Below are 72,089 nucleotides of genomic sequence, written 5' to 3'. Positions count from 1 at the left end.
CGGGGCGGGGAGGAAAACCAAACGAGGCGGTTCGGTTCGGGGCGGGGAGGAAAACCAAACGAGGCGGTTCGGTTCGGGGCGGGGAGGAAAACCAAACGAGGCGGTTCGGTTCGGGGCGGGGAGGAAAACCAAACGAGGCGGTTCGGTTCGCGGCGGGGAGGAAAACCAAACGAGGCGGTTCGGTTCGGGGCGGGGAGGAAAACCAAACGAGGCGGTTCGGTTCGGGGCGGGGAGGAAAACCAAACGAGGCGGTTCGGTTCGGGGCGGGGAGGAAAACCAAACAAGGCGGTTCGGTTCGGGGCGGGGAGGAAAACCAAACGAGGCGGTTCGGTTCGGGGCGGGGAGGAAAACCAAACGAGGCGGTTCGGTTCGGGGCGGGGAGGAAAACCAAACGAGGCGGTTCGGTTCGGGGCGGGGAGGAAAACCAAACGAGGCGGTTCGGTTCGGGGCGGGGAGGAAAACCAAACGAGGCGGTTCGGTTCGGGGCGGGGAGGAAAACGAAACGAGGCGGTTCGGTTCGGGGCGGGGAGGAAAACGAAACGAGGCGGTTCGGTTCGGGGCGGGGAGGAAAACGAAACGAGGCGGTTCGGTTCGGGGCGGGGAGGAAAACGAAACGAGGCGGTTCGGTTCGGGGCGGGGAGGAAAACGAAACTAGGCGGTTGAGTTCGGGGTGGGGAGGAAAACGAAATGAGGTGGATCGGGGAGGAACGAAACGAGGCGGTCCGTTGGGGTGGGGAGGAACGAAACGATGTTGGATTTGTCGGTTAGTAGGGTTTTTGGTTTGTGGAGATTGAAGGGACCAGACTACAGAGGCCATTGGTCCTTATTCCACGACCATGAGACATCCACAAGGAAGGAAAACAAGGAATGGAGGCAAGGGACGGCACAGAGCAAGCAAGACAGAGACCAGAAAACAAGAATTAAAAGCACACACAGCGTTACAGTGGTTGACTGACAATGGAAACAAGAAAGGAAAAGCCAAGCACCAAGAGGCGCACTATAAACCGAATCTAAAACCGTACGCCAAGGCCAGACTCCACACAAATCTGACAAACCCTCATACCGATCGATAAAAGTCAAAACTAAGCCTGCCATTGCAGCGTCATTTGTTAAAAGTGCAGGAAGCCTATCAGGCAGTGCAAACGTCTGCCTGATCGCAGTTGAAAGCATACAGGCCAACAAGGTGTGAACCACTGTCAACACTGATCCACAGCGACACAGAGGTGTGTTCTTGCAGCGCAGTAAGTGGCCATGCATCAGCCAGGTATGGCCAATGTACAGCCAGCAGAGAACACTGAGGCCTTGCGAGAGGCCCGCAAGAAAGAGCACCATACCTTTATGACCCGAAATTATTTGAGGTAAGGCAGGGAGCACCATTTATCACCCCATATCAAGCTAAGTACGAAGGACACACTGCCGGAATACAGACTGGCAACCACATTCCGACAGGCCAATCTCGAGGGTTGGAGCATTGATAGCCTGCTTGGCTCGCATGCCAACACATTCATTACCCGGGATGCTGACATGACCCAGGTTCCACACAAAAACCACGGAGCGGACGCAATAAGCAAGAGTACCGATGGATTCCTGGATAGCCAGGACCAGACGACAACGAGGAAAACACTGGTCGATTACTCGTAAACCGCACTGGGAGTCACTAGAATAATGAAGGAGTAGACATACTCTAGGGCGCGAAAGGTGGCTACCAGCTCTGCAGTGAAAACGCTGTAGCCAATCAGCGATGAGCGCTGTTCAGATTGTTCCCAAGAGTAAAAGCATAACCAACTTCAACCAGCAACCATAGGTATAGATTACGACAGAGCTGGGAAATGCGGCAAGGATGTAAAGAAAGCGTCGGCGGGGCCCTCAAGAGGGTCTGAGTGTCTTGCCAAATCCAGATGAAGGCATGGGCGTAGCATACAGTATGGTGGTACGCATATATGTGCGCCAATACGGTCCCGAGTTCGAGCCTCGGTCCGGCACACAGTGTTAGTCTGGCAAAAGGAGTCCTGTGAGACGTTAGTCAATAATATGCTGACCAGAACGACACGACGGCAGGAACGACCACTATACGAAGAGAATACAAGCGCCGCTCAGCCTTGACGCGGCCGCTATGGAAGGCGAGTCGTAACGTGTAAGAAGTACGACGGTTGCCCTGGTGCAACAAAGATTACCCCGTGTGAGCAGGGCTCGCATTCTAAGGGTTACATACAAAATTTTTTATGTGAATTACTCTGATCATTATTTTTTCGAATTTTGTGTGTATTCACGGACACGCCCAGTTTTTTCCTTTTCATTTAAAGAAGAATGATACGATATATTTTATTGAAACTAATGTAACCTCCCCACAAAAATTTAAAATGACAGAAATAAAAAATGAATAGGAGCCAAACGTAACCTCCCTAGCAATTAAATTTAATGACAATAGAAAATGAGAATCGCAATCTGACTCAAATATAAGTTCTTCACAAAAAAATTAAAGTCCATTCAGTGATAAGAAAATCTCAGTGATAATGACAACTCAATTAAACCGAAATATCGGTCTTTGGCCCTTGTGCAAAAATCAGAATTAATTTCTTACCTCATTGAAACTGCTTGTCAAATTTCTGCTCTTATTGTTAGCCACGGCTTGGAGGAACTACATTGCAAATTTTTTTTTTTTTGAAATTCAACTGAAACTTTTCTTTAAGGGAAGTGGAACGAAATCGTTAGTTCAATTAAATAAATTTTTTTTTGTAAAAATTGGTTTGAAATAAAAATTATTATTCGGGCACTTGTTGGAAATTAATTACAATAAATAAACTTTACATTATCTGATGATTACCTACATTAACAATATACCTCATTCAGCATCTTGACCAGAATGCCATGTCGACGCTCCCCGACTGCGTCCCGCTCACGACCGTGACAGGAATAGACCACTACTGCCGACAGACTACATCACACAACAGCACTGGGCTGCTACTACTGACCGACTGCTCTGCATGATGACTACTAGTGTACTGCTGGACACAACTGAAGTGAGCTACTGTTATCGACAGACTCTACTGCACGACGACTACTAGCGTACTGCACGACTACTACTGAACTGAGCTACTGCTACCGGCAGAGTGCACTGGCCTACTGCTACTAGCGTACTGCTCGCAACACTCGCGCGGTCAAGCGCAGACTAACTACGATAAATGGCTCTCTGGTCAAAGATTTTAACGTGCCTCACCATCGCTGCTACGTTACATACGTGTTTCACTAAAGACAAGGAAACCATGCCCCAATGACGAGATGCTGCGCTGTGCCATTGTGTGTTAACGGTTATGCGTGTGCTTGACTGCTATCATTAGGGTGGTTCTTATGAAGGTGTGAAATGAGAATATGATTATATCATCCTAAGTCCCTCTCTCCCCAACACTAATCCCACACACTTTTTTTTGCTTTTGGCATGTTAATACTAACCCACAGACTGCAACGCTCTTACGTATTTCAGTAAATCATGAACGGAAATAAGACTATTTTCTATTGGAACAAACAAACTATGAACATATGTTCTGCAAATATGCTTAAAATATATTTCACTGAGACTGATCCAAGTAGTATTATGTAGCAGAACGTACAAAATGTGTGAATACACCAGTTTTAACAGGATTTTTCTTTCAGCTTTTTCTTTTTTTAAAAAAGTGTGTGGCGTGTCTCCAGTGACCCTGCACACATCTCAAAACTAATGCTGTTTGTTCTTATTCAGCTGTTAATAGTCCACTGAAATCTTAACATTAACGTCGCTCCTCGTTCCATCGTGTCATACATCGCCTTACGACTTTTCTTAGCCGGTTGAGAAATAAGATAGAAAGTGTTTGAAACCGGAGGAAAAAGCAACCTTTTCTAGGGTTAATTTCATTAACATGTCCAAACGTCTGACAAATGAACTCAACTCTGCTTTCATTCTCCAGAAGCAGACACACAACCAGCAGTAAACAACATGTAGGGAGACGACTCAAATTCCCGCCACTGTGGCATGGGTTCGTCGTCTTCAGGTTTAACAAAATGTGTCTTACTATTCTTCTTTAATCCATAGTAAGCAAGTAGGGTCTGTACATCGAAGACATGGAATTCGATAAGATGAAAACCACCCTAATACAGGCATTCCAAATGTAGGTTATGACGGGAGAGTCCGCGAGCATCTAGGTGTGACACGTATGAGCTAAGACTAGCCCTAGTTGTGTGGAGCTATTTCGATTATGCTAGGCGTTTTGTATCGACCTCCTTCAGCCATCCTCTCATAACAATCTTCACTTCGCGAACAACGTTGAATAGCAATATAGTGTTAAGATTAAATGCGATCTCGATAGGCCACAATCCTCCCGAATCGGATGCCGACACTGCTGGCAGGCCATTGTCTTCCTCCCACAAGACGTAACACTATATTCTCGTAAGCGGCCACTATTATGTGATTTCCGAAAGAGAAATCCTTACACAGTCTTTCCTGATACATGGAACGTCGGTGGCGCTATTCCAAACTTACTGCGGTTGCACTAGAATTCTCATTATCTGCATATCCAAGCAGATGCCACGTTTCATGCCAATCTTACTTTTGTTGCAAACTGAAATAACAGAGTTGTAAGTTTAACCGATAGTAGTGTATTTATAGTAGCTGTACACGATCAGGTGACTGGACTGGCTGGAACACGCACAGAAGTGGACCATGTGAAGTGGGCGCCAGGCGGTAATTGGCCCATAGGGGCAGTGATACTGGCGCTGCGACACGAGCCTCCAGCCGAGCGCGCCAGCAGGCCTCAGTGCATTGAATCAGTCGCGTCCCATCGCCCGACTCAGGGCTGCTCCCCATGCACGGCACTGTTGTATCTGCACTGGCATCCAGCTTCACTCCTGCGACTACACTCGCACTTTTCTTCCACCCAGTACGTACTCTCAGTCTTGCCCACCGACCCAAGTGTGGATAAGCCACCGCCGTTGAACACGGTCCAACTTGTGTTCGAAACATTCTCGGTATTCTTGCCGCGTCAGTTCTGGATAAAATCTCGAGCTTCCGGCGATTACCTCTATCGTCATTGTTAGGAGCTGACTATCTTCACTGCTGCTGTGGTAGCCTTATTTATAGCCCGTGGACGGCTTCTGATTGGTCGGCGATTACGTCCTTCAGTCGCAGACGATGTCACACTGTGCACCGGTGGCGCCACCATTTCCGTTTGAACGTAAACCTTGGAAGGAACGTCTCTGCTGCTTCTCTGCATGAAGCGCTCGTTTCCATGCACAAATCAGATGGTATCAGCTATCGCGGTTAAAGTTATTTTGGCTCTTTCTTATTTCAACAGCCTCCTTAATAACAGAATCCCAGTACGTTGAAGCACGGGACAATTTTTGTTTCATCGAACAAAATTTTATGTTTGTTGGTCAGGCTGTGCTCTACAATTGCTGATTTCTCCAGTTCTCTATTTTTAATACGGTGTTGATGTTCTGCACAGCGGTCGGAAACGGTACGAATCGTCTGACCTGTATAATTACTTCCACACTCACAGGGTATATTATCAACTCCAGAGACCCTGAGGCCGAGATTGTCCTTAACAGGGCGCATCATTTCCTTAATTTTCTTAAGAAGACGAAAAGGAAGAACCGCAACCGGTGTTTCACCCTGTGAGTGGTCCAAAAACAGGAAACGTGAAAATGCTGCACAACCATAAGCCGATCAATCAGAATCCGTCCACGGGCTGTAAATAATCTACCAGCCCCACCGGATTACTACCCGACCGCCACCCAGGCTACACGAGAGGCAGGTTATGTTGCTTTCACCATCACTTCGATTTTCAAGTTCCTTTGTCTAACCACATCTCCTGCAAAGCCATTTGAGCTACCTACACCACCATCGCTGACCTAGCATCACAGATTCTAGGGAGCCCAATATTACAACTCTGCCTCTACGGCACGATCTTTGACTACCGACATTTCCTTTACCTGGCAAAGCTGTCTCACCTTCCCCTGCTGGTCCATCTGTTGAACTTCCCATGCCTGCACCGCCACCACCTCCGAAACTATTTGAACTGCATGTTCCACCAGCCACAAGTAAGGTATTCTGGTCACTTACTGCTGCTCCAGCTGGCAGACAGCAAATTGCCCAATGATATCGGCATCAAAACCATTCTTTTCCATGCAGCAAGTCCAGGCTCTTCTACAATCGATACACCTGGTATCAATGCTGATGTACCTCCAACAGGTAAGGACGTTATTGTTAGTAAGTCAAAAAAGTACCCCTGTCTCTATTAGTAGATGCAGTGGAGATAGTTATACAACAGCTAGAAAGACTGACAGGTACCAAGGTATTTAACTTGCGGAGGTTATTTTGAACACTACTCCTATAAGGATCAATTTCAATGCCACGAATTCAATTTATTTTGCACTGAATTTCGTCTGTACTTCGTAAATATATACAGCGTTCTCGAGTGTAATGTCTACCATTTAGTCTACTGAATTATTCGCAATGTAAAATAATGGTTTTCTGTTCATTTCCCCTTGCTACTTTACGACTGCAAATGTTTGGTAGTATCATGCTTCTACCTGTGGATCCACTTTTGAGCTAATCCCTGGCACTACCCTTCTGTTGTCTCTTACAAGTTTCGAAATTTTATGCATATTACATATTCTACTGCAGGTACAGAAATCTTAAAATAATGCAAAAACTACATTAAAACGTCACTATTATTTCAGTATCTCATATCGTGCTCGATATAAATTGTTATTGAAATTATGGTTGCGATTAACAGAAATTTATTTATCCATGTTGCTACCTAAATGTACATAAATGGGAAATAAGTAATTCCGACTTCTAAAAAGAAACGTTGCTCGTTGGATCTGTAACTGCCATCCTGTTTAATGTGTACAGAGCAGCAAGCTCCAAGAAGGCCATTTAGTGAAAATTGACTATTCCCCGTCAGTATCACAAAACTTCATAGAAAATCGCCCGGAGTGAAATTAAATACTAGTGAAACCATGAAAAATGAGCAGGAGATAATTAGGAGAGGAGGAAAGATTGAAGACAGGGTGGACTTATCCAGATGTTTATCATTCGAGAATGATCGAAGACAGTTCTAAAAACCGTCCGTGCTCCATTGTGAAGGGAACCATCAACCGGAATGCTACGTGTAACAGCATATTATACAACGTTTTGCTACAATTGAGGTGTTTCAAATTGGAAGGAAACCTAAGCGTTAACTTTAGCATCGTGTTTTCGACCAGCCAGTTGTAAGCACGTGATCTGTTGTTTATTGTTCAATCTCCCATCGCAGTTAATTCGCTGACGTTTACACTGATTAACCAAAACATTATGACCACCTGCTTAATAGCTTGTTTCTCCGTTTTTGAAACTAAATACATCACTGATTCTGCGGACCAGGGGGTCCGACTGTTTGTTGATATGTTTGTGTAGGTATGTGGCATTGGGTATCTACATACTTAGGCGAATAACGTGAGCTGTAACAGGCCGCCGATTTGCGCTCCCGACGATGGAGCCAGATAGTGACATACGATTTCTATCAGTAGAATTTGGCCATCGAGACATGAACACGAGTTCACTGTAGTGCTCCTAAAACCACTGTAAAAAGAAACTGACGAGACAAAATCAGTTACAATGCTGAAAGAGGACATCGACATCGGGGAAGACGTCAATGATGAAGGGATACAGTGTTTACAGCTGCCATCGTGTCTTGCGTTACTAGCACAAATTCCTTGCAGGCGCATGAGGATGTCTCCCATAGCATCATACTGCTACCACCAATCTGAGCAGTGGGACGCTGGACATTTCGAGCAGTCGTTCACTTCAATAACGCCATTTTTGGAGACGACCATCGACCTTGTTTAGCAAAAATGCGTTTCACCCGAAGAGCAGACACGTTTCCGTACATGAACGGTCGAATACCGATGGTCCCGTGCTGACTGCAATCGTAATTGACGATGCCAATTGGTGAACATGTGAACACGTAGGTGTGGTCTGCGGCGGAGCTCTATATCCAACAACGTGTGCTTAACAGTGGGCTCCAGAACATTTGCGCCATCGCCAGGGTTGAACTCACATAGTCACCGTTCGCCATAAATCCTGTTTTCCAGAGTGGACAAACCTCAGACCTCCAAATTCTGGGAGGCGGCATGGATGTCCAGTACCTTGTCGCCAGGTCATGGTATTGTTGTCCTCGACCTCCTTTCCACTGATTCCGAAATTAGTAGCAGACCAACAGCTGAGCAGCTTCGCAAACGTCAGGCCGTAACAATCTGCCCTTTATCGAAGTCGCTTACGCTAACTGTTTTCCCCACCCATTTGCGCCTCGTATCGTCCCTAGCTCATAACCCATTCCTCTCTGCTTCGCTTATAAACTTTCCCCACAGCATCCCATACCAGCAACACAACCACGTGGCATTCAATATCGCGGTGGACTGCGGTTGCCACGTTCTGGCTTACCACTACAGGAAGTTGTTGCAGTAAATGATTTATGAGCTAGGAGCGATAAACGGATACATGTTAATCACGCATCTTTAAAATGGATCCAGTGTGGACCAGTTATGTAACGAATTGCTGAACACACCGGGGAAAACAATGAAGGCTGGGTTGAAGCTTAACGGGACGTCCGTTTATCGTTCTGCAATATTGCCATTGCTGTTTGTTGGATTTCCACGACTGTCATGTGGATACGGGATCAGTGAATTCAGGAGGGCCACTAGCACCTGGGAGGACAAACGTTCTTCACTCGGTCCCGTTCGATCTTACAGCCACGTCATGTATCTATAAGAGTCAGGGAATGGGCTTGTTTACCGTCAGGTAAATATGCACCTAGTGGTACGTCTTCTGGAGGAGCACGGACTGTCAGCAAGGAGACCGCCGTTGTATTGCCTTGCACCCAGTCTTAACACTCCACACACGACTGGCACGTCTTCTTCTGTTCCGGCAACTCTCCGTTCTGTGTACAACATTGTGATGTAAGTATTCGTTATGTAGGTTCCTAGAAAAACGAACACCGCCTGCGAGGTTGTGTACGGTAGTCACATGGGCGCAGCAAATGGCGTGATGGTTGGTGGTGCAACTCACACCCCCATGATCATCTTTGCTTCGCACTCTCTCGATCTTGCACTTACAAAGTTTGGATCGTTCACTGTTTTTTTTTTTTTCGCAGATCAGTACACTTTCTTCCCGTTTCCGTGCTTGAGCTGTGTTCACAGGATATCCACTAGGACATCTTACCACTAAATATGACGGGTTTGCGATGGGTTGTTTCCTGTGGTAGAGCCACCACTAGTTGAATTTTATTAATTTACTGCTCCATGTGTTCTTCGTAGGTTATTTTATACATTATGGATTAGAAACACGTGACACTGCAGTGATATTCCACAGTATTAATATTAGGCAAGTGTTGTGTATCAATAATGCGGAATATTCAAAGTTGAAGTACGGTATCCTCGATTTATAAGGGAGACAGAAGTAACCTAACAGAAAAATTTATATTTAGTGCAAATGTAGGGAAACTGGTCCAAGTGTTTTTAGTATATTGGGTAACTGCTGCTTTTGATGCATGCATTACTAGTGGGACAGGAGCTATTAGATCCATCTATAGAACAAACATACCACTTATAAAGGAAGACACTATAAATAATGAATGCAGTTTCACTTTACCGTTACTTTTGAACGTAATCGAACATAACCTCTGAACGAAGGACTAAAATGGAGTAACGATTAATTCAGGTGACATATTCGGTCTTCCGAGTGGTTTGATGTGACTTACCATGACCTACTCCCCTTCGCCGGCCTCTTCGTCTCCGAGTAGCACTTTAACCCAACGCTCCCACTTACCTATTTGATATTTTCCTGTTTTCTCTTAAAGTTTTTACTGTGTACAGCCTCATGAAGCATCACACACGTCTTATCATCCAGCCCCGTTCTCTGGTCAATGTTTTCCATACGGCCATCTCACGATTTCTATACAGAAACTTCTGTTTTGTTATCAGCTTACCTAATTTTCAACATCCTTGAATAGCACCTCATCTGACACTTCGGTTCTTTTCTTTTCTACATACAATTCTTCAAATATTAACAAAGTAATTGCACATGCTGTATCAGCATTTGCCCTTGTTTCAAAAAAACACACACACACACACACACTTCACAGCGTATGAGCTAAGCTAAAGCTCACAGTGGTTGCATGAAGTCACATGATGTATAACAAACCAAATAAGAAACAACCGAAATATAGACCGCTTGATTATCAGCAGAAGCAATGATCAATACAGAAACTATTTCTACCCCAACCGACCAAACGAAGTCTTGTTATTGAGTAAGGATGAATATACAGAGGAAACTCCCAACAACAACCTAGGCTGAGAAAATGCGTGACTATAAAAGTTCGTTTACAATACGCTTCTTTCTTTACACTCAACTGGAGAAACAGTCCTGTATAGTTATGAACCATTTGGTTACAAGTGTGGAGCACAACCTGACGTACATAAAAAGCAAATTGGTTAGGGTAATAGTTATATTGATATTAAATATGAAAACACTTCCTAATGTTCTGCAAAATTCTGTGTATCATAAGGATAGGTTTTCCTATTAAATGGTAACTCACGTTCTGCGGAAGGACCGGCGGAAGATCTTGTTAGCACTTTGAACTGTCATCTTAGCCAAAAGTTAGTTCACTTTTTAATAATGTCATTGTAAACATACATTTAAATATTCAATCGTCTATTCATGTTAACTTGTGAACCTAATTAATGAACATACAAATCGCACATGCTGCTTCCTTTCTTGCATTATGTAGCAAATACATATACAAATGCGGTAGTAGACGAACTAGTTGAAATCTAGTAATGTTTCCCTCTCTCATTTCACAAGACAATCTGGTATCAAAGTAAGAAATTAGCAATGGAATGTTGCTCTGCAGGTGCAATGGATAACCATAATTAATCACATCTAATTCTATTTTACTGAACGATTTTCATTTATCTATGTGTCATTTGTAACAACTACTTTTGTGCTATTTATTGTCATCAATGGAAAATTCTGATGAAATAAATGAACGTAACTTGAAAGGTTTACATAGTAACTGGACATACTAAAATTTAATTCACATATTCATGCTTAATTATACTTTAGAATTGCCCGTTTAAATGCAAGGAATTCTTTTAATATTTTCTGCATGTCAACAGCTATAGTTGGCATTGTGCACCCACATCATGTCCCACAATCGAACATTACACGAATTAGGTGATTTGGTGAGAACCCTAAAATTATGAGTGCTTTATACACAAAAAAAGAACTGAATAAAACTGAACAGGATAGAAAGCAACATGCAAGGAAATGAAGCCTGGTGCATCGCATTCCCTTAAACTGGTACAATATTTTACAAATCAGGTGGACTTTGAACTGTCAGTGTAAAACGGCATTTCAAATAAAGAACACTATCCTCACTATGGATCCACAATCTAATAACCGCTGTGAGAGTAAATGTGTCAACAACTAACAGGCTATTTAACATAACATAACGTTCCTGTGTTACAAGTTTGGAGCACAACCTGACGTACATAAAAAGCAAACTGGTTAGGGTAATAGGTGTGTGTGTGTGTGTGTGTGTGTGTGTGTGTGTGTGTGTGTGTGTGTGTGTGTGTGTGTGTATCCTATGCAGTGGATATTGTTCGATGAGCCTACCGTCTTAGAACTAACGAGTAGTTTCACCATTGCTTTTCGCCAGCAAAATACTGCACAGGAAGTGCATGTCGTGTCATGGAATATTAATTTGTAGTGTTAGTGACAACTTTGTTTGCATCTTTACAGACGTATTTACGTTTATAAACCGCGGAACTAGAGGTACAGCGCTAGTTTACGATCTTTGACAAACTTCCTTTTTTTTGGTGGGGTTTAAGGGCGCTCAACTGCTGAGGTCATTAGCGCCCAGTCACTGTTGTTAGAGCACATGGAATCTAGTAAAACTCAAGGGGATGGGGGGGGGGGGACACCAGAAGGACCTGACAAAGATGCAGATAAAATAAGTAAGAAGGTTAGATGTCTTTGGACAAGCCAGTTAAAGTTATAAAACACACAATACGAGCAGCTGCTCGAGCGTCATCAGCTAAAACATCTGGTAAAGTAGATGGCAGGGACAGAACAACACGAAATTGACTAAAACGGGGACACGACAATAAACCATGGCACACTGTTAATGCCTAACCACAAGGGCACTGCGGGGCTGGGTCACCGGAGAGCAGGTAGCGGTGGCTAAACCGGCAATGCCCAATCCGCAACCTGGTCAGGAGGACCTCCTCTCGCCGAGATGGTCGGGAGGAGGTTGTCCAAGCAGTTGGGAGCGGTTTTACTGCCCGGAGCTTGTTTCCTTGGAGGGATGACCAAGCATCCCACCACAACGACACAAGCCTCTTACATACATCCCCACAAACGTCAGATGACGGGACGCAATGGGAGGCTGGCCGAGGCAGGAGGACTGCAGCCCTGGCTGCAGCATCCGCAGCCTCATTCCCAGGCACTCCTACATGTCCGGGAACCCACAGAAAGCTGACAGGAGAACCATTATCAGCGAAAGAATGGAGGGACTGCTGTATCCGTTGAATCAAGGGATGGACCGGATAGGGAGCTCCAAGGCTCTGAAGAGCATTGAGTGAGTCAGAGCAAAGTACATACGATGAATGGCGGTGGCGGCGGGCATACTGAACGGCCTGATGGAGAGCAAAAAGCTCGGCCTTAAAGCTCGAACATTGGTCGAGGAGCCGGTATTTAAAGATGGCAGCCCCGACGACAAAGGCACAGCCGACACCATCGTCAGTTTTGGACCCATCGGTGTAAATAAAGGTGTGACCGGCAAGTCGAGCACGAAGTTCGACAAACCATGAGCAATACACTGCAGCCGGAGTACCCTCCTTCGGGAGTAAGCTGAGGTCGAGATAAGTATGAAGTGGAGCCTGGAGCCAAGGTGCTGTCTGGCTCTCACCCTCTCTGAAGGTGGTAGGGAGGGCAAAATCCAATTGTCGAAGCAGGCGACGGAAGCGGACTCCGGGGGGCAGCAGGGCAGACACATACAACCCGTACTGACTGTCGAGAGAATCGGCGAAGAAGGACTCGTAAGAGGGGTGGTCGGGCATAGACAACAGCCGGCAGGCATACCGACACAGCAGTACGTCGCGCCGGTAGGTCAATGGTAATTCGGCAGCTTCAGCATAAAGACTCTCGACAGGACTAGTGTAGAAGGCTCCAGTCGCAAGACGTATCCCCCGATGGTGGATGGAGTTGAGCCGGCATAAGAGGGATGGCCGAGCGGACGAGTAGACAAAGCTCCCATAATCCACCTTCGATCAGACAATGGACCAATACAAGCAGAGCAGGACACTGCCATCCGCTCCCCAAGATGAACCACTAAGAACTCTGAGGACATTAAGGGAACGTGTACAACCGGCCGCCAAATAAGAGACATACGGAGACCAACAGTTTCCTGTCCAACGTGAGCCCTAGAAACTTAGTTGTTTCCACGAATGGGAGAACAACGGGACCGAGATGTAAGGATGGCGGAAGGAACGCTTTATATCGCCAAAAGTTGATACAAACCGTCTTCTCTTCAGAGAACCGGAAGCCATTTGCCACGCTCCATGAGTAGAGGCTGTCTAGACAACGCTGAAGGCAGCGCTCCAGGAGACATGTTCTCTGGGCACTGCAGTAGATCGCGAAGTCATCGACAAAGAGAGAGCCTGAGACATTAGGTGGAATGCAATCCGTAATTGGATTGATCGTGATGGCAAAAAGGGCTACGCTCAAGATGGAGCCATGAGGCACTCCGTTCTCCTGGAGGAAGACATCTGACAATACGGAACCCACACATACCCTAAACTTACGATCCGTTAAAAAGGAATCAATAAAAAGAAGCTGGCGACCGCGTAGGCCCCACTGGTGCATAGTGCGTACGATACCTCCTCTCCAACAGGTATCATAAGCCTTCTCCAATTCGAAGAACACGGCTACCGTTTGGCGCCTTCGCAAAAAGTTGTTCATGATGAATCTCGACAAGGTCACAAGGTGGTCAACAGCGGAGCGGCGGCGACGAAAGCCACATTGGACATTGGTAAGTAGCCGGCGAGATTCAAGCATCCAAACTAACCGAGCATGAACCATGTGCTCCATCACCTTACAGACACAGCTTGTAAGAGAAATGGGGCGGTAACTAGAAGGAAGGTGTCTATCCTTCCCGGGTTTGGGTATAGGAACAACGACGGCGTCACGTCAACGCATGGGGACCTGACCTTCTGTCCAGACGCGACTGTAGGTACGAAGAAGGAAGCTTTTGCCCGCCGGAGAAAGGTGTGCTAGCATCTGAACGTGAATGGCATCTGGCCGTGGAGCAGAGGACCGGGACAGTGCAAGCGCACGTTCGAGTTGCCGCATAGTAAAGGGGGCATTATAAGTTTCCAGATTCAGCGAGTGGAAGGAAGGTCGCCGAGCCTCTTCTGCCTCTTTCCTGGGACGGAAGGCAGGGTGGTAATGGGCGGAGCTTGAAACCTCCGCGAAAAAGCGGCCAAAGGCGTTGGAGACAGCCACAGGATCAACGAGGACCACATTACCTGAGGTCAGGCCAGGTACCGAAGAGTGGGCCTCAATTTTTTTTTTTTTTTTTTTGTTTGTGGTTTTTTGGCGCAAAACTTCTATGGTCATTAGCGCCCAGCCCGTGACGTAGAAAACAGGAAAAAAACGAAATTTAAAATCAGCAGCAATGGAAACATAGTCAGAAAATTGGAGAAACTAAAGGCAGAAGGAATGCTTAAAAGTCCACTATAGAAAGGGGTTGGTTGTCCACAAAAAAAAAAGCTTCAAATGACTGACGTCATTTCACTGTCACTAATAAACTGTAGAACGCGGTCAGCTGAGCGCGTGTCATCTGCTAAAATCGACGATAGATCAGGCGATAGCTGTAGACGGGAGCGTAACGGATTAAAATAGGGGCATTCAATTAAAAGGTGTCTGACCGTCCACAGCTGAGAGCAGTGGGGACAGAGTGGGGGAGGATCACCGCTTAAAAGATGTCGATGACTAAAAAGACAGTGCCCTATCCGGAGTCTAGCTAAAATTACCTCCTCCCGACGACGCGTTCGGGAGGAAGAGGTCCAAGCGCAAGGAACGGCTTTCACTTCCCGCAATTTATTGTGGGGAAGTGTTGACCAATGCGCATGCCATAAATGAGTAACTTGGCGACATAAACCGCTCCGTAGATCGGTAAACGGAAGAGACTGAAGAGCTGGCCGAGGAGGAGGACTGCAGCCTTGGCCGCTATATCGGCCGCCTCATTTCCACAGATACCAGCGTGTCCCGGGAGCCAGAGGAACGCCACTGAGACGCCCCCCAGGTGGAGCAAGCGCAGACAGTCCTGAATCCGGTGGACCAGAGGGTGCACAGGGTAAAGAGCTTGGAGACTTAGGAGAGAGCTGAGAGAATCTGAGCAGATTACGTACTGTATCCGCTGATGGCGGCGGATGTAGTGGACAGCCTGGAGAACAGCGTAAAGCTCTGCAGTATAAACCGAACACTGGTCGGGAAGCCGAAAGTGATTTGGGGTGTCGCCAACAATATAGGCACTCCCTACACCTAACGATGTTTTCGAGCCATCGGTGTAAATAAATGTGGCTTCCGTCATTTGTGCACATAGAGCAGCAAATGCCCGACGGTAAACAAGTGTAGGGGTACCATCTTTGGGAAATTGACATAGGTCTCTGAGCAAGTCGATCCGGGGACGGTGCCAAGGCGGTGCTGTACCCCAAGTTGTCAAGAAGGTTTTAGGAAAGCGGAAGGAAAGAGAATGGAGCAGTTGACGGAAGCGGACTCCCGGGGGTAGTAGGGAGGAGGAGCGGCCTGCATACCCGACATCAAAGGAGGCGTCGAAAAAAAGGTTATGGGCTGGATTAGCAGGCATGGAAGACAGATGGCTAGCATAACGACTCAGAAGGACTGCCCGCCGATTGGACAGCGGAGGTTCAGCAGTCTCAGCATAAAGGCTTTCCACAGGGCTGGTGTAAAAAGCTCCAGACACTAAACGTAATCCACGGTGGTGGATAGAGTCGAGACGCCGAAGAATAGACGGCCGAGCAGAGGAGTAGACTATGCTTCCATAATCCAATTTCGAGCGCACTAAGGCGCGATAGAGGCGGAGAAGGACCACCCGGTCCGCTCCCCAAGAGGTACCATTCAGGACACGGAGGGTGTTAAGGGAACGCAGACAGCGAGCCGAAAGATAGGAAACGTGGGAGGACCAGCACAGTTTTCTGTCAAACATAAGACCCAAGAATTTAGCGACGTCGGAAAACGGAAGGTTGACAGGACCTAGATGTAAGGAGGGCGGAAGAAACTCCTTACGTCGCCAAAAATTAACACAAACGGTCTTACTGGGTGAGAAACGGAAGCCGGTTTCGATGCTCCACGAGTAGAGGCGATCGAGACATCCTTGAAGACGTCTTTCAAGAAGGCTGGTCCTTTGAGAACTGTAGTAGATCGCAAAATCGTCCACAAAGAGGGAGCCCGAGACATCAGGAAGGAGACAATCCATAATTGGATTAATGGCGATGGCAAACAGTACAACACTCAGCACGGAGCCCTGGGGTACCCCGTTTTCTTGGGAGAAAGTACGGGAGAGAGTAGTGTTCACCCGCACCCTAAATGTGCGCTCTGCCATAAATTCGCGAAGAAAAAGGGGCAGCCGGCCTCGAAAGCCCCAAGAGAACAGTGTGCGGAGGATGCCTGTCCTCCAACAGGTATCGTACGCTCTCTCCAGATCAAAAAATATTGCTACCGTTTGGCGTTTCCGGAGAAAATTGTTCATGATATAAGTGGAGAGAGCAACAAGATGGTCAACAGCAGAACGATGCTTTCGGAATCCGCAATGGGCTGGTGTTAAAAGACTGCGGGACTCCAGCCACCAAGCTAAACGGTAATTCACCATACGCTCCAAAACCTTACAGACACTACTCGTGAGAGAAATGGGGCGATAGCTAGAGGGGAGATGTTTGTCCTTTCCAGGTTTCGGAACGGGAACGACAATAGCTTCCCGCCATCGCCTGGGAAAGGTACTGTCGGTCCAAATTCGATTATAAAGGCGAAGGAGGTGACGCAGGCTATGGGTTGATAAATGCAGCAACATTTGGACATGGATACCATCCGGTCCTGGGGCGGAGGAGCGAGAAGTAGAGAGTGCATGTTGGAGTTCGCGGATGGAGAAAACAGTATTGTAGCTTTCGCGATTTTGAGAGGAGAAAGCAAGATGCCGCACTTCTGCTGCACGTTTCTTCGGGAGAAACGCTGGCGGGTAATTTGAAGAGCTCGAAATCTCAGCAAAGTGCTGACCCAATGAGTTAGAAATTGCGACGGGGTCCAGTAAGGTATCATGCGCGACAGTGAGCCCAGAGACCGGGGAGAAACTAGGCGCGCCTGAGAACCGTCGAAGCCGACTCCAAACTTCCGAGGAGGGAGTGAAGTTGTTAAATGAGCTAGTAAAGAATTTCCAGCTTGCCTTCTTGCTATCGCGGATGACGCGACGGCATCGCGCACGGAGCTGCTTATATCGGATACAGTTGGCCAAAGTTGGATGGTGACGGAAAATGCGAAGAGCACGTCGCCGCTCACGTATTGCGTCACGGCAGGCCTCGTTCCACCAAGGAACTGGAGGGCGCCGGGGCAATTCGGAGGTGCGTGGTATTGAACGTTCCGCAGCTGTGAGAATAACGTCGGTAAAATGTGTGACCTCATCGTCGACGCTGGGAAAGCGACGGTCATCGAATGTCGCTAGAGACGAAAAAAGTGTCCAATCGGCTTGGGCAAACTTCCAGCGTCGCGAGCGCATATATGGCAGTTGAGGCTGCAGTCGAAGAACACATGGAAAGTGGTCACTCGAGTGTGTATCATCAAGGGCGAACCATTCGAAGCGCCGAGCTAGCGGAACAGTACCGACCGCAAGGTCCAAATGGGATAAATTTGCCGTGGAGGCAGACAAAAATGTAGGGACCCCAGTGTTGAGGCAGACTAGATCCGCTTGGTGGAAGACGTCTAGCAATAGTGAGCCACGTGGACAAGGATGTGAAGATCCCCAAAGCGGGTGGTGGGCATTGAAGTCCCCAACCAGCAAATAGGGGGGTGGAAGCTGATCAAGAAGATGAAGGAGATCAGCTCGTGCCATTGGTGTAGACGATGGAATGTATACCGTACAAAGAGAGAACGTGTATCCAGAAAGGGAAAGACGGACGGCGACAGCTTGGAAGGAAGTGTTTAAGGGGATTGGGTGATAATGGAGAGTATCATGGAGCAGAATCATGAGTCCTCCATGGGCTGGAGTGCCTTCAACTGAGGGGAGGTCATATCGGACGGACTGAAAATGAGGGAGAACAAAGCGGTCATGGGGACGCAGCTTTGTTTCCTGAAGACAGAAGATGACCGGCGAGTAGGATCGTAAGAGGATCGAGAATTCCTCCCGATTGGCGCGAATGCCGCGGATATTCCAGTGGATAATGGACATAGGGTGAACAGAAAATGGAGGAACGGCACAAAGGGTGCTGTCAACTCAACGACTGCTCAGAGCTTGCGACCGACAGCATGGAATGGCATTCAGTCGAAGGCAGAAGATCCTGATCCATAGGTTGGTCAGGAGCAGCTCCTGCCACCAACGATCGGCCAGTTGACCGGCCACCAACACTGCGCCTCGGCGACACAGAAGATGGCCGAGGGCGATTTCCGCCAGGTGGTGCTGTAGATGGGACACGCCTTGGCGGAGAAGGAGAGGAACTGTGTTTCTTCGTAGCCTTCTTGGAGGTATGATGTTTAGATGAAGGAGGAACCGATGGTTGTGAAGTTGCAGTACGTAAAAACTCTTCACGAGAATGCTCTTTTTTTGTAGACTTGGCGTCTGACTTTTGGGCTCGAGATTTAGCAGAACCCGACGAAGGGTGAGCCATAGAGTGGGCAGGCGAAAGAGGTGAGGTTGAACGGGCGATCTTTGCGCTGGCCGATCTGACGACCGTGGTACTAAATGTGAGGTCGCAAGTCTGCGTGGCCGCCTCCTTTGTTGGCCGAGAAGAAGCAAGAACAGCGCTGTATTTTCCTTTCTGAGGCACGGTGGGCTGTCGACTGGCGAGTAACTTTCGAGCAGCAAAGGTCGACACCTTTTCCTTCACTCTTATTTCCTGGATCAGCTTTTCGTCCTTAAAAACAGGGCAATCTCGAGAGGAAGCAGCGTGGTCACCCATACAGTTGATGCAGCGAGGGGATGGAGGTGGACAAGCACCCTCATGGGCATCCCTGCCACACGTAACACATTTGGCCGGATTGGAACAGGACTGGCTGGTGTGATTAAACCGCTGACATCGATAGCAACGCGTAGGGTTTGGGACATAAGGGCGAACGGAAATTATCTCATAGCCTGCTTTGATTTTTGATGGGAGTTGAACTTTGTCAAAAGTCAAGAAGACAGTGCGGGTTGGAATGATGTTCGAGTCAACCCTTTTCATAACCCGATGAACAGCGGTGACGCCCTGGTCAGACAGGTAGTGCTGAATTTCTTCGTCAGACAATCCATCGAGGGAGCGTGTATAAACGACTCCACGCGAGGAATTTAAGGTACGGTGCGGTTCCACCCGGACAGGGAAGGTGTGGAGCAGAGAAGTACGCAGCAATTTTTGAGCCTGGAGGGCACTGTGTGTTTCTAACAACAGGGTACCATTCCGTAATCTGGAACAAGACTTTACAGGACCGGCAATTGCGTCGACACCTTTCTGAATAATGAAAGGGTTGACCGTGGAAAAGTCGTGACCTTCGTCAGACCGAGAAACAACAAGGAACTGTGGCAACGATGGAAGAACCGTCTGTGGCTTAGACTCAGTGAACTTACGTTTGTGAGCAGACATAGTGGAAGGTGAGGAAACCATTGCGGAAGAATCCCCCATGATTACCGGCGTCTCCGATGGCGCGCTCCTCCCTTGTGGGGGCCCTCACCGAGGGCACACCCGCCTTAGGTGATTGTTCACACCTCAGGTCACACCTCCCGACATACGGACGGAGGGACCAATCGGCACTTTCGGAAGGTATCAGCTCGGGTAATCACCCCTCCCTGGGCCTGGCCTTTACCAGGGGGTACGTACGTGTCCTACCTGTCTACCCGGGGCGGGGAATTACGCGTTACCCCGTCACCGGCTACGCATGGAAGTGCGTGGGTCGGCCTTCAGACACGCACAGGGAGGAAGAAAGAGAAAGGGAAAGGAAAGAAGAGGGGGTCTCAAACGCCGCAGCGGAGAAAAGGGTAAAGAGAAGAGGTAAGGAAAGGAGATGGACAAAGGAAGGAAGAAGACATACAAGCAAGGAAGAAGAAGAATGCGGTACATTTACAAGCGTCCGTCTCCGGACGTAGGCGCAAACCATACTCCCAGAGGGGGAGAAAGTGAAGGAAAGAGCAAGAGGTGAGGGGGGGGGGTGAAGACAGGGGATGGGGAAGGATGCGGAAAGGGAAGGTATGCAGCCCGGAAAGGAAGGAAGGCCACATTAGCTCGGGGCCCCGTGCTCGCTACGCACGTATCCACAAAAGAGTTGTGGATCCCCTGGGGGGGTGGGCCTCAATGCCCGACAGCCGGCGCAGGCCACCCCATACGACAGAAGAGGGAGTAAAACTGTTGAACGAGCTGGTGAAAGAGGCCCAACAAGCTTTTTTGCTGTCTTTGATGATTCTACGGCATTGCGTATTCAATACAATTCGCCAACGTAGGATGGCGGCGAAAGGTGCGTAAAGCACGTCGTCGAGCACGGATAGCGTCCCTAAAAGCCTCGTTCCACCAGGGGACGGAAACGCGACGTGAAGAAGAAGTAGTACGAGGTATGGAACGTTCGGCAGCATGGATAATAACAGCCGTGAGGTATTCGACCTGACTGTCACAGCTGGAAAAATCGTGGTCCGGAAAGGTCGCCAGGGAGGAGTAAAGTCCCCAGTCAGCTTTTGGTATGTTCCAGCTCGAAGGACGTGGGGATGGGGTGTGGTGCAGGAGACGAACGACACAGGGGAATTGGTCGCTCGAATAGGTGTCAGAAAGGACATACCACTCGAACCGACGGGCAAGAGTGGTAGAACAGATCGAGAGGTCCAAGTGGGAGTAGGTATGAGTAGAGTCCGAGAGGAAAGTCGGGGCGCCGGTATTGAGGCAGACATGATTGAGATGGTTGAAGACATCTGCCAAGAGTGAGCCTCTTTGACAGGATGCAGGAGAGCCCCAAAGGGGATGATGGGCATTGAAGTCGCCAAACAATAAGAACGGCGGGGGAAGCTGATCGATCAGGTGCATCATGTCATCGTCCCGAACGAGCAACATGACCCCACCATGAGCTGGGATACCGTCCACAGGGGCGAGGTCATACCGCTCCGAGGTATAGTGGGAAAAGGCAATACGGTCAGTCGGGCGCAACTTGGTTTCCTGGATACCAAGGACGAGCGGACAGTGCAGGCGGAGGAGCAGTTGTAATTCCTCCCGATTAGATCGAATACCTCTTATGTTCCAATGAAACAACGCCATTGCTAGTCAAAAAGTTGAGGGAACGAGACGGGGAAGAGCTGGTCACCTCGATGGCCGCGGAGGGATAGGTTGCGAGGCAACAACGCTACAACTGACGGCAGGCGGATCCGGTTCCATCGACTCGTCGCCAGCTGCGGCCGCTGTCCCTGATGGTGTAGGAGGGGCCGCATCATTTGCCGCATCATTTGCCGACAAAAGGCCGGCGGAACGCCTGGCAGCAGAGCGTCCCGGCGAAACTGAGGACGGCCGGGAGCAGCGACTCACGGATGAAGCATCAGATGAAACGCGCCGGGGTGGAGAGGGGGATAGAGACTACTTCTTGGAGGCCTTCTTGGAGGCCTTCTTGGAAGGCCGAGGAGGCACAGGGATGGTGGGCTGGACCCGAAGAAGGTCCTCACGCGCGGGGTCCGTTTTGGAACGCTGGACCTCTGAAGCTGGGGTCCGGAACGTTTCCCCGATGGACGCCTGAGAAGAGGATCGCTTCTCAGGTGGCGTGGGGGGAGGAGGAGGAGGAAGGGTTGCCCCTGGGGCAGGGGGGGTGGGGGCCGTGGGGGAGGAGGAGTTGGAAGGGAGGGATTTGGGAGGCAGAGGCAGAGCCCCCTGATGGGCAGAGGAGGCGGAGGGGGGACAGGATAGAGGTGAGGATACAGCGGAAGGAGTGGCCACAACTGAGGCAAACGAAGTGGCCAGTGACACGGGATGAAGGCGGTCATACTTCTTCCTGGCCTCAGAATAAGAGAGCCGATCCAAAGTTTTGATTTCTTGTATCTTTTTCTCCTTCTGATAGGCGGGGCAGTCTGGGGACCTAGGCGAGTGGACGCCAGGACAATTAGGGCACCGAGGTGGTGGGGTGCAAGTATGTTCCTCACGAAGAGGACGTCCACAGTCGCCACAAAGGGGCTCAGCCTCACACCGGGACGACATGTGCCCAAAGCGCAAACACCTAAAACAGCGCATAGGAGGCGGGACGTAAGGTCGCACGTCGCACCGGTAGCACATCACCTTTACCTTCTCTGGGAGAACGTCCCCCTCGAAGGCGAGGATAAAGGCCCCGGTGTCGATGCGACGGTCTTTGGGGCCGCGCTGGACTCGCCGGACGAAATGCACGCCGCGGCGCTGCAGGTTGGCCCTGAGCTCCTCATCAGATTGTAGCAGGAGGTCACGATGAAAAATAACCCCCTGCGTCCTATTTAGTGCCAGATGTGGGACACTGGAGACTGGGATGTCCCCTAGGCGGTCGCACGCCTGGAGTGCCGCCGATTGTGTGGCGGAGGTGGTCTTGATAAGAACGGACCCTGATCGCATCTTGCTGAGAGCCTCAATTTCCCCGAAGACGTCCTCAACGTGCTGAACAAAGAACATAGGCTTGGAGGTGGCGAACGTCCCCCCATCTGTTCGAGAACAGACCAAATAGCGGGGGAAGTACTTCGCCCCAAGCCGGCGGGCCTGTCCCTCCTCCCATGGAGTGGCCAAGGGGGAAAGGGCAGGAGAACCAGAACTAGAAACGGTTCCTTTTCTTTTGGAAGACTCGGCCGCAGAGCGACCTGATACGTGTTGACGTTTCATGTGCGAAACGTCCGCCCCGATACCACCCACTCCGACCAGGGGCTCTCCCCACGGGCGCCACCCAGCCGCAGCAAGGGCCACCTGGCAGGATGACCATTGCCGGGAGTCCTGATGCCCCAAGGAGACGGGCATCTACTCCTTGGCCAACGTGGGGAGGGTGCAGCTCAGGTATCGGCAGTACGATCCCTGTGTTGTCAGGGGGCTACAACCTAGAGGGTACATGACTACCCCACCACAACGAGCTGGCTACTGTGCTGGATTTCTGGTGCCATGGAATGTCAATCATGATCGCTGGCGCAGATGGAGACGCACTATGGGCATAACTAGGACAACCCATCAGGCGTTTAGGCCCAATTTGAGGAATAGTGGGTATGGTTACAAGGCCGGTACAATGCTGAGTGCCAAGGTCTTAGTGCACTTAGGACCAGTGGTACACCACGTAAGGCGTCCTTCCCCAAAAGGCTCGTACTTCTGTAGAATTTTGAAAAATGGAGGTCAAACCCCAAGGGGGACCATCACATGGAAGGCCGAAATGGTTGAAACTCCTTTTAGTCGCCTCTTACGACAGGCAGGAATACCTCGGGCCTATTCTTACCCCGGACCCGCAGGGGGGTTCCGAGGAGGGAGTGAAGGTGTTAAATGAGCTAATAAAGAATTTCCAGCTTGCCTTCTTGCTATCGCGGATGACACGACGGCATCGTGCTCGGAACTGCTTATAGCGGAGACAGTTGGCCAAAGTAGGACGGTGGCAGAAAACGCGGAGAGCACGTCGCCGCCCACGTATTGCATCACGGCATGCCTCGTCCCAACAAGGAACTGGGGGGCGCCGGGCCATTTCGGAGGTGCATGGTATTGAAGGTTCCGCAGCTGTAAGAATAATGTTGGTAATATGTGTGACCTCATCGTCGACGCTGGGAAAGTGACTGTCATCTAATGTCGCTGGAGACGAAAAAAGTGTATAATCAGCTTGGGCAAACTTCCAGCGTCGCGGGCGCATGTACGGCAGTTGAGGCTGCAGTTCAAGGACACATGGAAAGTGGTCACTCTGTGTATAATGAAAGGGCGAACCAATCAAGGCGCCGAGCTAGCGGAACAGTACCGACCACAAGGTCCAAATGAGATAAATTTGTAGTAGAGGCAGACAAAAATGTAGGGACCCCAGTGTTGAGGCAAACTAGATCCGCTTGGTGGAAGACGTCTAGCAATAGTGAGCCACGTGGACAAGGATGTGGAGATCCCCAAAGCGGGTGGTGGGCATTGAAGTCCCCAACCAGCAAATAGGGGGTGGACGCTGACCAAGAAGATGAAGGATATCAGCTCATGCCATTGGTGTGGACGATGGAATGTATACAGTACAAAGAGAGAACGTGTATCTGGAAAGGGAAAGACTGACGGCGACAGCTTGGGAGGAAGTGTTTAAGGGGATTGGGTGATAATGGAGAGTATCATGGAGCAGAATCATGAGTCCACCATGGGCTGGAGTGCCTTCAACAGAGGGGAGATCATATTGGATGGACTGAAAATGGGGGAGAACAAAGCGGTCATGGGGACGCAGCTTTGTTTCCTGAAGACAGAAGATGACCGGCGAGTAGGATCGTAAGAGGATCGACAATTCATCCCGATTGGCTCGAATACCGCGGATATTCCAGTGGATAATGGACATAGGGTGAACAGAAAATGGAGGAGTGTGACCAAGGTCACTGTCAACTCAACGACTGCTCAGAGCTTGCGACCGACAGCATGGAATGGCATTCAGTCGAAGGCAGAAGATCCTGATCCATAGGTTGTTCAGGAGTAGCTCCTGCCACCATGGATCGGCCGGTTGATCGGCCGTCAACAGTGCGCCTTGGCGACACAGAAGACGGCCGAGGGCGATTTCCGCAAAGTCGTGCTGTAGATGGGACATGCCTTGGTGGAGAAGGAGAGGAACTGGGTTTCTTTGTAGCCTTCTTGGAAGTATGATGTTTGGAGGAAGGAGGAACCTATGGTTGGGAAGTTGCCATACGTAAAAACTCTTCACGAGTATGCTCTTTTTTCTAAGTCTTGGTGTCTGACTTTTGGGCTCGAGATTTAGCAGAACCCGATGAAGGGTGAGCCAGAGAGTGGGCATGCGAAAGTGGTGAGGTTGAACGGGCGATCTCTGCGCTGGCTGATCTGACGACCGTGGCACTTAAGTTGAGGTCGCAACTCTGCGTTGCCGCCTCCTTTGTTGGCCGAGGAGAATCAAGGACAGTGCTGTATTTTCCTGTCTCAGGCACGGTGGGCTTTCGACTGGCGAATAATTTTCGAGCAGCAAAGGTCGACACCTTTTCCTTCACCCTGATTTCCTCGATGAGCTTTTCGTCCTTAAAAACGTGGCAATCTCGAGAGGAAGCAGCGTGGTCACCCATACAGTTGATGCAGCGAGGAGATGGAGGTGGACAAGCACCCTCATGGGCATCCTTGCCACAAGTAACACATTTGGCCGGATTGGAACAGGACTGGCTGGTGTGATTGAACCGCTGACACCGATAGCAACGAGTAGGGTTTGGGACATAAGGGCGAACGGAAATTATCTCATAGCCTGCTTTGATTTTCGATGGGAGTTGGACTTTGTCAAATGTCAAGAAGACAGTGCGGGTTGGAATGATGTTCGTGTCAACCCTTTTCATAACCCTATGAACAGCCGTTACGCCCTGCTGAGACAGGTAGTGCTGAATTTCTTCGTCAGACAATCCATCGAGGGAGCGTGTATAAACGAGTCCACGCAAGGAATTTAAAGTGCGGTGCAGTTCCACCCAGACAGGGAAGGTGTGTAGTAGTGAGGTACGCAGCAATTTTTGTGCCTGGAGGGCACTGTGTGTTTCTAACAACAGGGTGCCATTCCGTAATCTGGAACAAGACTTTACAGGACCTGCAATTGCGTCGACACCTTTCTGAATAATGAAAGGGTTGACCGTGGAGAAGTCGTGACCTTCGTCAGACCGAGAAACAACAAGGAACTGTGGCAACGATGGGAGAACTGTCTGTGTCTGAGACTCAGTGAACTTACGCTTGTGAGTAGACATAGTGGAAGGTGAGGAAACCATTGCGGAAGAATCCCCCATGATTACCGGCGTCTCCGATGGCTCGCTCCTCCCTTGTGGGGCCCTCTCTGAGGGCACTCCCGCCTTAGGTGATTGTTCACACCTCAGGTCACACCTCCTGACAAACGGATGGAGGGACCAATCGGCACTTTCGGAAGGTATCAGCTCGGGTAATCACCCCTCCCTGGGCCTGGCCGTTACCAGGGGGTACGTACATGTCCTTCCTGTCTACCTGGGGTGGGGAATTACGCGTTACCCTGTCACCGGCTACGCATGGAAGTGCGTGGGTCGGCCTTCAGACACGCACAGGGAGGAAAAAAGAGAAAGGGAAAGGAAAGAAGAGGGGTCTCAAACGCCGAAGCGGAGAAAAGGGAAGGAAAAGAGAAGGACAGAGGGAGGACGAAGACTGGCAAGTATAGAAAGCAAGGAAATTGTAGCAGTTTCGAGCGTCCGTCTCCGGACGTAGGCACAAACCATACTCCCAGAGGGGGAGAAAGGGAAGGAAAGAGCTAGGGGGTGAGGGGGGGGGGAAGATGGGGGACGGGGAAGGATGCGGAAAGGGAGGGTATGCAGCCCGGAAAGGAAGGACGGCCGCATTAGCTCGGAGTCCCGTGCTTGCTATGCACGTATCCACAAAAGAGTTGTGAACCCCCTGGGGGGCCGAATTAAGTGTGTATTTTCTATTGGAACAGAAGGTGATCTTAAGCTGTATGCTTTGAAAATATACATAAAATACATTTCAATGGGACAAATGTAAGTACCATTATGTAACAGAACATACAAAATGCCTTAATGTGCTAAAACTGGTACTAATTTCCTTTTTATCGTCTCTGAGTATCGTCTCCGGTGATCTGGTAATTTCCAAATTTCCAAGAGTTTTGCCTATAGAAGCCGTGGGCTCCAAACGATGGACATCGAAGGTGCGATTGTAAATCGATCACGCGACTGTGGTGGCAGACGTTATGAGTATGTTTATAGTTGTCTACAGCAATAACAAAAGAAGAGCCTTACTAAAATATTGGTCATTACAAAGAAAACGACTTACCTCACTCATCCTTCTCGTATCGTCTAAAGTTACGACTTCTTGTAGCCTCTTCAACACTAAGGAAGAAAGTGCCTGACTCAAGAAAAGGGAACCTTATCAATTCTTAATTAAGATGTTCAAACTCTTGACCGGCATGAACTCACCATTCCTCTGCAGAGTGAAAATTTTCGAGTATGATAGCAATCCAGCACACCCCTAAGCAATAATAAAGAAGCAGGAACATCACTCCACTTCCCAGCCACTGCAGCATGGGTTTGTCGTCGTCAGGTTCAACGAAACCTGCCTTAAAATTCTTCTTAAAACAAAAGGAATCTAGTAGGGTGCATGCGTGAAAAAACACTGAATCCGGTATCATAAAAAACGCGATAGTATCTCATCTGTAGTATATTCTGAGTGAGTTCGTGAGTATAAAAATGTGTAACACACACTGATTAACCAAGACTACCGCGATTTGGGTTAGGCCGTTTCAATCGTACTTGGCGTTTTGTATCTATCTCATCAACCCATACTCCCATGACAACCCGTCACTTTACGAACAACATTGAAAAGCCATATCGAGTAACGATAAATTACAATCTCGATAGGTCACACTCCTGCCAGATTTAATGCCGATGCTGCTAACAGAAAATCCTCTTGTTTACAGGAACTATAACACGATGTTCTCGTACGCAGCTTATATTTTAATACGATTTGTTAGTGAGTAATTTCCGTACACACAGAATGTCAATGGCATTACCCCTAACTTACTGTGGTTGCACTCAGATTCTAATGACCTGCATATCCCAGAAGATCTCTTACTTCATGCCAATGTTACTTTTGTTGCAAACTTTATCTGAAGTATACTAGCTTTAACCATTAGTAGTGATACAGAATCACATCACTGTACTGGCTGGGACACGCACAGGTGCAGACCGCGTCACCGTGGGCGCCAGGCGGTAACTGGCCAGCAGGGCCAGTGCCACTGGCGCTGGGACACCCGTCTCCAGCCTGGCGCCTCCAGGCTGGTGCTCACTGTATCCGGCGCCGCCGTGGTAGCTGCACCGCCACCCACCTTCACTCATGGGTCCACCGCTTACACCCAGTCCTGCCCACCAACCTAAGTGTGTCTAAGCCACAACTGTTATCCACGACACAACTTCGTGGGTTTGCACCCATACGTGGTGCAAAGCAGTTAGGTATTGCAGCACTACATATCACACTAGTGCCACATTCCCATACGCCTGTCTTCTCTGAATCTGGAGTTTTAAAATTGTCGAAGTCTTTACCATCTCCCTCTGGTACAGAACAACTGCAATCCCTTCAACCTGTGACCATCTTCCAAACACATATTATCCTCAAATACAGCCACTTCTCGGGCCAAGTGAAATGTTGCCACCTACCATCATCCCGCGACAGCTTAAATCTCCACTACTACGTTTCAAATTACCGTCAGTATCCAAAATAGAAAAAGAAATCGATCCTCCAGAAGGTCTTTCAACCACGAATTTCGTAACACACCATCGCCACCGTTATTCTCAGCACGAAGTATAGTTCCTGGTATCAAGCAGCCAAATGCACCACTATCTTTCCCACAGCCATTTAAATTACTTAAGTTTATACAGCCAACCAGTTGCAAATTACTTTTTGGTAGAGTCACCTAGGGTTCGACACCTGAGAGTGTCATCAGAATGAAATTTTGATAAATCGTAAAATTATATGGCAAAAAATCCATGGTCAATATTTAGAGCCGCTACTCTCATGTCAAAAATGAAATAATACATTTCAAAACTGAGCATAGGTCCTCTAAATTCAGACCATCAGACCTTTGCTTTTTTGCAATGTAATTTTCCGGGGGAGGGGTTGGGGAAGAGACCATCGGATTAGGGAGGATGAGGAAGGCAGTCGGCCGTGCCCTTTCAAAGGAACCATCCCGGAATTTGCCTGAAGCGATTTAGGGAAATCACGGAAAACCTAAATCAGGATGGCCGGACGTGGGATTGAACCGTCGTCCTCCCGAATGCGACTCCAGTGTGCTAGCCACTGCGCCACCTCGCTCGGTGTATAATTTTCCGGCTTTTCACCCATAGTAGTTAACGAAATCTAGGTGAACGTATCGAACGTTAATTTGCAACTGGTTGACTGTATAATCCTATGTTGAAGCTAGTATACGGTTTCTGAGTAACAGCAATGTTTATAACTGAAATCTGCTATTGCCCAAAAAAGAGCATTCAGTGTTATCCATCATCCTCACTGGACATCTACCCTCAGCGCCACCCAAGCTGCTCTACAGACGAAGTTTGTATCATGATCACCTTTTGCAAGTTCCTTTGTCAAACCATCTAAAACTCCATAGACATCTCCAGGAAAACTATCTGAACTACCTACTCCACCATCAACGCCATCTGGCATCGTAGGTTCTACGAAACCCCTACAGTCCGATACTGCTCTCAGAATACCAACTTGAGCCACCAATGTTTCCTTTGATGAGAAAGCTGCCTCACCTCGCCCTGTTAGTACATCTGCCGTACTACTTGTACCTGCATCCCAAACACTACCAAAGCCATCTAAACTGCTTGTTTCTCCACTCAAATCTGGTATGATTATCTATTAATGCTGCACGTGGCAGACAAGCAAGTGATTGAATACTCTCCCTGTCAAAACCATTGCAGCTGGGGCTTTACCTACAGCAAGCAAAGAATCCCGACCTTTCGCCTGTCCCAGACCACCACCACCACCACCACCACCACCACCACCATGCATCATAGGTGCGGTGTTTTTCCGAACAAGACACAGCCAGGTCAATATCATCACACGCGTGAAGATGCAAGCTGGTGCCAATGCTATCGACTCGCCATTTGCGCAACTTCCACCAGCGCCACAGGTGGTGCTGAGGATGAAGATATGACTTCTCCTCGGTCAAGTGCCGGCCGAGTACAATCCACCATTGACCGGACAATGGACAAAGCCTACACGGAAGATGGAAGAGCAGCTCTCGCCCACTTGGATACAGATCATGGTCCAGGGCTGACAGACAGGGAACGCCGTTTCGTGAATTCTTAGAAGTGGACAATAGTTGTAAATCGCATTTGCTGTGTACTAAGAAGTTTAACTACGATTATTTTCCAGCAGCCATTGAGGGCCTTTTTTGTATTATATTGCACGCAGTGTTGCAGGTTTCACTATACAACAAGTCACAATGGTAGGGAAACCTATGCTGTGTAATATGTGGCAGGAAGAAATTGTCTTAGGGGTGTACTGCACCAGAAGCTGTTGGACCAACTTACAGACTCTGCCTACCGTTACAGCAGTAGCGACGCGACCGTTAGAAAATTGTGGACGAGGGTTTACAAAAATGGGTTCTAGGAAAACCTACGTTACAATACTGCCCACAGCACACTGAAGATTTGTCACCTCCACCTACTAGTGCATCTGCCGCACTTCCCCTACCTGCATAGCTATCACCAAAGCTATTTGACTTGCCTGTTTCACCTCTGGCACGTATGGTATGATCACTTACTGCTGCTCCAGGTGGCAGACAGCCAAGTTACCCAATACTATCTCCATTAAGACCATTCCAACTGGAGAATGTACAGCAATTGACGAATTCCCACCTATGTCACCAAGTTACAAAATTTCTCACCTTCACCTTCTACCTGAGAGAGCCATTGCCTACAGCTACAGGTGAACCACTACCACCTCCCTCCCTCCCTATCCCCTCCCCCTCCACTTGACAATGACCCTACCTGCGTGAACACTCTACAAATGACAGTTCTTAAAAGAGAGCCCCAGGTATGAGCCTAACAATGCGGAAGTACCTACTGCTCAAGTCAAGCACTATGCAGTTGTTTTCAAGACATTTATTGGAAGCACAGTCATCTGTTTCAGGTAGAGGAGCAAGCAGTGCCTTATTAGTTAGGCCTGTTCATCATCCAAGCAGCCTGTCGTCAAGAATGAGAACCAAAGAGAACTTAATACATACAACAGAACGTGCTTAGGAAAATAGTACAAAAGTACAACGCATCGAACCTCTTGACACTTTTTAACTGTTGGTACATCACTTTGAAAGGTTCTAATCACGAGAGAGAGCACAAAAAATATACTTGCTCATGGTATCTGCCACTGTTTCTCTATTATGCTAGTGTAAAGTCTTTAGTGACGCACTTTCAACGACAAATTTATTCCAATTGCCATCGACGTAACGTAATACTGTGTAAAACAAAAAATACACTGATAATGAAACCCCTGTCATCATCTTTGGAAGTTATACCGTGATAACTTGGGTTCAAGGCAATAACTGTCATCCAGCTATATCCACTACAATTGGTGTGACATGAACGATACAAAATGTGTGACACAGAGCCAATACTAGGTGAGTTTTATTAATTTATTGTTCCATCGATTCTTGGTATGAGATTTTACACACCATAGATGAAAAATACATGACTTTTTCAGAGCTATAAAAATTCGGTTACAATGTGTTCCTCTCTTTACACTAAGCTGGAGACAAAGTCCTGCATAGTCACGAATCCATTTCCTTTCAAATTTAGAGCACAACCTGATGTACATAAAAATATCCAACTTATTAGGCTAACAATTATATTGGTATTAATAAGGAAAACACTTCCTAGTGTTCTCCAATTTTTTTTTCACAGCATTAGGAAGGGCTGTCCTCAATATTGGATCATGTTCCCAAGAACCGACGGAAAATTCTTTGCTACTCTGAGCCATCATCTTAGGCAAAAATTGGAAGACTTTTTAATAATTAATATTTAAATATACAAAATATATACACTCAATTATCTGTTTATCTTCACTTATCAACCTAATTAATGAACTTAAAATCGCAACTATCACTACATTTTTGTATTAGTGAACTATGTTAACGTATCTATGTATCTTGTGTAGCTTACTTTGTGCTATTTTTTCTCTTCAATGGCAGATTCAGATCACATAAATCAACTTCATAATACCTTGAAAGGTTTTCACTATTTCGTTTGATTTACATTGGAATGTTTGTCACACATGAGACCTGGCCATTTAAAAGCAAACAATACTCTCAATGTTTTCTGCATGGCAGCTTCTACCGATTGCACTATCCGCCATCATGCCACATAGCCAAACTTACAAGAAATTACATGATTTGGTGACCATCCTAAAATTATGAAACATTTATGCATAGAAATTAAAGGCTAGTAAATGACATTTCCATTAATTGGTCCAATACTTGACAAATATTGAGGGTTTAGAATAATCAGTGTAAAACAGCATTTCAAATAAATAAGACTATCCTCCCTGTGAATCTGCAATCGACTAGAAGTTATGACGGTAGGTTTGTCAAACCGACCATTCCATTTAACGCGAACTTAAGTAATTGCAAGAGGGGGGAATCGAACCGATGACGTGGACGTCGCCACTCAACTACTATAGTAGCTGCACCACTGCAAAGGACACTATTTCTTATTTTTGAAATTAACACACATCTTCCTCCAACTGTTTTACAGGTTCAAATATGACACACTGCCGTAGTGACTGTAAGGGCTTCTTAACTATTTCGCTTTGGAGAACTAACAATATTGTTATTCAGAAAGTAGCAAACACTTTCACTGTACAGTCTCTCTTGTCTACTTATGTAACATCTTGTTATTGCAGCCACTTCTGTTCACAAATTTGTGAAATTACTGGGAATTGAAGCCTCTTAGCTGGAAGTTTTGCCGTAGCCACTATACTACTACTATTTCTCATCTATTCCATTTACTGCTTATTGCACTTGACCACAGAGCCGTATTTATTCTTTTAATTCTTTTTATGTAAAGGACTTCAGGACTATCAGGTCTCTGTATTTTCCTCGTGCTGCAGATTTGGGCCTCGCCGCAGGAGCGGTGGGGCGTATCTGCGGCACCGCTGGTGCTTCGAGACCTTTCACCCACAGACACATCGAAACTTATAATTAGATGATTGAACATTACCTTATTAGTGACAATCTTGCTTAATCGTGAAATACGTAACGGCTCGTTTTTCTCCTTTTATTTCTTCCTTTATGTAACTGATTAGAAATCCTTGAACCAGTAAGTCATTTTTTTTATCGCAAACCCTTTCTTTCAAAGGCAATTTTCATCATGTCAACATATTTTCGTGGTAGATGTACTTTAAAACTGTCATATTCACTTTCATGCATTCATTAATATCTATTGTGTCAACACTTTCAATTTGGTTAATTACATGATTTACATTGATTCGCACTTAACCAGCACAAGGACGTGCATTTGTTTCCAAGTAGTATCACGTTTGTGATCAATAGTTTTTGTTTGTAATATGTATCCAACTGATGTTATGTCATCAGCGGAAGATCTTGTAATGAACGCTGTTTCTCGCTGGCCCGCTTCCAATTATTTGAGGCCTCCGCATGTATGTGTGTGTTACTGTATGGACTGGATTGCACTGTTGGCGTCAGTTGAGTCCCATTCCGTACAGTCGTTCGTCAGTCCTAATTGTGTTGTTTACTAATTCGTACTAAACCGTTACGTGATCAGAAGGTAGTCAACAGAGACTGAAGTTTTGCCAAGAAGCGGTTCGGTCTACATCTAACAATTGGGTTTCTCTTGTATTTTTGACTACACATTTCTTGCCCACATTATGGGTCTGTATTTCCATTAGCGTGTACTAAATTCCTGAAGTAACTCCGTTCTGTATGAAACGTCTTCAGCTGCTGGACGCCAACATTTACTTTTCCTGCGTCAATAGGTGACAAAACTATGGTGTCGAACAATCTGTAAATGTTTTTAACTATCTGGGCACCGTCTTGCATTCGTTGTCCTTTTTAAGTCTAGTGTAGATGCTTTTTTATCCTGCTTTCTACATAACGTCTATCTTCGAATTTCTTCTAGCTATCAACTTTCGTAACAGAAATCTGTGCTGTGTAATGAGCTTTGGTGAGAGTTCGTGAGTTGCTACATTTTCTCTTAAACCTGGTGCATATCAGGCGATTAATTCTGAACTACGGCTCACTGTAATTTCTGATGCTTTTTTTCCATTTTATAGCGGTAATTTTCACCGCACATGCTGTTTGGTTTTTGAGCTACCTGATTGAACTTTCTACCCAAATTAGTCTTGAGAATCATTTTTTTGTCGTGACACTTTCGAAGAAGCCATCGTCTGAAAGGTATGGCGATGTACTGCCGGGGAAATCACAAGACATTCGTCAAAATGCAGTATTTTTCGGAGTGGATTTTTCACAACTGCGATCGATTTCCTTCAGTATCTCCTCCTGCTGTCTGAGAACCATCCCATTTTTAATTCGGATTTCATCAATCAGGATTCGTCTTATTTCTAGCATGCTTCCGCGAGTGATGCAGGGAAGTGAATTCATCCTCATACAGTTTTCGTCTTATACATATTTAGCGTTTCCACTATTTCCTTTTGACATTTAGTAATTCGGCGAAAATTTTGCTTTTACTGCGATCCATATAAAATGTGGACCCCGATGCCTCATCATTCCAATTTGTGAACGTTGTTTAGTATGAGTATATAGTCCCTCTGGCTCTTTGCGTTATACCGCATAATGGCCTTCGTTAACTTTGGCTTTTAGGAATAACATACGGGAATCGTGCAATTTTTAATATGGATGTTTGCAGATTTTTCCAAATTTAAAATCATTATTCCGATACATGCTTTAGGAGCCGCATTTATGTACTCAGCAAACGCAGGATGTTTTAGTACCTCACATCCTTCAGTTTTAACTTGTTTAGGTGTTTTAATTCATCATCATAAAAATGAAATTGGTCTTGTGGTCTTTCTGATTCAAAAATTTTTAGCTCACCACCAATGAGTTGGTTTGTGTTTTTCTGCGATACATACATATCTATGTCTTTGCTTGTCGGATTTGCAGACGCTCCGTGAAGGAGTGTGGATGTTGGAGTCATAATGAAGGCTTCTTTCCCTCTTCTCCTTCATTGTACTTCTATTACTAGGATACATTCCCTTATTGAAATGGGTTTCCCCGTACTTATTTCAGCAGGATGATATCCGTCCCTTACTCCAGACAATTCCTGAAGTGCCGCTGTTCTCTGTTCGGGCATCGATTTATTTATGTTTATATTGTTAACTGAACAACATTGCGTCATTGTGTTACTTTTGTAGCTGTTCTCTTACTGAACTGTGGGAGTTATTGCTGATTCTCATGTTCATACCATCACGGTAAATCTTCGCAGCAATACTTGACAGTTCACAGCAATCTCATTAGAATTACTCCAGTTTCAATTACATTTTCTGCTAAATTGTGATGTCTTCCGCGTTAAGGGGTGGGTTCCTTTAATTTCACACGAATATTCCGCAAGTGATTCTTGTCTAAAAATTTCATAGAGCACGGCAATTCTGGTGTAGTCACGGTATCATCCTCACTGCGACGCTCATATTGACTATCGTCCGTTGAAGCATGGCGATAGTCTAGCAGGTCATCATGTGTTGCTTAGTGCAACAATAGAGGTTTTCGATAAGTCTCGAAACTGTGGCACGCCTTCACGTGAAGCAAATACACACGGTCCCTGCGCTTGTCTTTTCGATAGTGGATTGCGAAAGCCTCTACTTCGTAGGTGACATGTGGCAAGTGACGTAGGGATTTGGTACGGACAGGAGAAGCGCTTTAATAATTTTTCCTATAGTTCCGTCTTCTGCACACTTGGAAATATCTATAGCACGTCACCTGGTCGTAGCTAACAGGAGGGGGGGATAGGTTATATTGTTCACCGATCTTATCCTGAGCTTCTGATGTCCAAATGCACGCCAGCTGTCCCGTTTATTGAGTCATTGCCAGGAATTGCGATGACCATACTGAAAATAGTCAGTTTGTAATGAAAACGCAAAGTTTAGGTTGTCTCAGGTTCCCCGCCAGCGATCAGAAAAACAGCGTCATGCTTAACGGTACTGCCTCGGCAGACAGCAAAGCATCCCTGTCGCTCTTTGGCTACACAATGGCGGCGAACAATGCTCCAACGTTTTACTAAAACTTTCCGTAAGATTATTCACACAGTTATTACCTTGTGGACTATATTCCATGGTGAAATTCTTTTGACATCAGTTTTGTCTGAGGAACTAATCCACAATGAAATCATTACACGTGGTATCAGATTCTTGTAACAATATATTTTAAAAGGAAACTGCCAAATTCCCAAGCTTCGCCGTTCTCTACAAATGCAGTGGGTGACGTAGTTCATGCGTACTGACATTTTTTGACTTCAGGCAATGCTGAAGAGACCCACTGCGATCTGGTGAAACACATCAACGGCAAGAGAAACTGGTAACCCATGTACTGGGTAAGTGAAGCACATTTGTCTGCCGTATAAATTTCCCACTGTGGTTTACATAGAATCTAACATATCGGTATTGATTGGGCAGTAACACGTGTTTGTATGAACGGTCTTCGCAAATCCCAAGCAACCTTCCCCGCCGCTCTGAAATTAAAATGCTTTATTTAGTATAGCTCACCAAAGCGAACTGGGACGCGCAACACCTCACTTCCTTCACACAGAGTCGTTATTCCTGTTACACAACTTAGCTTTCGCTAGGTTTAATTCGCCCTTTACGATATCCCTCTTCTTTTAGGTCCCTACAACAATCGATAACGTTTGATCTTGATATTGTTCGGTTGCAATATTCGCTATATCAGCGAAGACGGACATCTGTAGCACCGTTACAATGTATTCCTCAAAAGACAGTCACCGTCCTTACGTCTACTCAATTTATGTATACTACTGTGACTACCTATTCCTGGAAGCTCAGCTCTCATCTCGCACAACGTCCGAATGGATGCTTCACGATTGTCATCGAGGATGAAGGATGGTAAATCACAATAGCGAATGGTCTGTCATGTAAAAATGTCTGAATTTATTGACCGTATTTCGGTTGTTTGGGTACACTTTCTCGGTCGTTAACTTGCCCTTCTCGGACTTGGGAGAGTATCCTGCAGGCGTAAGCAATCACACTTTCAGCGTTCCCCTCCTTTTACGTTACAGTTGCACCTAGTACGCAATCACTATCATTAATGTGTACTTCCGTCTCTGCATTTTAGTCAATAAGTGCGTCTTTATATATATCTTGCTCCTAGCAGCCGAAACATTTGGCGTCTCACTGCAACAGTTCTTTTAAGAGCTCAATCTTTGGAAGCCTTTCACAGCGCGATTGCGTTAGAGAGCTGTTATGTCTTTTACGGGTATTGCCTTTTCTGTCTGATTCCATTTCCAATAGCTCGGTGGCTCAATTTTTTTTATTTGACTACGGTTAGGGTCTTCACCGAATTGCGATTGACTCTTATGTTCTTCAGTTTCGTCGACGAAAGATTTCATCCAACTAGCAAGTATGTCTTCGGTTAATGACGTCGAATCAGGCTGTCCGAATTTCTAAGGTGACTGGAGCATTGTATTTATTACACGACTGAATTTCCATCTCGTAGAGGCTTTGAGGCAGTATCTTTTCCCCGTCAACCTTTATCAGCTGGCAGCCAGTCAGCTTATAGATACCGGAGAATTATTCTGCTCCCTTTGAACAATCCAAATCGTTGAGTTCGTGGCAATGTGTATATATATCCTATTTTGGTGTTTTTGCTTAGAAGCCCATTAATGACGCAGAAACACCAAGTGCGAATTGTCTTTACGAGTAGCACAGGTAATGATTAAGGATACAGGGAAGCTCATTGTTTTGCAGTATCTTCTGAGAATCATCGTGAATTTTGCCAGAGACACCTTTTCCGAACGCTGAATAATAAGCAGGAAGATGCCAATGTTCGCATGGTGCTTCACACAAAGCCGTTTGATCTGCCACAACTCCCTTGTACGACTGAAAATTTTTATCGAATGATCGTTTGCCTGTTGGCGGCTGGACAGTACGCTGTCCTGGTGGGTAGTGGGCTGTGAGATGGCATAGCAAGTTTATCCATCGATGGCACTACGCTGACGTTCATGGCAGTTTGTGACCCCGGGTTCACTATGCCCACATTTAATTTTTATCTTCGCCAGAATATGTATTCCTTTCGTGATGCTAAGTACTGTTTTGCAGTCAAGCAGTATTTCACAACGGACCAGTGCTTCCTTAATACTGTACTTCTTGTTGATATGGGACATTGTGCCTTCAATGGAAGATTTTCGCTCAGAGGAATAGTCGTTGCGTGAAGTCAGTTGTGAAGGCGAGAACGGTAGGCTGTCTGGGTTCAGGCTGGGCTAACATTGATGATGTGGACGTCAGCAGAGAGGGGTCCTCGTCGAGATACAAGAACTCTCTAGTAGTTCTTTACTAACTCACACGGTTAGTAGACACTTCTGCTTGTGCTCCGTTCTCTGGCGCTGCCCAGTGTCCCTCTTTATATTTCAGAGTCGCAGCTGCTAATGTAGACTATAGCGGGAGGCGTGCACGGGCTGCTCGGGAGACACAGCTGCGCTGGCGTCTCCGGTATGCGAGACGAGTTGGCACAACAGGATGCGGCCTCTCTGCGGTCACGGGCGGCCACCAGACCAACCGTAATGCGAGGATTCCTAGTTGACACACAACAGGCGCCGGGTGCTGTACCGTAATGTGACTTACTCGGGTGAGCCAGCCTATGAAATTCTGGTTTCCGGCGCTGAGTCTGTGGGCAATGGCGAACTATCCGGAACAGGGCAGTCACCGGGATCAGGCGTAACCGTCGACGACGCGGAACTCATTCGAGCCGAAGTGGCTTCTCGAAGGATGGCCCAGGGCATTGACACGGGGTCGTTGTCATGGAAGTCTTGCTGAGGGGAGCTGATGAAGGAGCAACGACCCATGTCCGTGACTTGTGGACCGATTTTGGCGCTCGTGGTCCGACATGGGAGCCGATCGCGTAGTTCAGTGACCAGCATTTGCTGTCTGGTTGTGGCCTCGTTGCGGCTGTGGGTTCTGACTTCTGCTCCAAGTTCTCCTACAGTTGTCTCCCAGTACACATTAACTCCGTCGATTTAGAGCTCCGATCTTCCACATCATGACTACCAGCAACCCCCGCAGAAAGTCCCATCGAGAGACATCACTGTATTCTGATGGGTGAAACGACATCTTTGAAGAGCTGTATGCGGTCATGGAAAGTTTTCTCTAAATACAGGAGCCTGTCTGACATTTTCCATGTGTGCCATTTATCGCAATGAATACGGAACTCTAAACCATTTTATTCAGCTGATGACCATAAACATCCGGTACCACAGGAAAGAACGCCCCAGACTCCACTAATGCCCGTTAATACAAATGTGACTTACCGACATCTACACAATTTGTAGTATTTGCCTTTACGGCGACCAATCATCCATTGATGGTCGTCTTATTTAATTTTATTTGTTGCGATGGTTTTGCAAGAGACTGGAACGTCTGTAGAACGTCTGCGGACCGTGGGATACTTTGTGAGCAAAACTGGGAACTATACGCAGCATCTTCATCTCCATAGGGTGGACACCGACAACCTTATAGTCGTTCTTTGAGGTTTCCAACACGTGCATTTTAATCTAAACACTAATGTAATGTTGCACGTACAGTTAGAAAAAACAAATTTTTTGCTAGTAATTTCAGTGACATATTGAAAGCATTTTGACAATAGAATTCTCCATTACAAATTTTCTTAGAGTTAATTATGTCAGTTCGACATTGACGTCTTGTCAAATTGGTCGACTATATATATCTCATCTTAAGTAACTATCATTCATCGTACGTTTTCACAGCTTTTACTTTACATACATAAAGTAACTTACTATGTGATTTTATAATGAAACCGTGTATAGTACCATAGTACATTATGTCCGCAAATCTTATTTTCTTTACTGTATTTATCTCTGCGTCATCTCTGGTGTCACTAAAAGTTTGTACCACTGAAAGATGCGGAAGGCCAACTACAGCAATTTGGATAAACTTATGTTTCTGTGACCAAAAGCTTTGCTTGTTCTTATCATCGTTTTGATGTAGTCTTTTTGATCAACACACTCTGATATTAGTGATTCTCATCAAGCTGTTCTCTTTATGTGCACTGTAAGACAGAAAATATGTTTTAAGTAGTGCTATATCCGAAATTATTATACGAGGCCATTTTGTAAGATAATATGCTTCGGTTTCAATGGTCCACGTCAACGATGTCTCTACAGATGTACGGATTATAAGCACCCAATGTAGTGGATATTGTTCGGTGCTTAAGGTAACCTCGTAGAACTAACCATTTTTTTACCATCGCTTTTGCTAATACTATATTGCATTGGAAGTGCAGGTTGTTTCACGGATGTTAATTTGTACTGTTAATGACAACTTTGTTTGCAACTTCACAGATACATTTATGTTCATAAACTGTAAAACTAAGAAACAGTGCTAGTGTACCATCTTTGACCAATTTCCTTCTTCAGCTCGTACAGAAACTGGCACGTACCGTTTTTGACTTCTTATAGTGAGTAATTACAACAGTTCATTTGCTGTCTGTTGTGGTGCAAACGTTTGACAGTGACAGTATTCCAACAGTTTATTATTCCTAACAAGTTCGATACGTTGCAGCACTGGATTATGGACGCATGTTTTCATCTGTAATATGCTGATGTATCTCTACACTGCAACAAGCTTCTAGGAAGTACGTTAGAAGAGTTTAGGAGTCTGTCCCTCTTATTTACAAATGTCTGTTGATACATGTTTTCAGGTGTCCGACAATTACTAACAACTTAAACTGGTGCAACAGTGAATGTTATCAGAGGATGCTTTTCGATTAAAATCGACAAGCACTGGCGCACCTTCTTAAAATATTTAACAACTAACGAAATTTAGTCTAAACGGGTATTAACATTATTACCATGACAGAACTGTTGTCGAAGAAGGCAACAATATACCCGGAGGTGGTGCATTAAACAACAGCAAACTCGTCATTTTCTGCAGTAATAATGTTATACTACAGTAAATTCCACAGGAGTTAAAGCCCTTTATTCAGAATTAAATTTTGTTAAAAGCACATCCCCAAATGGTGTCACTGGGAAAGACAAGTTTTTCACGGCACAGGTAGCATCTCTCTTTAACTCATTAACAAATGCTTGTTTCCAAAAGAAAAATTGACAGGACTATATTTTATGACTGACAGAGCGGTCTGGATGTAGAAGATGTTTCCACCTACGCCTACACGGCATTGGCAGCACATAATTAAGTACTATTTTCGCTAGCAGACTGGATTAGATTCATAAATCCTCGAATATTTTACTAATGTAAATAATAATGTAATAAGGCAAGTCACCTTTTCAGACCACTTTGCATATGAGAGTAATCAGTCACACGGAACAAAACTTGTTCGCCAAGGTGAGAGAGATTTGATGTGTTCGGAATGGGAGAAAGTGCATCCCCATGCCCTCTACTGCATTTGTACGAATTGTCACCTGAGACATTTATCACCACGGACATGTGGTATTGTGTGCGGACTGTGTGTACCCTCATTTAGGTACGCTTCCAGCGTTGGCCCTTATTTTTGCTATTTAATAATTAGTTCTTTAACAATTTATGTTATTGTCTGTTTTAGCCGTTGTGATATGCGTTCTTTTTCCTCATAAAGGTTCCCAAAAAGAGCCGCAGTATCGAATGTGCAAGCGCCGAGAAACGAATGGCTCAAGCGAGATCGATGAAGACTGAGGACGAACATTGCTCTCTACAAAACGCAGCTCTTTGTTGAAGGCCAGAAGAACGTATTACAGAATTTGAATGAACAAAACTAATTTCTCGTATTTCCTTAAGAATTAATTACCGACAAATTTTCTCGATTTGTTGATATCTCATTGGATGGTCGGTGGAAGGCGACCCAACAGCGAGCTGTTCGGTCCCATCGGATTAGAGAAAGGTGAGTGAGGAAGTCGGCCATGCCCTTTCAGAGGAACCATCCCGGTAGTTACCTAAAGTGATTTAGGAAAATCACGGAAAACGTAGATCAGGATGACCGGATGCGGGTACAGTGTGATTACAACTGCGCCACCTCGCTACGTGTGTGATATTAACTATGTTCAAATTGATAATTAAATCATAACCCCAAGCTGTCATCAGGCGTTGATACACATCAACAGGGACAGTTGAAAATGTGTGCCCCAACTGGGACTCGAATCCAGGATCTCATGCTTACATGGCAGATGCTCTGTCCATCTGAGCCACCTAGGGCACAGAGGATACTGCAACTGCAGCGATATATCCCTTGCACGCTCGTAGTGCCCCTTTCCATTACACTCATTACTTGCGGCAGACAATCTTACTGAGTCACGTTAGAGTTCAGGCAATGCGTGTGCATCCAGCACAAAAGGAAAAGGTCAATGGCCAGGTCTTTCAGGAAACTACGCGAGGTACGTTGTTGGGGGGGGGGGGGGGGGCGGAACCACGGGTGTTACAATGTTCGTGGGGGGGGGGGGGGGGGAGAACCAAAAGAGGTACGATGTTTGGGATTGGGGGGGGGGGGGGGGGAGAAACCAAACGATGTACGATGCTTGGGATGGGGGGGGGGGTGAACCGAACAAGATACTATGCATCTACATCTACATCTATACTCGGTAAGCCACCCAACGGCGGTTCGGTGGGGGGAGGGGGGCGAAACGAGGCGGTTCGGTGGGGGGAGGGGGGCGAAACGAGGCGGTTCGGTGGGGGGAGGGGGGCGAAACGAGGCGGTTCGGTGGGGGGAGGGGGGCGAAACGAGGCGGTTCGGTGGGGGGAGGGGGGCGAAACGAGGCGGTTCGGTGGGGGGAGGGGGGCGAAACGAGGCGGTTCGGTGGGGGGAGCGGGGCGAAACGAGGCGGTTCGGTGGGGGGAGCGGGGCGAAACGAGGCGGTTCGGTGGGGGGAGCGGGGCGAAACGAGGCGGTTCGGTGGGGGGAGCGGGGCGAAACGAGGCGGTTCGGTGGGGGGAGCGGGGCGAAACGAGGCGGTTCGGTGGGGGGAGCGGGGCGAAACGAGGCGGTTCGGTGGGGGGAGCGGGGCGAAACGAGGCGGTTCGGTGGGGGGAGCGGGGCGAAACGAGGCGGTTCGGTGGGGGGAGCGGGGCGAAACGAGGCGGTTCGGTGGGGGGAGCGGGGCGAAACGAGGCGGTTCGGTGGGGGGAGCGGGGCGAAACGAGGCGGTTCGGTGGGGGGAGCGGGGCGAAACGAGGCGGTTCGGTGGGGGGAGGGGGCGAAACGAGGCGGTTCGGTGGGGGGAGGGGGCGAAACGAGGCGGTTCGGTGGGGGGAGGGGGCGAAACGAGGCGGTTCGGTGGGGGGAGGGGGCGAAACGAGGCGGTTCGGTGGGGGGAGGGGGCGAAACGAGGCGGTTCGGTGGGGGGAGGGGGCGAAACGAGGCGGTTCGGTGGGGGGAGGGGGCGAAACGAGGCGGTTCGGTGGGGGGAGGGGGCGAAACGAGGCGGTTCGGTGGGGGGAGGGGGCGAAACGAGGCGGTTCGGTGGGGGGAGGGGGCGAAACGAGGCGGTTCGGTGGGGGGAGGGGGCGAAACGAGGCGGTTCGGTGGGGGGAGGGGGCGAAACGAGGCGGTTCGGTGGGGGGAGGGGGCGAAACGAGGCGGTTCGGTGGGGGGAGGGGGCGAAACGAGGCGGTTCGGTGGGGGGAGGGGGCGAAACGAGGCGGTTCGGTGGGGGGAGGGGGCGAAACGAGGCGGTTCGGTGGGGGGAGGGGGCGAAACGAGGCGGTTCGGTGGGGGGGGGGGACGAAACGAGGCGCTTTGGAGGGGGGGGGACGAAACGAGGCAGTAGCCAGGCCAACCATGTATCAAGAAGTGATCCCAAAAACCGAAACGTCTCCACCACAGCAAGAGATTCGCAATCAAGATAAAGCTGTGGCTCAGGCTGAAGAATCTGATCCCAGCAGGAATGCATGAGAAGTCTTGGTTGTTTGGTTGGTTGTTTGAGGTTAAAGGGACCAAACAGCAAGGTCATCAGTCCCTTATTTCAAATAGACTCCATTCTGCTAACGGGACATCTCAGTATAGTCAGAAAAATAAAACGGATAAAGGGGAAACGTAAAAGGGCAGTCACGTTGTCATTAGTAAAAACAAATGAGGGAAGTTGGCAAGAGAACGAACCCAACACTATGCTGAAACAGCATAGGCAAGACCACCTGTGACTTAAAAGGTACAACTGCTATAATGCAGAAAGTACGTATGGGAATAGAAAAACTAACCAAGCCTTAAAAAGAAGGGGTAAAAACAGAGTAAAAGGGAAAGAAAAGAGGATTCCGGTCAGGGAGGTGAATCGGGAATCTCTGAACACTGCCTACAGTGGGAGACACCCAAACACTCACCGCCCTGCCCCAACACCAGAGGGAGATTAAAAACTTTAAAACTGAGAATAAAAACCACTCTCCCGGAGGAAACCTAGAACCAGAGAGACCATCCGGGAATCGTCAGCCAACATCAAAGGTAAAGTGTGGGGGAGTCTGTACTTAGCACGCAGAGCCAAAAGAAGGGGGCATTCAACCAAAATGTGGGCCACTGACTGGAAGGCTCCACAACCACATAGCGGGGGTGGCTCATCACGCAAAAGGAAACCATGGGTCAGCCTGGTATGGCCAATGCGGAGACGACACAGCGTGGTCGAGTCCTTGCGGGAGAGGCTAAAGGAAGAACGCCATGGGCCTGTATTCACCTTAATGGCACGAAGTTTATTAGACAGTGGAGTAGCCTCCCAAGAATTGGCCCATGACTGTGCAAAGTGGGATTTGATGTGAAGCCGTAAATCCGCTGCAGGAGGGGTTACAGAAAACGGGGGGTAAGTAACTGCTCCCCCAGCCAAACGATCAGCGAGCTCATTACCCGGGATACCCACATGGCCCGGGACCCATAGGAAGTCAATGGAACAAGCAGCACGGTGAAGATCAGCGAGATGGTCATGGATGGCACAGACCAAGGGATGGCGCGAAAAACACCGGTCAATAGCAAGAAGGCCACTCATCGAGTCCGTACATAACAAAACGCGGTTGTGTTGGGATTGTTTAATAAAGGTAAGGGCCCGGGAAATTGCCATCAATTCCGCAGTAAACACCCCACATGAGGGTGGCAGTAGATGATTTTCCGTTCCAACAAAGGACGTGAAGGCATACCCAACATGATCAGCAGATTTAGAGCCATCAGTGTAAAAAACAACAGCATCCCGAAACTCCCATAAAATTTGGCGGAAAAAGGAACGGAACACCACCGGGGGGATGGAATCTTTCGGACCGCGGCGGAGATCCATCCGAATTCGAGGCCGAGGAACTAACCAAGGAGGGGTGGAGGGGAGGGAGCGAGCAAGACAGGACAAAGAAGGAAGCCGAAAATCACGGGTAAGAGACGCAAGGCGCAGCCCAACCGGTAAACCCGCCCGAGGGCGGGAGTCAGGCGGGCGACGTCCATGGTCTGGGAATAGGATAGAATAGGAAGGATGAGCGGGAGAAGAACGGATAGTAAGGGCATAAGACACCAGAAGCTGGGACCGCCGAACAGAAAGGGGGGGGATCCCAGCTTCAACCAGGAGACTATCAACAGGGCTAGTAGGGAAGGCACCGGTGGCCAAACGGATACCACGATGGTGGACTGGATCCAGCACGTGCAGCGTGGAAGGAGCAGCTGAACCATAAACTTGACAACCATAGTCCAAACGTGACAGAACTAGAGCACGATAAAGACGGAGGAGGAGGGAACGGTCCGCACCCCAGGAGGAGTGGGCAAGGAAGCGAAGGACATTGAGTTTACGGAAACATCCTACCTTCAGGAGTCTGATATGGGGCAGCCAAGTGAGCTTGTTGTCGAAAAGAAGACCTAGGAAACGAAACTGTGGAACCACAGGCAATCTTTGTGCAGCGAGATAGAGCTCTGGATCAGGGTGGACCGTAGTACGGCGACAGAAGTGGACCACCCGCGATTTTAAAGGAGAGAATTGAAACCCGTGGGAGAGGGTCCATGCAGAGGCACACCGTATAGCCACCTGGAGCTGCCGTTCTGCAGATGGCATCGAGGAGGAACTAACCCAAATGCAGAAATCATCCACATACAGGGCAGGGGCGACCAAGGGACCGACAGAGGCCACAAGTCCATCGATAGCAATGAGGAAAAGAAGGACACTCAAGACAGAACCCTGTGGGATGCCCGTCTCCTGGGTCCGTGGAGAACTAAAAGCAGTACCAACTCGAACTCTGAATGACCGATGGATCAGGAACTGGCGGATAAAAATCGGGAGTGGGCCCCGAAGACCCCACTGATGAAGGGTTAGTAAGATGTGATGGCGCCAGGCCGTGTCATAGGCCTTGCGAAGGTCAAAAAACACTGCAACCAAATGGCGGCGCTGGGAAAAAGCCTGCCGAACTGCGGATTCCAAGCGAAGCAAATGATCGATTGGAGATCGTCCCTCTCGAAAGCCACACTGGCAAGGGGACAATAGATCCTGAGATTCGAGGACCCAAGTGAGCCGACGGGCTACCAGCCGTTCAAGTAACTTACAACCAACGTTGGTCAAACTAATTGGCCGATAGCTGTCAACAGATAGGGGGTTCTGACCAGGCTTAAGGACAGGAACCACAATGCTATCCCTCCACTGAGAAGGGAAGTCACCCTGGAGCCAGATACGGTTAAACACCCGAAGAAGATGGTGCCGTTGTGGAGCACTGAGATGTTGAAGCAGCTGGTTATGAATGGAATCTGGGCCAGGAGCCGTATCATGAGAAGCAGATAGAGCAGAAAGAAATTCCCATTCAGTGAAAGGTTCGTTGTAAGATTCTGACTCACAAGTGGTGAAACATAAGGTGACAGCTTCAGCCTGCTGTTTTTGATGAAGGAAAGCAGCTGGATAGGAGGCCGACGCTGATGCCACTGCAAAATGGGTCGCAAGATGTTCTGCAAGAACTAATGGGTCCGTACAAATGCCATCTGGGAGGTGAAGGCCTGGGAGGGTGGACTGCCGATGGCAACCTTGGAGAGAGCGAAGTGTAGCCCATACCCGTGACAGAGGGACAGTGGAACCAAGGGAAGAAACGAATCGTTCCCAACATATCCGCTTGCTCTGTTTGATTAAATAACGGGCTTTAGCGCGAAGGCGCTTAAAGGTAGAAAGGCTGGCTACAGATGGGTGCCTCTTAAAGTGTTGCAAAGCTCGACGGCGATCACGGATGGCAATGGCAATGGCCGTACTCCACCACGGGACTTGCCGACGACGAAATTGTCCAGATGAGCGCGGGACAGCAAGGTTAGCAGCGCGAACAATCGCGTCAGACACGTCACGTAGGACGTCATCAATGCAACCCGACAAAGAGGGAGAAAACTCGACCTGTGCAGTATATAGAGGCCAATCGGCGCGGTGGAAAGACCAACGAGGTAACCTGTCCATCGGGGAGCGGGAAGGGAGCGTGATAATCAACGGGAAATGATCACTATCACAAAGGTCGTCGTGTGGCGACCAGTGTAATGAAGGGAGGAGAGAGGGAAAAGAAAGAGAAAGATCAATGGCAGAAAAGGTACCATGACCAGCACTGAAATGAGTAGGGGAGCCATCATTAAGAAGGCACAGGTCGTGGTCAGCAATAAATTGGTCTATAAAAAGACCTCGTCTAGATGGAAAGGCACTGCCCCACAAAGGATGATGAGCATTAAAATCCCCAAGGAGGAGGAAGGAAGGAGGAAGTTGCTGAAGAAGGGTGGTTAAGGCAGCAGGTGTAACAGTCCTGTCAGGAGGGAGATAAAGATTGCATACTGTGACTGCAGAGTCTAAGTGGACCCTAACAGCAACTGCTTCCAATGTAGTTTGGAGAGGAATCCACGTACTAGCAATGTCTGTACGGACCAACGTACAAACGCCACCAGAAGCCCGCAAGGGTCCGACCCGATTTCGACAGAAAACACGGAACCCACGGAGGGTCGGTGAGTGAGCATCAGTAAAATGAGATTCCTGGAGAACCACACAAGCTGCTGAGTAGGACGAAAGAAGGGATTTCAATTCCTTAAGGTGACGATAGTAGCCATTACAATTCCATTGGAGAACCACAGAACGATGGTTTAAATGAGGGCTGAACACGCTAAATCCAGTCATACCGCCGGGTCCCCACCCGTCACCGACAAGGAGGGGGCGACATCCATAAACGACAGGTCAGAATCCGGTTGTGAAGCCGGGGAAGGGACCTCCGGTGACACCAGAGGCTCTTTGTCCCGGGACTTATGTTTCTTCTTCTTTTCAGGCTGAGATCGAGGAGGGCTGTGTGGCATAATGGAGCCAGCTGCAGCAAGATCAGGAACAGAAAGAGACCGGGCGACCTGGGGGCCGATAGACCGCGGCTCTCGCGGTCGCCGCGCTGCAGCAGACCTTTGACCTGGAAGGTGCCGGGAAGGGGCATCCCGGGAGAGGCGCCCTTGACCGGCAGACGCCGAAGGAGTGGGACACTTCTCCGGCTGGGGAGGGGGAGCGGCGCCCAGAGGAGAAGGTGTGGGAGCCGCAGGGAGGGGGGGAAGGAGAGGGGTCCGGGACGGGGGTAAGGAAGGGGGAGGAAGGGATGAAGATGTAACCAAGGCGTAACTAGATGTCATGGACACAGGGTGCAATCGTGCATATTTCTTACGGGCCTCTGTGTAGCTTAAACGATCAAGAGACTTATACTCCTGTATCTTTTTTTCTTTCTTATAGACTGGGCAATCTGCTGAACGTGGAGAATGACTACCATGACAATTTACACATACAGGAGGGGGAACACAGAGACTCCCCTCATGGAGTGGACGTCCACAGTCACCACAGAGAGGGTCCTGGGTACAGCGAGAAGACATGTGGCCAAAACGCAAGCACTTAGAACACCGCATAGGAGGTGGGATGTACGGCTTCACATCACAGCGATAGACCATAATCTTAACTTTCTCAGGAAGGGTATCCCCTTCAAAGGCCAGGATAAAGGCACCAGTATCAACACGATTATCTTTAGGACCCTTCTGAACACGCCGAACAAAGTGAACACCCCGCCGTCCGAGATTGTCCCGAAGTTCCTCATCAGTTTGAAGGATGAGGTCTCTGTGAAAAATCACACCTTGTACCATATTTAGAGACTGGTGAGGGGTAATGGACACGGGAATTGTGCCAAGATGGGTACAGGCACGAAGGGCCGCAGATTGGGCAGCCGAAACAGTTTTTATCAGTAATGAACCCGACCGCATCTTGCTCAGGGAGTCCACTTCGCCGAACTTGTCTTCAATGTGTTCCACAAAGAATAAAGGTTTGACACTGGTGAAAGTATCTCCATCAGTCCTGGTGCAAACTAGATAACGGGGGAAAGGTTTTGCCCCTAGACGACGGGCCTGACCCTCCTCCCAGGGGGTAGCCACGGAAGGGAAGGCCGAAGGGGCAAGAGAAGCAGCACTTGAGGAATCAGTACCACGCAGAGAGACAGCCGCAGAAGAGCGGCCAGAGGTTTGGACCCTTATGCGTTTCATCTGCATAGCGTCCGCCCTGATACCACCCACTCCGATCAGGGGCTCTCCTCACGGGCGCCACCCAGCCACAGCAAGGGCCGTCTGGCACGGCGGCCATTGCCGGGAGTTCCGATGCTCCAGGATGACGAGCAACCACTCCAAGGCATGCATGAGGAGGTCACAGCTCAGGTATCAGAAGTGTGATCCCTGTGTGTTCAGGGGGCTCAACCAAAAGGGTACATAGCGACCCCACCACACGGGCTGGCTACCGTGCTGGCTATGCACCCTAGCATCAGACAACGACGTAGAAGAAAAGGTGGAATATACTAGGAGGGCACACGTCGGAGACACTAGGTAAGGTGCTCTTCCCCAAATGGCTCACACTACGGAAGAGAAATTTTGGAATGGAGGTCAAACCCCAGAGGGGGACCAAGGAATGCCAAAAGGAGGAGATGATTACGCAACAAAGCCAGAGTGTAAAACCAACAGAACCAGGAGGATAGCGGGGGCCAACATAAGCAAGGACACCAATAGAGGGAGAGGAGAGGGCGAGGGGAAAGGGGTATGGAGGGGAAAGGAGGGGAAGGGAAAGGAAATGCAGCCCGGGAGAGAAAGAAGGCTGCAATGGCTCGGGGCCCCGTGCTCGCCACGCACGTATCCACGAAAGAGTTGTGGACCCCCTGGGGGGATGAGAAGTCTTGGTGGCCAGAAGACAGCACCTTGCAAATAGCGCCCTGCAGCTGCCATTCTGCAATTGTAATTCCAGTGGAGCTGTAGCACAGGCAAAAGTCATCAGCATACAAATAAGCTGATAAGGACGTTCCCACAGCTGCTGCTAGCCCATAGATAGCAGCTAAGAAGAGGCAGACACTCAAGACAGCGTCTTTCAGGACCCCATTCTCCTGGACTCGCAATGGGACCAACTTACATGTTGAAGGAATGAAGTGACAGGAAACTTGGAAAAAATCTGGAGCAAGTGCCTAAGACTCCACCCATGAAGTGTGGCGAGTGTGTGATGTCATGTTGTATTGTATGCCTTCTGCATGTCAAAAGAAGACAGCAACCAGATGCTGGTGGTGGGCAAAGGCCGTATTGATGGCAGACTCCAGGCAAACCAGACTGAGGCAGAGCAGCCCTAATGGAACCCATCCTGAGACAGAGCCAGAAGGCTCCGAGACTTAAGTAGCAAACTCAACCTCAGGCTCACCATGTGTTCGATCAACTTGCACTAAGCGTTTATAAGGCTAATGGGGCGGTGTGTCCACCTTTAATGGGTTCTTGCCAGGGTTCAACACTGGAATGATGATGCTTTCCCGCCATTATGATGGGAATTCATCCTCGACCCAGATACAGTTGAAAATGTCCAGGAAGTGTCACTGGCAGTCCACCGAGAGGTGTTTGAGCATCTGATAGTGGATGCAATCTCGTCCAAGAGCCGTATCAGGGCAGATGGCTAGGGCACTCACTGAATGGAGCTTTGTACGATTCAGGGTGGCGCATGTGGAATGAAAAGCTCGGACTTTCCAACTGCTTTTTCAGGGAGTGGAAGACCAGCAGGTAATTTGTAGAAGTGGAACTCTGAGCATAATTCTCTGCCAAGAGTTCTGCAATCATGTCTGATTCATTGCAGACTACTCCATTCAAGGGAAGCCCAGGTACGCTGCTGGGGTCTGATATCCATAGAGCCGCCTAATCTTTGTCCAAACCTGCGATGGAGAGGTACGGATGGCAATGGTGGAGACATACCTTTCCCAGCACTCCTCCTTTCGTCGGTAACTAATGCATCAGGCTTGGGCATGGAGCCACTTAAAGGCAATGAGGTGGTCCAGTGATGGATGCCGCTTATGACGTTGGAGGGCTCGCCTGCGATCTCTAATCGCCTCAGCGATCTCTGTTTACCACCAAGGCACAGTCCTCCGCTGAGGGAACCTGGAAGAACAGGGAATTGCAGATTCCACTGTAGAAACGATGCTGGTGGTTATTGTGTGAAGCACCACATCAACAATGTCGTGTGGAAGAGGCTCAATAGTGGCAATGGAGGCGAACAAGTTACAGTCAGTCTGATTCAAAGCCCATCTGGCGAGGCGCCCTAAAGAGTGATGGTGTGGCAGTGATAAAGACCGGAAAGTCGTCACTATCGCACAAGCCGTCAGGCACACTATTTAACAAATGGTAGTAGGCCAGGGCTGCAGACTAGAAGGTCGATTGAGTATGTGCCATGCGCCAGACTGAAATGTGTGGAGGCACCATTATTTGAAACAGAAAAGTGGAGCTGTACCAACACTTGCTCAACGACAGTGCCTCGGCCTGTTGCGACCAATCCACCCCAGAGGGTAATGGGCGTTTAAAGTCGCCCAGTAACAGAAAAGGTAGCGGCAGTTGGGTTGTCAGGGCAGCCAATACATGCTATGGGACATCACCATCCGGTGGAAGATAGATACTGCAGACTGTAACAGCCTGTGGCGTCCACACCCTAATACCAACAGCCTCTAAAGGTGATTGGAGGGTACACACTCGCTGTAAAGAGAGGTAAGGACATAGACGCGAACTCCACCAGATATCCTCGCATAAGCGGCCCGATTCTTATAATAACGCCGATACCCATGGAGGGCTGGGTTCACATTGCCGGAAACCTAGTTTCCTGGGGAGCAATGCAGAAGGAAGGGCGAAGGCTGATAAGTTGTCAGAGCTCGCTCTGTGGTGGAAAAAACTGCCGCAATTCCACTAGAGTATCGTAATATCAGAAGGCTGGGAAGGCACTGAACAATCAACAAGGTGGCTTATGCCTCTGTCACCTGCTGCCAGCAACTGATTTCCTGAAGAGTCGATATCCGTTGTGCCTGAGGGTCTGGCGGGATCCAGGTCCACAGGGGACACCAGGATCTCCACCTCATCCTCAGACAGAGCTTGTAGGTAGTGGTTGGGTGGGTGGGTGACCCCGCAAGTTCCTTGGTCTTAGGGGTCTTCTTGGCTTTTCTCACAGCTCACTGGGTTTCACTGGCTGGGAGGGCTTCACTGAGTTAGTCTCTAGGACTGAGGAGGATCGTGAAGCCCTATGACTAGCTGCTTGTGGGCACTTCAGCCACTGGCAGGTGTCACCTTTCCCACAGGTGGAAACCTGGGAATGGACCCCTTCCAAGCAAGAGGAGCTGAAGAAGTTCGATGTTTCTCAAACTTAGAAGTGGGGACAGACATCCCCAATGGTTGGGTGGGGGGTGTTTCTCTCAAAGTAGGGGGTACAGGAGCAACAGGGAGGGAACTGGCCCCACCATCAAGGGGGCAGGTGTAGTCTTGAGGCTCGGTGAGGTGACTGGGGTAGGTGGAGCTGGTGCAGCTAGAACAGTTTTAGCAGTGACGTAAGAGGAGATCATACGAAGAGGATGGAGGGATTCGAAATTCTGCTTAGCCTCAGTGTAGGGCAGTCAGTCCAGGGTCTTACATTCCATGATTTTCCTCTTTCTGTAAAATCCTGCAGTCTGGCAAGCAAGGTGAACGATGCTCAGCAGTTAACACAGATGGGAGGCGGGGCACACGGAGCATTGGGATGTGATGGGCATCCGTAATCTAGACATGTAATGCTGGAAGTACAGCAGGGAGATATATGACCGAACTTCCAGCACTTAAAGCCCCACATCAAGGGAGAGAGAGAGCAGTAGACCATCACTTTAACCATATCGGGCAATGTATCACCCTCAAAGGCCAAGATGAAGGCACTGGTGGCAACCCGATTATCCATCTGACCCCAATGAATGTGCCAGACGAAATGACCACCACACTGCTCTAAATTGGGGCACAGCTCGTCATCGGACTGCAAAAGAAGGTCCGTGTGGAATATAATACCCTGGACCATATTTAAAGTCTTATGGGGCGTGATGGTAACAAACGTACCCAACTTTAAACAAACGAGCAATGCCCGTGACTGGGCAGAGGATGCTGTATTTATCAAAACTGACCCAGAGCTCATTTTGGACAAGCCCTCCAACTCCCCAAACTTGTTCTGTAAATGCTCTACAAAGAAGTGAGCATCATGAAGGACTACCTATCAGCTCTTTGTATTGCCAGGGAGGGGAACGATTTGCGGTCATACTTCTGCACACTGAATTGGGCCCTCGAATGGATGGACTAGATGGTGGTTGGCCACCACAAGAGAAGATGTGCGACACTTCACTGCAGGTGAAGCCACCCACTCTGACCAAGGGCCATCCCCATCGGTGTCACCCAGCTGCAGCAAAGGCCACCTGGCAGGATGGCCATTGCCGTGAGTCCCAATGCTCCAGGGAGTTAGGCATCCACTCCTTGGCATATGTTGGGAGTTAACGGTGCAGGCCTCGGCAGAGCCATCCCTGTGTTAGGGGGGGGCTACAACCAAAAGGATACATGGCGCTCCAACCACAGCCGACTGGCTATCGTGCTGGATGTCAGACGCAAAGAAGTCCATGGTGGTCGTCAGCGCAGAAAGCGACACTGCATAGTGCATGGCGGAAACCGCACCCAGGAATGTATCCTCGCCCAAGAGATGGAGAATGAGTGGGACTGCAATGCGATGATGAGAACAGGGGCTAAAGATCTAAACGCACTACGGATACGATGCACCATGTAAGGCTCCTTTCCCGAATTGGCCCACTCTTCAGGAAAATTTGGAAATATGGATGTTAAACGCTACAGGGGACCACATTAAGGCCAAAACGTGTGACACTCCTTTTAGTCGCCTCATACGACAGGCAGACATACCGTGATCCTATTGTAACCCCCGGCCCCTCGGGGATGGGGGGGGGGGTGGACGTCGTGTCCTACCCACTCATCTAATGTAAGGTGCCTAGGAAGTTGTTTTCTAGGATATCTAGACAACATACAAGCGAATCTTATTAATGGTGTTTGTTACAGTGAATAGGGTTAATATACTTGGCTTACAAAGATGGTTTGCAAGCAAATATTGACACGCAAATAGTCGATATACTTCGATATATACAACTTCCATGCAAACGATACAGATCGCAAGCCGCTGCTATATCGTACGTATTACGGCTCGTCTTCCAGTGCGGCCGCGGCTAGGCTCTTGCATTCTCTTCGTATAGTGGTCGTTCCTACCGTCGTGCCGTCCTCATCACCTTGCTATTTATGAAAGTCTCACAGGCCTCTCTGCTGTATCGTTCCAGGCCGACGTGCCGGTGCTTGATGTCCCCCATCCAGTGGTCCAAGTACTACGTGTTTACCCTGTTTGGGCGGAATACAAGCGCCGCTCTGCCTTGCCGCCGCCGCACTGGAAGACGAGCCGTAATACGTACGATATATCAGTGACTTGTGATCTGTATCGTTTGCTCGCACGGAAGACTGTATCTTGGCACGACTGTTGTCTTGGTGCAACAAAGATTACTCCAGTGCGAGCAGTACTCGCATTCTGAGCGTTGTATACAACATTTTGTATGTGAATTATATTGATCCTTATTTTCTCGAATTCTGTGTTTCTTCACGTACACGCCTTTTTATTTAGAGAAGAGTTTTAAGATATATTTTATTGTACCTAGAGACTGAGAAACAATGCCGCAATAGACGAGAGGCTGTGCTGTGCCACTACGTGTTGCCGGTTATGCATGTGCTTTACTGGTATAATTACGGTGGTTCTTATGAAAGGGGTAAATGAAAATATGATTTTATCATCCCACGTCTCCAACATTTTTCTCCTCGCGACATTTTTTTGCTTTTGGCATGTTAATGCTAACTCATACACCGCAATGCACTTACGTATGTCAATAAGACATACGGAAATAGGACTATTTTCTATTGAACAAACGAACTGTAACAGTATGTTTTGCAAATATGCTTACAGTATATTTCAGTGCGACAGATTTAGTTACTACTACGTAGCCGAATATGTATGATAATCAAGAGCTCAGATGGAAACCCAGTCCTAACCAAAGAAGGGAAAGCAGAAAGGTGAAAGGTGAAAGGAGTATATAGAGGATCTATACAAGGGCGATGTACTTGGGGACAACATTATAGAAATGGAAGAGAATGTAGATGAACATGAAATGAGAGATACGATACTGCGCGAAGAGTGACAGAGCACTGAAAGACCTGAGCCGAAACAAGGCCCCGTGAGTAGACAACATTCCATTAGAACTACTGACGGCCTTGGGAGAGCCAGTCCAGACGAAATTCTACCATCTGGTGAGCAAGATGTATGAGACAGGCGTGATAGATGTGAAAATTACCGAACTATCAGTTTAATAAATCACAGCTGGACCTCGGGGAATATCAGTTTGGATTCCGTGTAAATTTTGAAGAAAGACTTGTGTAAATAAAAACGGTATAACTCACACTCGGATTTTCCTATCCACGGACGGCCGATATATTACGAAGCTTGTCCAGCTTCTTTATTTTCCTGTACATCTCCTCCCCGTAGAGGTACTTTGGTTGTGATCTGAGGATTTCCCGGCGTACAGAGATCTTTAAAATTTCTCGGGTATTCAGCCGGGTAGCGTCGTCCGCACCTCCTTTACTTGCCGCGCCACTGCACTAACGGCGCACGCTAGGCCGTAAGGCATCCCCCTCCGCTTCCGTAGGACCAATTAGTTACCTGTTTTCTTTTCAGAAAATGCAAATTGTCGTACCCTTCCACTCCAAATAGACCTCTCTAGAATACCGAGATCGCGAATTTCACCATTATTTCCTCCGCCCTCACCCGCAGCAAGGCTGCAGCGAAAGAGGCGCGTGAGTCGGCTGGGTGCGTGAGTCGGCTGTTCCCGTCGACGTCAGCGTCCCGCTTGCTGCCATAGAGGAGGTATTGGCCGGGAAGGATCTGCAGATCGCTGCGCAATCGCAGGAACTGCTCGACCAGCGTCGGATAATCACCGACCTCTGCGGCAGTGGCGATTCCCCCACACGAACAAGCACATCATATCACCTTACTCTCACCTGCAACTGGTGACTGCTGCACTACCGTCCCGCTGCAGCCGCTTACAGCGGAACTGATGGCCTTCACACTTGCAGCGTCATTCACACCGAACCTGGAGCCCTCAGACCCAGCGTCCACACTTGCGACCGACCAGGAGGTTACAAACATCTTGGCCCAACCATCGGGTAACGACATCCGACAGGCTAGCACAGTTGAAGTCAAATGAGCCATCATGTGTACCATAGCTAGGAAGGCCCCTGGTCACGATGGCATTCAAAACCGTGTCCTCCAGGAGTTCACGGATAATGCAGTAGAATACCTCAAACACATCACGAATGCCATACTTAAACACCAACACTTCCCCGCCTTTTGGAAGATGGCCAACTTCCTGATGTTCAGAAATCCGGGGAAAGACCACTCCTTCGCACAAAACTACCTACCCATCAGTCTGTTGAGCGCGCTCAGCGAGATCGTTGAGAAGGTAATACTAAAACGACTCACTAGGCACTCCACAACAACTCCTCCGCCTCGTTGAATACATAAAACACGGATAAAACACAAAGCAACTGGGGCGGTGTTCCTGGACATCGAAAAGGCCTTCGATCGTCTGTGGCACAACGGCCTCATACAAAAACTCAGCGACGCACGGTTCTCCGACGGGCCCGTACATCTCAAATTCATATCCCACGGACAGGAGTTTCAACATCGACGTGCAGCGCAAACAATCAACACGACATGGTATCCAGGCTGGGGCACCTCAAGGAAGCATCCTAGGGCCCATACTGTTTAACCTCTACATTAACGACCTCAAAGCTACACAGAACACGACGGTGGCAATCTACGCGGATGACACTGCCATCCTCGCCCAAGATTGGAAACCGTCTAACATTAACTATAGAGTGAGTGCACTCAGAGCGGCAGAACCTTGGTTGGTGAAATCGCGTGTTAGAGTAAACGTCGACAAGTGCGAAGTTATTCTGTTCACTAGAAGACCGAAACTACTGCGCAAACACTGCAATCCAACGTGCCGTTGGAGTGCCTGCCTCTCCACAAGAATTGTGTGAGGGAGGTACTCAGGAAGATTGCAGACTCCCTACGCGACAGCAGTATCCCCACCGTGGAAATCCAACCCATTAACTGAAACAGATATCCCTCCCCTCCCCCACAAACCCTATTCATTCCGTTGGGGGTGTGAACACCTAAACCAGAAGATCAAAGGGGGAACTCGTCCGGCGTGCAGATCTGGAATTAATGAACTGCTACCCGATCTTCACCGACGACAACTGGAAGTACATGACGGAACAAGCCGTCCTGTACATCAAACAGAACACGCCGCCAGTGGACATCTCCCGTCTGAACAAAATCGAGTTCGGACAGCCAGGGAACCACAAGAAGGAGAAGAATAAGAAGCCGCCAGAGACTTCTGGCCGATAATTCTTTCTTACAGATAACCAGAGGCCCATCCAGAACCAGAGGCAAAACAACCCAACCAGCCAGGAATAGAGGAGGAACAGCTTACTAAAATTTAAATTCTTATGACTTGGGCCAAGGACAAGGCCCGTCATTTTAGAGTCAGCGTTAGAAATCAGACTCCAAGAACGCCTAAAGACGGCAAGAAGTCTGCTTGTGTAAATATCGCGCCGTTTGGACGACGCTACCCAGCTAAATACCCGAGAGATTTTCGAGTTTTCTGTGCGCCGGGAAAACCTCAGATCACAAAGCTAAAAACTAATTGACATACTAGTTTTGCAAATGAAACCGCCTTTTCCTGCTGCCAGGAAAAATCGGTTTGATTTACGGAACATTTATTTCTGTGCTTTCTGCAGAGGATGGCAACGCAAACATTCTTTGCGATTTACCTGTATCTATTGTCTCGGTCCTCAAATTTGTTTTATTACTTGGAGTTGTAATGAAATTGTATGTGTCAAGCCAAATTTTTTCCACCATTGCAGGTGGTAGAGCTGGAGTTGCTGGACAATTTTGTATTCAAGAACGCAGCGTTTGATTGAATCTTATGTTGGCGTGTTACGCTGAATATCCTGTTGATGAAGTAAGTATTCTCATTTGTGATTTTGTATACTGAGAAACGTATTGCATACACCGATAGCATTCCCGTTACTTCCATCCGCTCACTCCCCGCGTGCTGTAGTTGACTCAAGCAACACTGGCTCTGCCTACGAACATCCTTTTGCGGCTGGAGTTCTCATCTTGTCCAACTTCGAAGTATTCAGCTGAGGAGGCTCTAAGTGAACGTATTGGTGAAGTTCCAACCCAATAGTAAAAAAACCGTAGGGGGGGGGGGGGGGGGAGCTGTGAATGTAATTGACGTATCGTGGATTGCTGAATTCAGTACGTAAAACCAATTTGTTAAATTAAATTTTTCCACATTTTCGGATTTTTGAGTTTTGAAAAAGATTTTCGAACCCATACGTGGAGAAGTCATCACGAACTGTATAAAAACAATGTTTAAAACTGATTTAGCATTTTTTATTCCTGCATTCTGGTTCTTCAGGAAGTTTCAGTTTCTCTCGCCCGACAAAGACACGGCAAAAAATTTAATTGAAGCAATTATATGTGAATATGTCTACGTATGCATGTACGTACAGATCATGGACATATAATTATCTGTGTATGTGTGGCTAATCCTTAAGTACATCCGGAATCTACGCAAATATACGAAACTGTACTTCAAATTTTTGGCAGTCTCCAGACATGCAGATTTACGTTAGCTGCGAACTCCTGTGGACTGCGAAGTGAATAATTCTAAGCGTGTCTAGTGCAGGATGGGTGGCGGAGGGGTGTGAGGTTCTTAGGGCGACCAACTGATCCATATTCGAAAGCAGTCTAGTTATCCTACATAACGTTACTCATACCACGATACGTACACTAGCAGCAACTCCCCTGCACTCCATCTTCCGCTCCGCGGCCAACAACCCGCCCATGCGGACCTCTTTGCGACAGGAACGAGCTTTCCGCGTTGGAGGGTGAATGCATGCTCGCGTGCCCTACTGCATCACACCATTACGTGTTCTTTGATATACTCAAATACCAGGAACTAATAGTATCTACATCTACCTACATCTACATTGATACTCCGCAAGCCACCCAACGGTGTGTGGCGGAGGGCACTTTATGTGCCACTGTCATTACCTCCCTTTCCTGTTCCAGTCGCGTATGGTTCGCGGGAAGAACGACTGTCTGAAAGCCTCCGTGCGCGCTCTAATCTCTCTAATTTTACATTCGTGATCTCCTCGGGAGGTATAAGTAGGGGGAAGCAATATATTTGATACCTCATCCAGAAACGCACCCTCTCGAAACCTGGCGAGCAAGCTACACCGCGATGCAGAGCGCCTCTCTTGCAGAGTCTGCCACTTGAGTTTATTAAACATCTCCGTAACGCTATCACGGTTACCAAATAACCCAGTGACGAATCGCGCCGCTCTTCTTTGGATCTTCTCTATCTCCTCCGTCAACCCGACCTGGTACGGATCCCACACTGATGAGCAATACTCAAGTATAGGTCGAACGAGTGTTTTGTAAGCCACCTCCTTTGTTGATGGACTACATTTTCTAAGCACTCTCCCAATGAATCTCAACCTGGTACCCGCCTTACCAACAATTAGTTTTATATGATCATTCCACTTCAAATCGTTCCGTACGCATACTCCCAGATATTTTACAGAAGTAACTGCTACCAGTGTTTGTTCCGCTATCATATAATCATACAATAAAGGATCCTTCTTTCTATGTATTCGCAATACATTACATTTGTCTATGTTAAGGGTCAGTTGCCACTCCCTGCACCAAGTGCCTATCCGCTGCAGATCTTCCTGTATTTCGCTACAATTTTCTAATGCAGCAACTTCTCTGTATACTACAGCATCATCCGCGAAAAGCCGCATGGAACTTCCGACACTATCTACTAAGTCATTTATATATATTGTGAAAAGCAATGGTCCCATAACACTCCCCTGTGGCACGCCAGAGGTTACTTTAACGTCTGTAGACGTCTCTCCATTGATAACAACATGCTGTGTTCTGTTTGCTAAAAACTCTTCAATCCAGCCACACAGCTGGTCTGATATTCCGTAGGCTCTTACTTTGTTTATCAGGCGACAGTGCGGAACTGTATCGAACGCCTTCCGGAAGTCAAGAAAAATAGCATCTACCTGAGCCCAGACGTAAGAGAAACTCAAATTGTAGAGAGAGAGAGAAAAGACGGAAAAACGTGGAAAGCGACGAAAACTGAGGTGTCCGTGACAGCAGTGTAAGTGCCAATGAAAATACATCATGTGATAACATACCTACACAAAATTCGACATGATTGCTAGGAATAGCGCTAAAAAACAATGTCGCTAGTACTAGCGATGAAAAAAAAAGCACTGAAGGGACAGACATAATCTGAGTATATTCGACTTTAGTTTTCACTGTTAATATCAAGAACTGAGTGTGCCGATTGCCGCCAAAGTATCCAGAATTCTGGATTAGATCTAAGGTGCTGGGGAGTTCAGCGACGAATCAGGCTATGTTCTTATTACGAACTAAGCAGAAATGAATCTTCCAGATCACATATTTGTAAGCAGAGACAATGCTTCAAACAAAATACGAGCAGAGCTCCTTTTGATGTAAATATGCCTGTGTTTGGTATTTATACCTAAGCAGAATAATGATACCTGAGCATTTAAAGTTGGCCATGATAATGACTATGGGACCTCCTTCATGCCACTTTCCAAGAACATGTGCAGCGTGTATCAATAGCTTTTGACGATTCTATAGAATCTGTCGTAATAGAAAAAAATACGCAAGGTATCAGAATTGGAGAATGATGGAGAGCTTATTGAAAGGGACACTGGCGCTGGAACACACCGAGACCTACCCCCCATTCCAAGTGTGGCTAAGCCTTTCGGTGGAGTCTCCTGGTATTGCACCCATACCCAGTGAGAGGCCGTTTGGTGCTACAGTACCTCTCACCATCACCCAAGCGCCACATTCCCTTACGCTTTACTGTAAACCTGCAGTGCTAACTCTGCCGAAATCCTTACCCGCTCTTTCTGGTGCAGCCAAGCTGCAGTCCCTACCACCTCCACTGGGACCACCTTTCCAATCACATGAAATACAGCCACTGCTGGGGCCAAGACATCAGCATGTTAGAAAATGCATTTAATTCTCCAGATGGTCGTTCAAACCTCCCATCCACAAATGTATGTTCAGTAACTAATTGTCTAACATCCAATATCAGCACCAACTACAGCTGCAGAGTGCTCAGTATGCCAACACGATCTTCACTGAAACTGACTGAAGTGTCAGCAGCAGCATCAAGTCCATTTGAGCTAAAGACATTGCCTCCCGTAGGTAAGACCTACCCACCAACAGCTGCTATCCACATTATGAAACTGACAACTCAAAATGACGATGCATGGTAATTTCGCAACCAACAGCTCAGTTATTCTCACCTCACTGTATAGTTCCTGGTATAAAGCAAACAAATGCATCACTGCTTACCCTTAAATTACCTAATCGGCTACACTCCAGGAAAGAGCATTCACCTCTATCAGCCTAAGTGGAAACCCTAGAAACAGGTGGAGTTCGTATCAGTCACCTCCATTTTCAAGTTCCTTTCTCAAACCATCTAGAACTCTCCTGCAACCTTTCAGCCATTAAGTCTGGAGCCACTGGCGAGCTTACGAATGATGATGTACCTCCAACAACTAAGGGTTTATTATTTGCATTTAAAAATAGGTACCCCCGCCACTGTTAGTGGCTACGACGTATACAGGGTGTTACAAATAGGTACGGCCAAACTTTCAGGAAACATTCCTCACACACAAAGAAAAGATGTTATGTGGACATGTGTCCGGAAACGCTTAATTTTCATGTTAGAGCTCATTTTAGTATCTTCCACCTACGCTCAATGGAGCACGTTATCATGATTTCATACAGGATACTCTACCTGTGCTGCTAGAACATGTGCCTTTACAAGTACGACACAACATGTGGTTCATGCACGATGGAGCTCCTGCACATTTCGGTCGAAGTGTTCGTACGCTTCTCAACAATAGATTCGGTGACCGATGGATTGGTAGAGGCGGACCAATTCCATGGCCTCCACGCTCTCCTGACCTCAACCCTCTTGACTTCTATTTATGGGGGCATTTGAAAGCTCTTGTCTACGCAACCCCGGTACCAAATGTAGAAACTCTTCGTGCTCGTATTGTGGACGGCTGTGATACAATACGCCATTCTCCAGTGCTGCATCAGCGCATCAGGGATGCCATGCGACGGAGGGTGGATGCATGTATCACCACTAACGGAGGACATTTTGAACATTTCCTGTAACAAAGTGTTTGAAGTCACGCTGGTACGTTCTGTTGCTGTGAGTTTCCATTCCATGATTAATGTGATTTGAAGAGCAGTAATTAAATGAGCTCTAACATGGAAAGTAAGCGTTACCGGACACATGTCCACGTAACATATTTTCTTTCTTTGTGTGTGAGGAACGTTTCCTGAAAGTTTGGCCGTACCTTTTTGTAACACCCTGTATAGTTGGAACAGTTACGAAGTTTGTGACATACCAATGTATTTGGCTGTTATGGTTGTTATTTTATACATTCCATGAAAAATCAGTTTCTACGCCATGAAATAAATTTACTGTGCACTGAATTTTATCTTTATTTCATTGATCTACATGGTATTCTGTACTATTTAGTCTACTGAATTACTCTATGTGAAATAATAGTTTCCTGCTCATTTTTCCATTCTACTTTACAACTGAAAATCACCATTCAGAGTATCGAGCTTCATTCGGAGGATTCATTGTTGAGCTAAATCCGTGTTACTACCCTTCGGTGGTCTGATATAATTTCGAAGTTCTATGTAGATTACATATTGTATTACACGTAAAATGTGGAAAACATAATTGAGTAATTAAGAAAATGAACTCGTGACCACTATAGGGTTGTCCACTGTTCGCCCACACAAGCAGTGCAACCAAGAATATATTTATGACATACTGATAACCGTAAACACATAATGAGGGGGGTACAGCAATCTCAAACACGATATGGACTATTATCATTTTATTGACTCGCTATATGTAGTTCACACTTTATTCTGCTGTAACTGGTTTGTTTTTGATATTATGGCTGCAGTTAATAGAAATTTATACATGTTACTACCTAGATGTAGCTGAATCAGAAGTAAATAATTCTAACTTGCGAACAACAGCGTCGCTGGTTGGAGCTGTAACTGACAACCTGTTGAATATGTTTAGAGCAGTAGGCTCCAAGAGGGCAATCAACTGTCAATGGTCAGTATCACTAAACTTCAATGAGAATTGCCCACAGTAAAAGTACAAGAGAAACCATGAAAAATGAACTGGGGATAAATAGGAGAGAAGAAGTGATGAAAGGCGGGAAAAGGAACCTCTCGTTGAGATCTCAATCATTCGAGAATAATGGAGGACAGTGTTATACACCATCCATGTTCAATTGTTAAGAAAACTTCCAGAATATCATGTAAAATAATTTAGGGAGCCCATGAGCGGTGTGAATAAAAAACCATTTTATTAGTCGGCACTAAATCTAGGCCCTCGAGACCACTATTTGTGAAGTGAATAATTGGTAGCTAAATCAAGGTGAAAGTATCCTGCGCATTTAGAAACTGTAATCAGGTTGTAGAAGGATAGATACAACCCAAGGGCAAGATACGTTTTGTTTTTCAATGGAGTCAGTCTTCGCCTGTTCGTGGAAGATTGCAGTTACGATGTCTCAGCATATTGAGTGTTTATTCACAGGCAACTTGGATACAATTTGAAAACTAGGTGTAGGTAAGTGTGGAACGATTTTTTCACTTCGCTCAGTGCGCATTCAGAAAGATAGACAAAAATTATAATCCATTTAGCCGAGAAAGAAGTACCCACTGCCACATACCTCTGAGTCCTTTTGCTCTATTGAATGATAGAACCGTGTACTCCAGCCTTCAGTATGGACATACTTTATGGGATCTGAAGTCTGTGGACAAGCATCACTGTTAATTCCACATGTAACAGCACTTTGTACAACGATTTTTTGGGAATGAGGTGTTTGGTATAGGAAGGAAAAAATCTAACCACTAACTTCAGAATTTTATTTTCGACCAGTTGGTTGTGAGCGCTCAGTCTCCTGTTAACGGTTCAATCCGCCATGGCAGTTACTGCTCTGGCACTGATGCCGATGAGCCAAAACATCATGACAACCTCGATAATAGCCTGTTTGTCGGACGCTGTAACGAAATACATTACTGATTCTGTGTAACAGGGAACCAACAGTTTGTTGGTATGTTTGTAGAGGTATGTGAGATTGCAGGGCGCTAACTTCTGATTCGGTGTAGGGAATACGATCTACGGCGATTTGACTTCATACATTGTGATGAAATGGTGGGCAGCAGTTTATGGTCTTGTTTGCGTGCTCTAGGGAAAGAAATACGGTAAGCTTTACCTGCGTTCAAAGGAACAGGGTGCTGACTTAAAAGACTGCAGTAAAAGCACGGCGCTGATGGGCCGACAAAGCGCGTTTTTTCTGGGGAACGATGAAGAGAAATTTCCAGCAGCTGCATCCAGTGGTCACATTGAACACATTAGCTTTGGCGCTAGACAGGAGGCAGCCATCCAGGTATACGGCCTAGTGCCGACAGCGCATTGTAGGCCTTGTTAGCGAGTAAGCCGCCAAAAGAAATGTAAAAGTTTTGCAAATGTCCATGGGACAGGGAAACTGGCGCCCAGACATCCAGACTGTTTCAGAACATGTTTTTGTCAATGCAAGTTTATGGCAGTTCTTTGCAAACTTTGAAATTGACGCAACAGGGGAGATAAGCTGTTTATGGAGGGGTGTGCTTCCACCCTGTATTGTGTTAGCAAAAGACATGGGAAACGTATGGGAAACAGGCTGCGAAGCTGACCTTTTTTTCCGTTTTCTGCCACGTAAGTTTGAAGTCAGATTGGTGAGATCGGTTTGCACTGCAGAGACCATTCTCTGAGGTTAGAATGACGGGCTCCAGCTCGTGATTGGCTTGTGTGTAATTGGAGGAAGTCAAAAAAGAGAAATGTGCTTTTGGAACCGAGCTGAGGAAGAAACAGAGGAAGGAAGAAAGGGCTCTCTTGTACAAGTCTCTTGTGCAGGCGCTTCACTAGTAAAGAACTGCAGGCCTCCACCTAAATGGTGAGACTTGCGTCCTTTACTAGGTTGTGACAGAGCCTGTACCAGTCACCTTCTGAACCGTCAGAGGTACTGCTTACATCACGGTCACAAGTGACGCATGTGTGTAGTTACGTGTCTCGAGTCTGCCGTCTAAACATTTGACGTATTCCAACACGCACAGAGTCAAATTGGTTTGGCAGACCAGCAAACGGGTCCACCTGCACACTGGAATCCATTGGGGTTTCAGAGGCTGTTAGGGAAGTACCTGCATTCTGAATTAACCAAACGCGAGACCGCGTAATTGCATATTTCGGGAACGCGCATTTAGTAACAGATTGCCGCTGACCATGACTTCAGTCGCCGAACACGTGGTGTGCCGCCTTGACCAGTAGGATGGTAAAGTATTCGCTGCTGCGACGTAGGGCTATAATATCTATTTCTCAGCACCCTGTTCTTTGGAACCATATTTTTCTTTCTTTTTGTATAATAGAGTATAGATGCTTGGTGGTGGCGTAGTTTGATGCCATAACCTAGATTCTCGTGTATGAAGTCAGATAGAGCGAGTGGTGTTCTGGTTAGTGTCGTGACGATCCCCAGCGAATCACTTTGTCCACCATAGATCCCATGTTGGTAAGGCATTTGTTAAATGAAAATGTTTGTGATGTTTTCTTAATAATTTTGTTGTCATGTTTAAGATCAATAAATCGATTGTCAATTAGACTACAATTTCTCCGAGTTCTAATTAACAGTTAATATTTTTTTATGGCAGTCTAGATCTGAAACATAAGGAGTAGTTTTTCACTTTGTCTACTGCGTGGATTTTTAGTTTATTAACTATAATCCCGTTTCAGTATGTGGCATTAGACGTGTATCTCCAAGTCATGTGATTTGCACAGACGGTGACTGCGCCAGATAGCGGCCCAGATTATTTCCATAGGAATTGCGCCAGACAAATTTGGTCGACGAGAGATGCTCCCGAGTTCACTACCATGCTCCCGAGTTCACTACCATGCTCCCGAGTTCACTACCATGCTCCCGAGTTCACTACCATGCTCCCGAGTTCACTACCATGCTCCCGAGTTCACTACCATGCTCCCGAGTTCACTACCATGCTCCCGAGTTCACTACCATGCTCCCGAGTTCACTACCATGCTCCCGAGTTCACTACCATGCTCCCGAGTTCACTACCATGCTCCCGAGTTCACTACCATGCTCCCGAGTTCACTACCATGCTCCCGAGTTCACTACCATGCTCCCGAGTTCACTACCATGCTCCCGAGTTCACTACCATGCTCCCGAGTTCACTACCATGCTCCCGAGTTCACTACCATGCTCCCGAGTTCACTACCATGCTCCCGAGTTCACTACCATGCTCCCGAGTTCACTACCATGCTCCCGAGTTCACTACCATGCTCCCGAGTTCACTACCATGCTCCCGAGTTCACTACCATGCTCCCGAGTTCACTACCATGCTCCCGAGTTCACTACCATGCTCCCGAGTTCACTACCATGCTCCCGAGTTCACTACCATGCTCCCGAGTTCACTACCATGCTCCCGAGTTCACTACCATGCTCCCGAGTTCACTACCATGCTCCCGAGTTCACTACCATGCTCCCGAGTTCACTACCATGCTCCCGAGTTCACTACCATGCTCCCGAGTTCACTACCATGCTCCCGAGTTCACTACCATGCTCCCGAGTTCACTACCATGCTCCCGAGTTCACTACCATGCTCCCGAGTTCACTACCATGCTCCCGAGTTCACTACCATGCTCCCGAGTTCACTATCATGCTCCCGAGTTCACTATCATGCTCCCGAGTTCACTATCATGCTCCCGAGTTCACTATCATGCTCCCGAAACCACTGTAGCACAGCTTTAGCTCAGAGAGACACACAATAACACCTCTGAAAGATGACATCGCCGTCGGGGAAAACAAAGCATGAAGGGATGCAGGTGGTTCACAACTGTTGGTGTGTGTTCTACTACTATCATTGATTACTTGGAAGCGCAGCACTATGTCTCCTGTAACGTTATATTGCTCCCACCAGCCTGCCACATTTCGAAGCACCATTTATCTCGATGAGAGCGTTTGTGGAGACTACTGTTGAACTACAGTAGCAAAAATGTGTCACCCAAAAAGCCGACACGTTTAAATAAATGACGTGTGGAATCCCAATGGACCGATGGCCATTGCAATAGTAATTGCCGATATCGATGGGTGAACATGTGAATATGTAGGTGTTATCTGCTGTTGAGCTCCATGTCCAACGGCGTGTGCTGAACCGTGTGTTCCGAAACACTTGTACCTGCACCAGCATTGCAGTATGTCGTCAGATCAACCACAGATCGCCACCCAACCTGCTTTCTAGACTTGGCAAGCCTCCGACTTCCTTGATTGTCCTTCACCTGCTTTCTATGAATTTCCCATTAGTAGGAGACGATCAGCTGAGCAGCTTATCGACTTCGCAAATGTTAGGCCTCAGCAATCTGCTCATTGCGGAAGTTGCTTAAGCCAGTGGTTTTTCCCTATTTGTGCCCGGTATCGTCGCTAGATTGACCATCAAGGCAGGAGGGTAGGTTGGTGGTTCTGCGATACTGACACTTCTGTTGGATGGGATCCCAGGACTGTCACGTGAACATGGAATCAATGGATTCAGAAGGGGCACATTCAACACCGTGCTGGATCTCAGCTTTCGTCCACCACTAGCACCTAGGAGGATAGACAGTCATCCCTCGTCCGCGTACCATCCAACAGCTGTATCATGTATCCTGAGTCAGGGAATGAGCTTGTTTACAGCCAGTTAAATACCCACACAGCGCGACGTCGTCTGGCGCTTCACGGACTGTCAGTATGGCGCCCCGCTGTTGTGTTCAGCACCCGCACACCACACTGGACACATGAGGGGCACGTCTCATCTCTTCAGACAGGCCTTAGTTCCGGTACAGCATTGAGAGGGACATATTTGCGTCTGGAGGTTCCGAGAAGAACGAACATCGCCTGCCAGGTTGCGTTCGGCAGGAACTTGCGTGATGGTTGGAGTGACACTGGTACTTATGTGATTACCCTGCTTCACGCTGCCAGTAATGTGAACAGTAGAGTTACATCTCTAACGTGTTTAGACCAGTAGCTGTGCCCTATCGTCGAGGACTGTGACGTTACCTGCCAACAACGAAACACAGGAACGCGCGTTGCCCTTGCTGTTCCAACCTACCGCTTACAGATTGTTTTCGACAGTTACCTTGGCCAGCGATTTCTTCTGATCGACAGTGGAACTCCACCTCTTGCCAACTACAATGAATGGAGAACCCGGCTGAGACACACATTCCAGATAGCATGCAAGCCCCACATGTGCACTGACTTAACCAATGCCCGAGTGTAGAGCTAAGCAGTATGGAATGATGCTCCCATACGTACCACCCTAGCTCAGTTCGACTCCATACCTAACTATGCTACCGCATCATCTAAAACTTAAGCATGTTTTCTCCCTTCTACTATGAATATGTACTCTAAGGAAAATGTCATATTCTATACTTCCTTGTGCTGTGGAGACAGCTTGAGACATAAAATTGCCACTCATTCGATAAAACTGCTATTTATCTGTGAGGCTGTCTACCGCAGACGGACAAATCATCACAGCCTCTCAGCCTGGATATTTTAAGTGACGTAGAAAAATTGAAGAACACTGAGCAGATCGTTGACACTGTAGACATACGTGGATAATTAACAGTGGCGGAATGGTACCTGTTGTGTCTAGGAATCCTGAATACTCTGTTCGCTAGACAAACAAACGAACATACCACACACTGTAAGCGTACCGTCATATCGCTGGCTTAGTTGAGGAGTATCTTTGCGGGTAGCCGCGTCTAGAGAGTCGAGAGCGGGACGCGGAACTGTTATGTAGTGTGTAGCTCTGCATGTGAGAGGCATTGTTGGCATGGAAGCTGAAGTGTTGCTACAAGTGTTATTACAGTAAAGTGATAAAATATGCAAGTGATTCAGAGGAAAGTGCGTCAAGTAGTAATTTAAAAATGAGCAGTGCTGCTGATAACGTATTTGTGTATCCTCTCTATGCGTGTCGTACCGTACTGTATCAGTCATCCGCGCCGTGTTCGGTCTCCCAGAATGAACTAATGTGAATCAGTAATACTATTTGTTAGTAAAGAGAGCATTTAAGTGACTGTGTCTTGTAGCGAGCGTGAGAACGTGCGTTCGATCATCGCGTTCCGCATCACCAACAATCAGCCGCGCCGCGACGGTTACGCGCACGCTCGTACAACTGAAGACCTGAACTGTAAATTTAACCTTGTGAACAGTGATAAAATTTATTACTAGTGTCAAGGAGGACTGATACCAAATATCAGTGTATGCGTGACGAGCGTAAGAACTTCCGTGCGACCATTCGGCTTCCGCATAATCAACAATCATCCGCGCCGTGTTCGGTAGGCGTACACGCTCGCCCTGGTGGACAGTATCATTAAGACTATCAGCTGCGATAAACATTTACGACTTCGTGTAAACAGTGCAACCTGTGATTTCCATATCGTCTCAGAATATAGATGTTTATACCAGACGTAGACCAGTGTTGTTCTTAACGTTGATTGGCTCCCCTTATTCGCTTGCATATTTCGATAAACAATTGCAGGCAAGCCAGCAGCAGTGTGGAGCAGAACAGTACGACCGCCGCGGGATTTTTTTTTGTTTTGGTTTTAGGGCGCAAAACTGCTATGGTCATTAGCGCCCGGTCCGTGACTTAGGAAACAGTAAAAACCGAAAATGGAAACCAGCAGAAATTGGAACGAAACTCAAAAAATTGGAGAAACTAAAAGCAGAAGGAAGGCTTAAGAATCCACTACAGAAAGGGGTTGGTTGTCCCCAAAAAGAGCTTCAAATGACTGACGTCATCTCACTTCCACTAATAAACTCGAGAACGCGATCGGTCGAGCGCGTGTCATCTACTAAAATGGACGATATATCAGGCGACAGCTGTATACGGGCGCGTAACGGAGTAAAAGAGGGGCACTCAATTAAAAGGTGTCTTACCGTCCACAGCTGAGAGTAGTGGGGACAGAGTGGGCGAGGATCGCCCCTTAAAAGATGTCGATGGCTAAAAAGACAGTGCCTCCTCCCGACGACGCGTTCGGGAGGAAGAGGTCCAAGCACAAGGAAGAGCTTTCACGTCCCGCAATTTATTATGGGGAAGTGTCGACCAATGGGCGTGCCATAAAAGAACAACTCGACGACATAAAAACACTCCGTAGATCGGTGAAGGGAATCGATTGAATAGCTGGCCGAAGAAGAGAGACTGCAGCCTTGGCCGCTATATCGGCCGCCTCATTTCCACAGATACCAACGTGCACTGGGAGCCAGAGGAACGCCACTGAGACGCCCCCCAGGTGGAGCAAGCGCAGACAGTCCTGAATCCGGTGGACCAGAGGGTGCACAGGGTAAAGAGCTTTGAGACTGAGGAGAGAGCTGAGAGAATCTGAGCAGATAACATACTGTATCCGCTGATGGCGGCGGATATAGTGGACAGCCTGGAGAATAGCGTAAAGCTCCGCAGTATAAACCGAACACTGGTCGGGAAGCCGAAACTGATTTGGGGTGTCGCCAACAATATAGGCACTCCCTACACCTAACGATGTTTTCGAGCCATCAGTGTAAATAAATGTGGCTTCCTTCATTTGCGCACAGAGCAGCAAATGCCCGACGATAAACAAGTGAAGGGGTACCATCCTTGCGAGATTGACAAAGGTCACTGAGCAGGCAGATCCGGGGACGGAGCCAAGACGGTGCTGTACCCCAAGTTGTCAAGAAGGTTTTAGGAAAGCGAAAGGAAAGAATGGAGAAGTTGACGGAAGCGGACTCCCGGTGGTAGTAGGGAGGATGGGCGGCCTCCGTACCCTACATCAAAGGAGGCGTCGAAAAAAATGTAATGGGCTGGATTAGCGGGCATGGAAGACAGATGGCTAGCATAACGACTCAGAAGGACTGCTCGCCGATTGGACAGCGGAGGTTCAGCAGTCTCAGCATAAAGGCTTTCCACAGGGCTGGTGTAAAAAGCTCCAGACACTAAACGTAATCCACGGTGGTGGATAGAGTCGAGACGCCGAAGAATAGACGGCCGAGCAGAGGAGTAGGCTATGCTTCCATAGTACAATTTCGAGCGCACTAAGGCGCGATAGAGGCAGAGAAGGACCACTCGGTCCGCTCCCCAGGAGGTACCATTCAGGACACGGACGGTGCTGAGGGATCGCAGACAGCGAGCCGGAAGATAGGAAACGTGGGAGGACCAGCACAGTTTTCTGTCAAACGTAAGACCCAAGAATTTAGCGACGTCCGAAAACGGAAGGTTGACAGGTCCTAGATGTAAGGAAGGTGGCAGAAACTCCTTACGTCGCCCAAAATAACACAAACGATCTTA

Source organism: Schistocerca serialis, chromosome 4 (genome assembly GCF_023864345.2).
Source record: "Schistocerca serialis cubense isolate TAMUIC-IGC-003099 chromosome 4, iqSchSeri2.2, whole genome shotgun sequence".
Lineage (NCBI taxonomy): Eukaryota > Metazoa > Arthropoda > Insecta > Orthoptera > Acrididae > Schistocerca > Schistocerca serialis.
Note: the sequence above shows the minus strand (reverse complement) of the source record.